Source organism: Nicotiana sylvestris, chromosome 9 (assembly GCF_000393655.2).
Source record: "Nicotiana sylvestris chromosome 9, ASM39365v2, whole genome shotgun sequence".
NCBI lineage: Eukaryota > Viridiplantae > Streptophyta > Magnoliopsida > Solanales > Solanaceae > Nicotiana > Nicotiana sylvestris.
Genome location: NC_091065.1, coordinates 114,879,919 through 114,952,007, shown reverse-complemented (window position 1 = coordinate 114,952,007; position 72,089 = coordinate 114,879,919). Strand labels below are relative to the sequence as shown.

At 36.2% G+C, this 72,089-nt stretch overlaps 3 protein-coding genes across 4 annotated transcripts; 2 read left to right on the top strand and 1 right to left on the bottom strand.

Moving 5' to 3' along the window:
• Window positions 1–7,743: 7,743 nt before the first annotated feature.
• Window positions 7,744–14,289, top strand: LOC104211234 (polyamine oxidase 1). 2 transcript variants are annotated; one of them, XM_009760261.2, is made up of 10 exons: window positions 7,744–7,899; window positions 8,000–8,249; window positions 8,449–8,571; window positions 8,673–8,734; window positions 8,864–9,018; window positions 10,157–10,300; window positions 11,607–11,756; window positions 13,158–13,412; window positions 13,555–13,636; window positions 13,728–14,289. In XM_009760261.2, the coding sequence occupies exons 1-10, from the start codon at window positions 7,848–7,850 to the stop codon at window positions 13,940–13,942; spliced, it is 1,488 nt and encodes a 495-aa protein (XP_009758563.1). In that variant the 5' UTR covers window positions 7,744–7,847; the 3' UTR covers window positions 13,943–14,289. The 2 variants fall into 2 exon arrangements, with proteins under 2 accessions (XP_009758563.1, XP_009758572.1); XM_009760270.2 differs by lacking the exon at window positions 10,157–10,300 and having other exon boundaries at window positions 7,755–7,899; window positions 13,728–13,965.
• Window positions 14,290–19,274: 4,985 nt separating this feature from the next.
• Window positions 19,275–23,499, top strand: LOC104211225 (probable glycosyltransferase STELLO1). The gene is made up of 3 exons (XM_009760251.2): window positions 19,275–21,073; window positions 22,558–22,684; window positions 22,758–23,499. The coding sequence occupies exons 1-3, from the start codon at window positions 19,383–19,385 to the stop codon at window positions 23,223–23,225; spliced, it is 2,286 nt and encodes a 761-aa protein (XP_009758553.1). The 5' UTR covers window positions 19,275–19,382; the 3' UTR covers window positions 23,226–23,499.
• Window positions 23,500–23,885: 386 nt separating this feature from the next.
• On the bottom strand, window positions 23,886–44,227 carry LOC104211217 (alpha-N-acetylglucosaminidase). The gene is made up of 19 exons (XM_009760239.2): window positions 43,885–44,227; window positions 43,225–43,298; window positions 42,436–42,647; window positions 41,327–41,448; window positions 40,532–40,617; window positions 39,303–39,397; window positions 39,016–39,097; window positions 38,338–38,444; window positions 35,864–35,894; window positions 35,000–35,117; window positions 33,840–33,890; window positions 31,370–31,479; window positions 31,137–31,239; window positions 30,847–30,945; window positions 29,547–29,657; window positions 28,799–29,061; window positions 25,132–25,369; window positions 24,364–24,442; window positions 23,886–24,265 (listed from the first exon to the last, which is right to left on the bottom strand). The coding sequence occupies exons 1-19, from the start codon at window positions 44,095–44,097 to the stop codon at window positions 24,030–24,032; spliced, it is 2,430 nt and encodes an 809-aa protein (XP_009758541.1). The 5' UTR covers window positions 44,098–44,227; the 3' UTR covers window positions 23,886–24,029.
• Between the last annotated feature and the right edge of the window lie 27,862 nt (window positions 44,228–72,089).

Genomic DNA, 72,089 nt, shown 5'->3' with positions numbered 1-72,089 from the left:
GTCGGGTTTTGCCCTACACTGTAGGGAGTGGTCGCATTTTAATAAGAGGTTTGGGCATAGACCTGCGGCTGGTAAATGACCTTTGGCTTTAATCGTTGACCTTTATACTGTCATTTCTATCTTCTTATCTCTTTGTTTATAGGTCGGAGGGCCTCAAGGAGGGCGAGGGATCCTATGCCTTTTTGCCAGTTGGGTATCTCTGTTAAGCCCGTATTCGTCGTGGCTGCAAGTGAGCCTGCTCAGGCCGCTACTGTTTCACGAACTATAGCTTTGCGCGAGCTTCGTTGCTCAGATGTTGTTCACCTGGCAGGGATTTCGGCCCCCGCAGTTCATTTGGTGGACGAATCGTCAGAGGGAGAAGACGATGAGGCTCCTTTAAAGAGGCCGAGGACAGGTGCTGACGGAGTGACTATTACCAAGGGGACTTCGAGGGGTAAACCTGTATTGACAGTGTACGAATCGGGCGATGGCACTAGTTTGGGCGTGGAAGTCGTGCCTCCTTCGGTCGTGGAGATAGCTCTCTTGGAAGGGTGACAGAGTTCGGAGGCCGTTATGGTCATTCGAGTGGTCCATCAACTTCACAACAGGTCTGTGCTCTCTCTTCAGCCAGCGATAGGGCAAAGGGCAAAGGGCATAGTTGTATATGACTAAGAATTCGGTTCAGATATTGACCCCGAGGACATAAGAATGTTTGAGGCGGGGTTTACTCGGGTGGAGGCGGTAACGAATGATTCTTCCGAAGTAAGATTTGTTGGAGTACATGGTGAGACTGGTGCCCTAATTTTCCCTTCTTTGTTCTGCTACTGAAAGCAGGGCCCTTCAGGAGATCAACGATGCTGGCCTATCACGGGGCATAGCCGAAATGGCTTTGAGGGTGAGTTTACTGCTTTCTTCATTTTATGTCTTCTACTCTTGCTGATTTTGTCTTTCTGTTTTTTTTTTTCCAGACTTTTATTTTGGAGACTGAGAGTCTTCGCCGTGAGGAGAGGCGGGCTTCCGCTTTTCAAAAAATGGTTATCATAGATACCGTGATAAGTGCCGCGAGATGCATGCACGACTCAGGGCGGGCGGCAATCCTCAGTCCCTTAGGGAGGAGTTGGAGCGGAAGGATGAGGACCTGATGCGGCCTATGGGCAGATGCAGCGAACTAGAGGGGCTTCTTAATGATAAAGAAGAAGAGCTCGAGGTGGGTAAGGGTGTTGCGGCTGAGTATATTGATCTTCAGGTGAAGGTGGTGGCCCTGCGGGCGGAGCTTGAGCAACGTGACTCTAGGATCGCCGGTCTAAGTGTTGAACGGGCGGAGAAGGTGACCGAATTAAAAGGGAAGGCAACCGAGTTGGAGAGGGCCGAAGGAGCCCGAGTAGCGGCCTTGGCGAGGGCAGTAGCACTAGAAGATACTATCCGCGTTCTCGGGTCTGAGCGTGCAATTGAGATAGAAACAACCGCTATGAGAGAGGCGCGGCTTGCTGAGAGAATTGGCGAACTTGAGAGATAAGTCTCGACCCTAGGTGATCAAATTGCTGCTCTCGAGGCTAAGAGGGCTCAATTGTTGGCTTATACTCCTCCTACGTCTGCCTCTGTTGATGTTCCTCGCCCTTGTATGAGATGTGGATCCACACTGAGGCTCAGCGGGATATATACAAGGGTTTGTTGGCAGTGGGGAGTGTTTCTGAAGTTGCTTTCGAAGAGGCTCAAGTTAAAGCGTGTGAGGCCTGGCTTGCCTGTGGTTATGACCCCGCAATGCCAGAGGCCGGTGGAGTTGATAAGGCCGAGGATGGGCATGGCTTTGACAAGGAACATTCTGATGGAGAGGGTGATGGTGGAGGTGAAGCTGCTGAACCAAGCGGAGAGAGAGATGACGGTGTGGATCGAGATAATGCTGAATGAAGCTCTTGTACTTAATTTATCCTCCTGTACTTAATTTTTTCTTTTTTTTACTTGGTTGGTTGGTTGCCCCCCCCCCCTTTTGGCCCTTTGTAAGACGCTATTTTTTCTTTGAACGTAATGGTTGATTCGTCCTTGATTGTATGCCTTTGGCCTTTCCTTCTCTTTTCTTTTCGAATTTCTTGGATTTTCTTGTAATAAGTCCTTGACTTTTGGTAGTTAACTCGAGTGGGATCGAATTTGACCTGCTGATTTGGGCGAGGTTGAGCTTGACTTGTTAATTCGAGCGAGGTCAGTTTTGACGTGCTAATTCGAGCGAGGTCGAATGTGACTTGCTAACTTGAATGAGGTCGAATTTAATTTGTTAATTCGAGCAAGGTCATATTTGACCTGCTAATTCGATCGAGGTCGAATTTAACTCTTAATGAATTCGAGCAAAGTAGAATGTATGTTAATTCGAGCGAGGTTAAATGTATGTTAATTCGAGCAAGGTCGAATGTATGTTTATTCGAGCGAGGTCTAATGTATGTTAATTCAAGCGAGGTCGAATGTAGATTGATTCGAGCAAGGTTGAATGTAAGTCGATTTGAGCGAGGTCGAATGTAAGTCGATTCGAGTGAGGTCGAATGTAGACTTAGAAAATAATTCAAGTGAGATCGAATGTATAATTCCTTTGCATTGGCCTGATTGTGTACATTTGGTGTGGTGTAAGAATGTCATACTACTTTGTTTATTCAATGGAGAATATTATATGTTTCTGTTCGATCCGTACATGCATTCGAGGAGTCCCAGTCTATCTAGTCCCTGCATCGCTCGGCCTAGAGGAGTAGTCGATAGGCGGGGCGATGAATGACTTGCTCAAGCTTCGGGTCGTCTTAATGTATGGACGAGATCAAATTTTGGCTAGTTGTATCATCGCATAGTTGCTTTGGCGAGTGCATGGGTGAGTTTCACGCACTTGTGTTCTGTCTGCATGTTGGAGAGGCTCGTATGTTTTTCGGGCTGGTGACCCAGTCCCAGTCTATATATACTTTTCCTTTATGGTGTTAAGCCCCAACTTGTTGGAGAGATTCGTATATTTTTCGGGATAGTGACCCAGTCCCAGTCTATATAGAATTTTCCTTTATGGGTAAATTTTGAAAAAATAAAATTAATTCCTTATTGTGGACCATAGGGAGCATGTAGTTTTACTAGTCAAAGTGATTTGATTTCATCACTTTTGGAGTAACTATACGAAAGTTACTCTCCCGTTCACTTTTACTTGTCCAGTATTTTACAAATATATTTTCACTTTTACTTGTCACTTTTCGCATATCAAGAAAGAACAATTTTTTTCCTGTTATACCCACAGTATTAATTACTCACTTCAAATTATTTTCTCAAATCCATTAAAAATATGCATCAATTAATATGAATATCATGGTAAATTATGCACTTCATTTATTATTTCTTAAGAGGTGTGCAAAGTCAACAATGAACGCGTAAAAATGAATGAAGGGAGTATATTCGTGGCCAATTGCAAGTTGAGTGAATGCAACACGGACAATCAATCTAAGTGGTGAATTTGCAGTATTGAAGGAGTTTTGTTCAAAATTTAGTTAATTAATTAGCTTGGAGTTTACTATTTAAGACTTCTCTACAACGGGCAGTGGGAAATGGATCGTCATCTTGAAAACTGGTTATAATAAGCATTTTTTAAGAGAAAATTTCGGGAGAAATTCAAAAATAGCTAGATTTATAAGTGGTTATTCAAAAATAGTCACAGTTTCAAAAGTAATCGAAATTTAGTCACTTTTTATGTCAAGATAAATCTGAACGAAAACACTATTCAAAATAGGGGAAAATACTTTAGTATTATATACTGGAATTCCAATACAATGTACTGGAACTCCATTATATTATACTGAAGTTCCAGCATAAGTATACTGGAACTCCAGTATAATTCCAGTATAATATACTGGAACTTTCTGCATGTTGGAATTCCAGCATAATATGCTGTAAGTTCATACACAAGTGCACCGATCTCTAGTATATTATGCTGAAACTTTCCGTGTTGGAGCAAAATAGTGGCTATTTTTCAATGACTTTGCAAACAGTGGCTATTTTTGAATGACCAATTCAAAAATAATAGGCTAAATTTCAACATCCAACTCCAATAGATTCTCGAAATTACTATTTAATTTTTAAAAAAAGATTGCCCAAACTTTTAAGTTAATTTTCGAATCAGTAATTGTAACTCAAATATTGGTTCAATAAATCAATTCTATTTGAATAGTAAAATTTAGATTTTTAACAAGTTTAAATATGTGCGTTTAATTCTTTCTTTTTTGAAGGGGTAAGTTGGCACATTAGTTCAATCTACCTTGTTGATATTGATATATACTAGAGGGATATTCTTTTATATTACAATACTCTAATTCTCTCTCTCTTTTTTTCTTTTTTCTTTTTTTATACCTTAAGTGCTATATTTATAATCCAAATGTCGGCATATCTTATTTCAGATTATGATATTAACTTAACTACTAGTAGAGAAATTCTTTATAACTTCTTTTTTAAATTTACTGCTAATTTGGATGGATTTTAAATATTACATAATTGATTTCAAATAGTTTTTGAATTTTGAGTGTCGATTAATGAAATCATTGATATATATATATATATATATATATATATATATATATATATATATATATATATATATATATATAATTTTATCTTTTACTGCTTATTCTCCTAGTTGTAGGGGAGGAGCCATGGTGTATGTTATTCGCTGATGACATAGTTTTGATTGATGAGTCGTGAACTAGTGTTAACGAGAGATTGGGGGTCTGGAGGCAGGCTCTTGAGTCTACGGGCTTCAGGTTGAGCAGGACGAAGACGGAATACCTGAAATGTAAGTTCAGCGCTAAGTCGAGGGAAGTTGGCGTGGAAGTAAGGCTTGAATCACATGTCATCCCAAGTAGTGACAATTTCAAGTACTTTGGGTCGGTTATCGAAATGGGAGGGGAGATCGACGAAGATATCACACATATTGGGGTGCAGTGGATGAAGTGGAGGTTAGCATCTGGAGTCCTGTGTGACAAAAGAGTGTCACCGATACTCAAAGGTAAGTTTTACAAAGTGGTGGTTAGACTGTTACACCTCACAAGATTATGTCGATGTTACACTCCATAATATTGTACGTTGGATTTGTCATAAGATAATTGAAATCAGTTCAAGGACAAGATTATTTTGAGGTTATAAGTATTATGTTATTTCAAATAAGGGATAAGCAAATTCGTGAAGGTGAAATGGTAAGCGAATCAAAGAAAATGAGTTTTGACGAAGTTTGACATTTTGAGATAAAATACGGTCCAAACTATAATACCCCATATTTATGGACTAGTGTCATACAAAGTACCACATGATCATGATAGTAAGGTATATAAAGTGTGTTAAAAGTGAGTAGTATTTTAAGTAATTTGAGATAAATCTTAATTATGTAGATAATTGGACAATTATGGATTTTAGTGAGAGATTAACTAAGTAATTAAGTTATTTGGATAAGCCCCCAACGTGGCAACAATTAAGTGTGGATTATAGCCCAAATAAGTGACTCTTACACCTGTAGCAAGGTGGCACAATTAAAGAGATTTGTGGCCAAGTCATCATCATAAGTAGGCTCACACCAACCAAGATTAAAAGCCTCTCAAAATCACTTAAGAGAGATGCTTGCATCTCTACAATGAAATGAAGGGGAGCTTCAGTAATTCATACGAGATTGTATCATGTAATAACAGTGCGAAATGCAATTCTAAGAGAGTATGGTCCAATTTTTCTCAAGAATATCATACGAATTTTTTCCTACTTCAATCCGCCGTTATTTATTTTTTGCAAAAGACTTGTGTTAGAGGGATTGTCAAGAGAATCGATTCAGGTATGGTAAGGTTATCCCTTCGTTCCTTTTGACATGATCCATACGACACAAACAAAATGAGTAAATGCACAACTTTCATAAATGCGTCTATTAATAGAAGCATTAGGGGTGCCTATGTTCTTGATTCCCCATATGTCCTATTATTTTATCGTATGTTCATGGGTCTCAGAAAAAACGTAAGTTGATAAAGTTTATTTCATGATATTAATCAAAGGCGTAATGATCTTAAGACATACCAAGAAACTTTATTAACTCACTTCTTATGCATTGCTTTCAGTTATACATGCACATTGTCCCATGACCAGATGTATTGCATTCAATTATACATGCACATTGTCACAAAAGTCAGAGAGTGTCCCCCAAGTACTACAACAAAAGATTAGCTAAGGAAATAAGGAAGAAGGCTTCAACCTAAGCATAGTAACTTGAAGAAGAAATGGTTTTGTAACAACAGTCTCACTACAACATTATATGCACTCCATAAGAAAGTGGCACCTATCGTGGCTAATGAACGGGAAATAAAATCAAAAGTAATATTCGAGATCATATGAGTTGCACGAAAATTCCGGCATGCGTGGGAACTAAGGTAAGCTAAGTATACACACAACAAGGGGCTCAAAGACCAGGAAAAACAATAGCTTACATTTATAGAAAGCTGAGAAGGAACAAAAGGAATTATTCGATCAATGATCCAGAGTTAGAGCTCGTTTGGATGGGCTTATTTTAAGTGGATTTTAAGTCAAAATAGCTTTTAAGCCATAAGTTAGAAATTCTAGCTTTTGGCTTGTTTTTGTCATTTTAACTTAAAAACAAGGGCTTAAAAACACTTTTTTACTCTATCCAAACACTACAAAAGAGCTTAAAAGTTATTTTGGCTTAAAAGCACTTAAAATAAGTCAATCCAAACGGGCACTTAGTTACTTTATGAATACACTTAATATTTCGGACTATTATCCATGCAATATATGTGTTGACAATCATTCAGCCGTAGAAGACTCCGATATAATTTAAAAGAAAGAATTTAGTCTAGGTCATAGACAAAGGATTAAATTGTTAGAAGATTATATCATGGACATTCCATAGCGTCCATGAAAGGCCAAAGTAATAACTAATACCATAAACCGCAGATCGGAAGATAGCTTAAGCTTACATAAAGGTTGACCAGATGGAAGAGGAAACTAAAGAGTGACATCAACTAAGTAAATCAGGAATCTGATTATTGGACCCAGAAAATTATAGAAATTGTGATTGAGAGCATAGCGAAGTTACTCTTAAAAATACACATGTTTACCTAAGATATTAATATTAAAAGATGAATTTCTTAATATGTGTGAAAATAATAAAAAAAATTACTTATTTTAGACCGGAGGGAGTAATATTTTTCGGGTCCTTCTTATTACGGATGACGATGAGTGAAAAGCACGTGTCTCAATTCACAAATAGTCTCACTTTATACTCTTCTAGTTAAAAGAAAATTCTTGATTTCAAGTGATGATAGAGAAAAATATGAAATTCAGTCCACGACAAATTCTTATCTTTGTCAACAAAGTAAATTAGGAATAATTAAGTTCCAGGTTTAAATTATAGAGACGACAAAAATTATAAGATACTCCTACTTTCTTGTCATATGTCCATGTCTTAATATATGTGTCAATGGAAACCTAATAATATGTACAAACTGACCCGATGACCCGACATAAGATTCTAGTAGCATTATATTATAGCCTAGTGAATAATAAAGTAAATAAAGATTAAAATTTAGAGACGATAAAAAAACTGAATAATTTATTTCTAAAAAAGAAAAACTCTCATTCCCAAATAGATAATTATACACAATTACGTTAATCCTTAGTGATAATAATAACAGTAAATAAAGGAAAGAGAGAGTTGTGTTTCCCCAATAAGCGGTTGAAACCAACTATAAAAACCGACTCCCGCTATTTCTTCTCCTATTGCAGACTCACTTATATACTCATTCAAGACTCCTTTAACTCTCTGCTTCTCCCCCACACCTCCAACCCCACCCCACCTCCCCTCGGCCTCTTTCATGGCAACTCCCCGTCGCTGCTCTGTCGTCATAGTCGGAGCCGGCATCTCAGGTAATTCAAATTCTGGATCTCTTTCTTCAAATTTATAACCATGTTTCTGCATTCAAATACAAAGTGCGATGTGAATAATAATATTTGTTGATTTCTGTAGGTTTAACGGCGGCGAAGGTGTTATCGGAGAATGGGATGGATGATGTGATGATATTGGAAGCGTCTGATCAGATAGGTGGCAGGATAAGGAAGGAGGAATTCAGCGGAGTAACGGTGGAACTCGGCGCCGGTTGGATCGCCGGCGTCGGTGGTAAACAGTCTAATCCTGTCTGGGAACTTGCCCTTCAGTCTAATCTCCGTACTTGCTTCTCTGATTACAGTAATGCCCGTTACAATATCTATGATCACAGGTTCGTAATGGTAAAAAATATATTTTATTTTAACTGTAAAATGTTTAAATTGAATTTATTTGAAGTATAAGTTTATATTATGTGTGTATTGGTGTACTTAATGATGATGTCCTTGGGGTGATAATGATGGTTTTGTGTTTTTTTTTTAATTGATATTGATTTTGTTTAATTTTTGTTTTTGTTGCATTACAAATTAAAGTGGGAAGATATTTCCGAGTGGAATAGCGGCGGACTCGTACAAGAAAGCGGTGGACTCGGCAATTCAAAAACTCAGAAGCCAAGAAGGAAACAACAACCATGAATCCTCTCCTGAAACGCCGTCGTATGATTTACCACTTACATAACACTCTGTTTTCGGTTCTTTCTTTTTTTTTACAGAATTTTCGCAATAATATTTTATTGTCACTCTCGATTTTGTTGCAGTACTCCAAAAACACCGATAGAGCTGGCGATTGACTTCATTCTCCACGACTTTGAAATGGCAGGTCAATTTTTCAATTTTCATTATATCATTTTTGCCCCTTTTTTCCTTAGTATTTGAACAGTAAAGTGATTTTTCTTTTTCAAGAATTCTGGGATTGAAAAATGTGAAATTATTGTTTTGAATTTTACAGAGGTCGAGCCAATATCAACATATGTGGATTTTGGAGAAAGAGAATTTCTAGTTGCTGACGAAAGAGGGTATGAGCATTTGCTTTATAAAATGGCAGAAAACTTCCTTTTTACCTCTGAGGGTAAAATTACGGACAGCCGTCTCAAGCTCAACACGGTAAAATTTATATTTCTCTGATATTGGTAGATGACATATAAATATTTACTATATATACGTTTTTTGTTTCGTGATGGGCCAATTTACAACTACTGTAGAAATAGTAGGCAAAGTTGATGAACAGAAAATGATACTGATAAGGTTTAAAGATTTGTTTTTTATGCATGGAGTAATTTATCTTTATTTAATTTGTTCTGTTAAGATTGATTGACCCACCAAGAGTCTGCAGAAAAGGACGTTTTCCAATTCCAAGGACTATTTATACTACTATTATTATCTTTTTAATTGAAAAATCTTCCTAAAATGTGCTTTACCTCCTATTTAAAGTAAAAAGCAAGTTGTAATAATTTAAAGATTCATCACCTCTTAAAAGTAACTCGAGGCAGTTTGGTATTGGAAGATTTTCCTTGACTAGCTATAAAACAGAAAATGAAAAAGGAAACTAAAAGGTAGGGAAAAGCCAAGTAAAAGGAAAATGAAAGAACCTAAGAAAGTGATTTTCAATTTATACAAATTGAAGTTTTCTCTTTTCTGTGGATTGATTTGATACGATGATAGAGCTAAAATGATAAAGACTTGTTCCTAATCATTATAATGGGTACCATAAAAGAGAGAACTTTCCTATTCAACACATTACTTACCATGTTAATTTTTCTTGAAATTAACAAAATTTAGAGGCTAAAGCCACTTTTATATAATGCAATCAAATGCGGGTCCAAAGATCCACTAAATACAGCAAAGAGGCTACGATCCTTCACCAGTTTACCTCCTTTGCCGGCGGAACTAGGACAGGTCTTTTAAGTTATTGGGTTCTGAAATAATAATTTATACATATTCTATTAATTTCACAAAACAAATATAGAATTTGCACAAAAATTATTGGGTTCGTCGGAAAGGGTAGCTCCGCCCCTGCTTGCTATAGAAAACTTGATTCAAAATAATCAGTGTAGTTTGACTTTGTACAGATTCTTATGAAGGGGATTGGTTTTTTGTCTCTTTTATAGGGGTGCCTAGGCTAGGCCACTGTGTTGTTTGTGTTGATTTTGAAATACCTACATCTGAATAAATGCTGCTACATTTATGATATTTTTGGTGTGGTAAAGTAATTTAGAATTCACAATTTACGGAAATGGGGCAGGTTGTTCGGGAAGTGCAGCACTCGAGAAACGGCGTCTTGGTGTCAACAGAAGATGGTTCCCTTTACGAAGCCAATTACGTGATTTTGTCTGTTAGCATTGGTGTTCTCCAAAGCAACCTCATTTCCTTCACACCCCCCTTACCTGTACGTCTCCTCTTTCACTCTGTTGACTCTCCATCCCCCCCCCCCCCCCCAAACCCCAAGGTGGATGCAGTCTTTGATAATGAATTAAACTGAATCCAATACTGTTGATACAAAACATAAGTATATATATATACGATCCGTGTAAGAAAAATTACTAAAATGAAAAGTATGTCAGTTTAGTGTAAGAGCCTTAAAGGTCGAAGGCGTCAAATTGGTATCCTAGATCTACCTCTATGTCCACCCCCTATAATTTAATGCCTAAGATTACAAGGTGTAAGAAATGATAGATATTTGCTTCACGTGCACATGGATGGATTGTTGAGATCTTGAGCCTTTGATGCTCACAAAAAGTGCATCGCACTTATTACAGTCCAACAATGTGATAGCTTGAGGCTATGGCTAGGATATAATATGGGTCCCCTGTTCCCGGTTAGACTACCTAAAGTTGGTGACCTGCAAATTCTGACCCTGTAGTATATTAAATACCAACAATGTTGAAGAGGTCAGCATTTCTAGACATTGAGCTACCCAACATTAATTTCTGGACTTGGTTATTTGAAATGGTCTCCACTGATACCGATCTTTCAGATTCATGATTTAAGTGGTTATATGCCAAGTGTGGACTACTGGACTGAATTTGCAGTTGATATACAGCTTGTTTCCTTGTTGCCCTTGATGTGGTTTCACTGCTGAAAAGTTAAATTGGACAGTTTTCTACATTGGGTAGTTTATGTCTTGGATGCAGACTGTACAACCTTATCTTGTGCATATGAATGTTATATTGATTTAAGAAGAGCTTCAATGGTTTAATTAGGAGTGGTTTGAATACTTGATTTACTACAATAGGATTAGTGACTTGTGTGCTGTCAAATTTAGACTAGTCTTATAAAGGAGTATTAATCTCCTAAACTATCATGAACACTCAACTACTTTATTTTAATATATTGGAGTAAAACCACCAATATATTAAAGAATTGCAGATAGTGAAGTTGCTTATCATCAGTTATTAGAAATGGCTATTAGCATAATTTTGTAGCTAATAAAAATAAATAAGTTGTAGCTTTTGAGGTGATTGGCTGCTGTACCTTTTATTTTGATTGATTTAACAAGGTTAATTGATACACTGTACAAGCAAAGTGTAGCGAAATTTTATTTGTTTTGTGATCAAATTATTAATGAAAATGATACGTAGTTCTTTATCTTTTTTACGTCCATTACACATACATCTGATATCAGCTTCACCTTTAGTACCGTAGTTTTCTTCTGCTTTTTAAAATTAAGCTCTTATCTGTATTAATTGAAACAGAGATGGAAGATGGAAGCCATCAGAAACTTGGATGTGATGGTTTATACAAAGATCTTTCTCAAATTCCCTTATAAGTTTTGGCCTTGTGAACCTGAGAAGGAGTTCTTCATCTACGCCCACGAGCGAAGAGGCTACTACACTTTCTGGCAGGTCTGCACAATTTATTGTCAAATGTTATGTCTTTATAATACATGTTGCCATATCTCTAACTCTAGTACACATTACTGTATTCTTTTGGTTCATTACTTGCATCTGGACTATTTCCTCATCTTGTTTTTTCTGCAAGTCCTGTCACATTCAGGGATAAGAGGATTCCTTTTTCATGTTCTCTTCTCTATTCAAAGAGATATATAATTTTATTCAAAGATACTGACTGTTCCTTTGCTACAAAATGACTGCCTTAAAGTAGTATTCTTAGGGGCTCAATAGTACATTGACTTTGCTCCAAGTTTAATCTATTATTTCCATATATTTAATCACCATTAGGAATCTGGAACTGGAAGTCAAGCTCATTCTATGTGTATTTACTAATAAAACAAAACCATGTGTGACAGCCGTAATTTGTCTGTCTAATGAATGGATTAACGCAGGAAACTGATGATAAGAACTGTACTTTAGCTAAGATAATATACAATTTTGTCGTTACTTGTGATGATGTGGCCCATATTAGGTACTCCTAACATTTTATTAACAACAAATAATCCTGGGCCTCCATACGTGTGGGTCACATGCATCTTAATGATAGCGTGGGATTTTATTGGGTTTGTTGTTGTTGTTGTTGTATTCTCTTTTTCCCTATTTGGGTTGGGTCGTTGCGCTACTACTTGGCAATTGACCTGGCTATCAAAATATTCAATTATGTCATGGTAATCAGAATTCAGATGTACATCACCTTCAGCATTTCTACTATGCAGTGTGTTTGCATTAGCTTTGCAGTTCTACAATTGCTATTCTCGGGCATAAGACGTGCAGTTTATGGGGTAGCTCAAATTATCTAAATGTGTCTATCTGTAGGATTAGAATCAGTTACCTTTTTTTTCCCCTGATTAGCAGAGTAGGCTAGGCTTATGCTCTTCTTATCCTGGAGTTTATATATATTCCAGTTACTATTCTCATTAAGTTCTTGATGACTTTAACAATGAAGTCTATCCTTCTCGTGCACTATATTTTTCCTGATTACCACTTACTTATGTGAGCATTAGTGCAGTGCTCGATCCGTCTCCATCCATTGATTTTGACATAAAGAATTTTTCTTGGTTATACAATTGTGCACTCATCTGAGCAGAATTTTGGCCTCTGCACCACATATCATATACACTACATATAAATTTTGAATCTTATGACATCGCATTGAGAGAATACAGAAGTACTCTTGTGCTTTTGGAGGACTCAGGCTTATATTTTTTTCAATTGTGCTTTTTTCAACTAGCTTTATTATATGGAGGACTTATTCACTGTAATTTAGTATTGCTGCTGAATGCATCATCCAGTCATTCTTATGGGCTGAGAAACTAACCCTTGCTGGCTGTTGATCTGTTTTGATGTTATCAGCACATGGAAAATGCTTACCCGGGCTCCAATATTCTGGTGGTAACCTTGACAAATGGTGAGTCGAAACGTGTGGAATCTCAATCTGATCAAGAAACACTAAGAGAAGCAATGGAAGTGTTAAGAAACATGTTTGGGCCTGACATCCCCGATGCCACCGACATATTAGTCCCGCGTTGGTGGAATAATAGGTTTCAGCGTGGCAGCTACAGTAATTACCCCATATATGTAAATCATCAACTCGTCCATGATATTAAGGTTAGCAATCTTCTTCTTTTCTCAGTTAGCAATAGTAATTTACAGTGTCCAATCTAAATAAATATAGGTATGAGAAGAAACTATGTTTTGAGAAACCGCTTCATTTATGCTCTTGTTGCAATGACATTCTTTCTTTTGTCAGGAACCGGTGGGGCGGATATTTTTCACAGGAGAACATACAAGTGAAAAATTTAGTGGCTATGTCCATGGAGGTTACCTTTCAGGTTAGTTCAACTCAAATAAATTCCTTTGGCAATGAACTATTGGACAAAAACATGATTTTCTTTCCTTTCTTTGCATTACTATCTTGAGCAGGTATAGACACTACCAATGCCTTACTTGAAGAAATGAGAAAGGATGATGGAAGGAAGAATGAGAGTCAAGCTTTTCTGTTAGAACCATTGCTAGCATTAACCGGATCTTTGACATTGACACAAGCTGAGACTGTCTCAAGCCTCCACAAATGTGATATTCCGCGACAACTCTTCCTTAGTAACAGCAAATTGGGACTTCCAGAGGCTATCTTATGATTAAATGAACCTCTGAATAAAAATTACTCTGACAGACCTTGCCATCCAAGCTCCGATAAACTCGGTTTGGTTGGATCCGTCAACAAGACAGTACATGGCCTTTCCATCAACAGTGTGATGGAGAGAAAGCACTAAAGGAGCAAAGGAACTTGCCACGGTTGCACATATGCAATTCCTCTCCTTAAAAAGGATATTAGATAGTCTCCAGGAAATTCATTCTGAAGGAAATTCATTGCAGATACATACATTTGTTATTAGAAGTAAAATCATAGAAAGGTATCATGAGTGACAAGTGCAGTGCTAATGATATTCAATACAAAAGATAACTATGTTCAGTTGATTTTCAATCGCATTTCTTCTGTTCATCGATTATTTCTTATTTGGAACTTAGTTTTATCAGTATATATATAACTTTTGATATTGTCGATTGAGATGCTGAAAGTTGTGATTTCATTCTTACCGCGGAGAAGGGTCAAAAATGCCTTTGAATTATTGATAAAGGTCTAAAAATACCCCTCCATCTACCTTTTTGGTTCACTTATGCCCTTTGACCATTAGGTCAATGCTGAATTTAAAAAATAATTATTTAAATTCCGCGTGGCAACTTCTTATTGGTCGAACTAAAACATCTACTAACATATTAGAAAGACCCATTCATATCTACCCATTTTTTCGGACTAACCCACCCCGAATATGACCCGAATAAAACGTTCAAATAAAAAAAAAAGACGCCCCACTTCCATCTAACCCATGGATACATGTGTTTATTTTCTTGATTAATCTCATGTATAGCATTATCATCGAATAAAGGTTCATGACCAAATTAAACACGGAATTTTTACATATCTATACACTATTTGAAACTTTATTATCCTCCCTACTCAAATTTCAATTTAATTACCTCCTATACACAAATTTATAAATTATATACACTTTAGGAATTAAATAAGTATCCCTTTATATTAGGAATTAATTATTTCCCATGCACTCTCTCTGTCTCTCTCTCTACTTCTCTATCTATCTCTCAATCCCTAATTCCATTAATGTAGAGCAAAAGAAAAGAGAGCAGCAATTCCACCATTGACAACCATTAAAAAGCTTTGAAGCTTTGAATTCGAATTTGGGTTTTCAAAAACCATTATTTGTTTGGATTTGGTGTTGTTGCAAACAATTGGGAATATTGTTTGGAGTTTATATCTCAATTTTGAGGGTGTTTTGGTGAAGATTAGACTTGATTTTGGCTGAATTTCAGATTGAAACTCGAAGAAGAAGAAGAAGAAGACATGACATACATTATATTGCAGAAATTGTAGTAAAGTTGTAGTAAAATTGTAGAAAAATTATATTATGTTGTTTATATATATATTTTTAATTGAAATATTGTATGAAAGTTGAAAAATATTGTATAAAAATTATATTTAAGTTGTATGATATTGTAGTTGTATATTACTAGGTAGAAATAATGTATGAAAGTTGTAGATAAGTTGTATAATATTTAATTAGTTGTATGAAATTTATTTTTACTATATATAAAATATACAAAAGACATATTGTATACAATTTGTATAAAAATTGTATTTAAGTAGTATGATATTGTAGTTGTATAAAACTGGGTAGAAATAGGGGTGTTCACGGTTCAGTTTGATCGATTTTTGATTAAGACCAAAACCAAACCAATTTAATCGGTTTTTAAAATTTTAAAACCAAAACCAAACCAAATTAAATACAAACCATCGGTTTGGTTGTTATTTGTTTGGTTCGATTTTTCGGTTCTTAGTAAACTAATAATAAGTCGATAATAGTGAAACAACACTATACAATAATCTGAAAATAATTTGCTAAATTTATACTTTTTTATATATTTCTTTCGGAACTGAAAGTTTATTTACCTCTTTATATGAAAAGAATGAACAAAAAAACAAACTTAAAGTTTGCTTTCTCAAGCTTTAGCCACTGTAGTCCTGCAATTTGAGTTTGCTTTCTTCACTCTTATGGTAGGATTTTTTTTAACTCTTTTGTTAGACAAAAGTATATACGGAGGGTTAGAGAATTAAAGTCTCTTAAGGAAAAGAAAATCGGCCGATTCATATTGCTTTGGGCTTAGGTAATCTTTTAAGATATAAGTAGGATAAATCAAAATTCAAAATAACAATTAAATTGCATAAAATATTTAAAATTATTTAGAAAAAGATATATATTGTATATAAATAATTATTAATTTTTGTATATCATTAATCAGTTTGGTTCGGTTTATTTTTCGGTTTTTTATAATAGAACCAAAACCAAACCAAATATTATCAGTTTTTAAAATTTAAAACCAAAATCAATCCAAATAAAAAAAATCAGTTTACTTAATCGGTTTAGTTTGATTTTCGGTTTGGGTCGGTGAACAGCCCTAGGTAGAAATAATGTACGAAAGTTGTAAATAAGTTGTATAATATATAATTAGTTGTATGAAATTTATTTTTACTATGTATAAATCAGATATAAAATATACAAAAACATATTATATAAATTTTGTATAAAATTGTATTTAAGTGGACTGTTAAGCAAAGGAAGTCAACTCATTTAAAGTGAAAGAAAACGAAAAAGAACTAAAAAGGAAGCAACTGAGCAGTCATTCATTGTGCTAAAGATAGAAAACAGTAGCTCATCGTGTTTAAACGATCTAATGTAACAATAACCCACTTTAGAATTCTACGTTGAATTACAGCAGAAATAGAAATGAATTTTGCAGTCTAATATTTTATTTTGACAAGTTATTACCCCATCGAGTATGTTTCTAATAATTACATAGAACCATTGTGCAAAGAACTAGAGATGGGGCAAGGGAATGGAAATTGGCCAAACTGCACATTGCTAATTAACAGATGGTACACACAAATATGTCCTCAAACTGGAAACCATCAATTTCTAATGAATAATTAGTTAATTACTACTATTCCGTAAGTGATTACCGACCAAAAGTCAAATATTCGTATAGAGAAAGTGATGATGCACAATAAAGGACAAAAAAACTAGATCTCATGATTAGATTTTCTAAATCCCTAAATATAAATAGAAGAGGGGAGAGAGTAGAGAAAAAAGGAAAAGAGTGTAATTAAATTCCTTGATTGAAAGCACAACGAATGGATTAAGAACCTTTAAAGGTGGAATGTATATATTTTGTAAGCAAAACTTGTGTAGGTCGGATAAATAACAAAACATGGATAATTTTGTTAATAAAATTTCCAATAGTGTATAGGTATGCAAAAATCTCATTAAACAAACAAGAAAAGCCTAGCATGAATGAACCAATGATTTTTTTGACAATAATGTGGGATGAAAAACTAGGGGTAGTCCAACGGTTTATGATATCTCCGAGCAATCACTTTGAGATCTTTCCGTTATGTGAAAATAATTAAATTAAACTCATCTTGAATATAATGCAATTTGTGTAATTGAACTGGATGACATAACAAGAAGAAAAAAAATCACGTAGTAAATTTGTGTCAATCTGTTCGCTGCAACTTCCATGGAGCTTTTGTCCATGGAGTTTGATAGAAGTGGAGCCTCTTTTTTTTAGTTGAATTTTTTGTTCGGGTCGGGTTAGTATGAAAAACCGGTAGATATACGGGTGGGTCTTTCTAATAGGTTAGATGTTTTAATTTTGGCCAATAAGAAATTGCCACGTGAAATTTAAATACTTATTATTTTTAATTCAGCATTGACGTGACGGTCAAAGGGCATAAGTGAACCAAAAAAGTGGATAGAGAGGTATTTTTAGCCCAATAGATAGACGAGGAGTATTTTTAAACTTTTTTTAAACCCTTTTTCCGTTGTCACTATAACATGATCCTGACTCACATAATTTAGTTTCAACTTTCAGCTTTCGATGTTCTTCTACATATAGCACTTCAATTACTTACTCTGATCGCAGTTTTCTTCGTTATGTGTGTTTCTTGTATATAGTAACATGTTGCAGTTACTTCAAGAGTTTCTGACTCCTACAATTGAATTTTTTCCTCTAAGAGTAATATTTTACTCAATTTCCTCTACGTCTCATTTTTAATACAAGTCAATTTCCTCTCCAAGTATCTGAATTTATTTTTAACGTGACTTGCTTCAACTAACAGCCAAATATTAGTGCCTCACCTTCTAGTATTACTATATATGGCATATTTTAGTGCTGATATGTACTGATTTTTTTTTTAATTTGAAAAAACATTTTACATTATAATGAGTACTTAATAATTCCATTAAAGGGTTAGATGAATTTAGGTTGGCCAATGGCTTCCACGATAGATCTATCAACTTCACATTACAAATGCTAAAGAAAGTGCTATCTTTTCTTTAGATACAAGCATATTAAGAAACAAGCAAAATCATCCATTAGTATAATAAGTCACATATTCACCTTAAATTCAAATAGAGGTTCTTTTCTTGAAAATTATTGTTTTATTTTTAAATTTTATTGTTTGAAATTGGTTTACTAGACTCTACTTCGATCAAGCGATATCATGTATTAAGTGAATCTTCACAAAATTTTGTAAGTGTCAAAACTATCTAGAACTCGCTTATCTTGTTACTTCAAAAGAAGTTGTCTTACAATTAGGTGACTTTCTCAATAACACGGAGTAGGTGAGATTAATTGGTTTAGTATTTAAACAACTTGATCAATATCTTCATCCTATCAAGACTGTTGAGACTGTTCAAATTATTTATTCGACCTTGAATCATTAGAATTTGTGGAAGGTTCATAAATTAAGTACTATACTAAATTGTTATTTACCACTCCAACTAAAAACACTTTTTGTTCCAAAATAACTCTCATGTTTCATTTAAATTGTTCCTTAAATTACATTCACTAACTTCAAAGGCAAAATTGTTTATTCTATTATACAAGAAGTATTTGGAAACCTACTTTTATTTATAGTAATAATAATAAACAACACTATCTCAACTTTTAAAATCAGTTTCATTAATAAAATTTTAATTCTTACGGTATGTTGCAATATATATTGTATAAATTCACCAATGATTGATACGAGGCGAGCTAATAACAAGAAAACAAGCCAAGGCTGTGAATCTCACGCGCGCGTGATTTCATTGAATTCTGAATATGAAATGTTAACAAACAAAACTGTCGGCGATTAAAGAGAGACTCAGTGTGTGTTTCTGGATGTATGTATTCCCTGTTGACTGACTGAGTGAAGCTGTGATTCAAGTTCAAGAGCCCCTTCCACTGCCAAAGGTGAGACTCGCAGTCTCAGATCAGAATATACTTTTTAATTTTATCCATATAAAGTATAGCAATTACATCAGTTCAAGTTAGTAATCTGTGTAAATTTTCTTCTTATTTGATTTGAAGAAGAGGGTGTTGCATCAATGAGCTTTAAAGCTAATACCCATTTCAGAAATTAGTTTATATTCTGTAATTTTGAGGTAATTCTTTGATTTAATGATGGTTAATCAAGATCATTCATCTCCTAAACCTTCAAAACCCCATTTCTTGAAACACAAAGCTGCACATTATTCTGAGACTAAAAATCTTGACTTTTCCACATGGGTATCTGAGAACTCTGTGAAACTCACTGTTATTTCATTATTGACTCTTAGTGTGGCAGCCCTTTTTTATTTTCGTACTTCCAGTGTACCCTCCTCACTCCTATGCTTCCAGAATTCTCACCAAAGCCAAATTAAAAAACCAGAGTTACCAAAACTTGATCTTGATTCAGTAAAGCCAATTTTAGATAAGTCCTCTCCGTTTTCGTCGTTTCGCTCAGAGCAATGGATTGTTGTATCTGTATCAAATTACCCCTCCAGTTCACTCCAAAGTCTTGTTAGGTTAAAGGGTTGGCAAGTTCTTGCAATAGGCAATTCAAGAACCCCAAAAGATTGGAGCTTGAAAGGTGCAATTTTTTTTTCTCTGGAGCAACAAGCAAGTTTGGGGTTTAGAGTGGTGGATTTCCTTCCTTATGATTCGTATGTGAGGAAGAGCGTGGGGTATCTTTTTGCAATCCAACATGGTGCAAAGAGAATATTTGATGCTGATGATCGTGGGGAAGTGATTGGTGGGGATCTTGGGAAGCATTTTGATTTGGAATTGGATGGTGCCACTGCTAAGAAGCAAAGGATTTTGCAGTACAGTCTTGAGATTGAGAATAAGACTGTTGTCAATCCTTATATACATTTTGGGCAAAGGTCAGTTTGGCCTCGAGGATTGCCACTGGAAAGTGTTGGTTTTGTAAATCATGAAGAGTTCTATACTGAAGTGTCGGGAGGAAGGCAATACATACAACATGGAATATCAAATGGGCTACCTGATGTTGATTCAGTTTTTTATTCTACAAGAAAGACTGGGTCAGAAGCATTTGATATTATATTTGATGAACATGCCCCGAAAGTGGCATTGCCTCAAGGTCTAATGGTTCCTATCAATTCATTCAACACATTGTTTCACTATAATGCGTTTTGGTCGTTGATGCTCCCAGTGTCAGTCAGCACCATGGCTTCTGATGTCTTAAGAGGTTATTGGGCACAACGGTTGTTATGGGAGATTGGCAGCTTTGTTGTGATGTATCCTCCTACTCTACACAGGGATGACAATATTGAAGCATATCCATTTTCAGACGAAAAAGATTTGCATGTAAATGTGGGTCGCTTAATCAGATTTTTAGTTTCTTGGAAATCTGAAAAACAAAGGTTGTTTGAGAAAATCTTAGAATTGAGCCATTCAATGGCACTAGAAGGGTTTTGGAGCGAGAATGACGTCAAACTTACAGCTGCATGGTTGCAAGACTTGGCCGCTGTTGGGTATCAGCAGCCAAGACTGATGGCAGTACAGTTAGATCTGCAAAAGGCAGCTGTTAAACATGGAGATAAAAAGGAATTTGTCCCCCGAAAACTACCTTCTGTACATCTTGGGGCTGAGGAATCAGGTACAGTAAATTACGAAATTGGGAACTTGATAAGGTGGAGGAAGAATTTTGGCAATGTTGTGCTAATTATGTTTGTTACTGGGCCCGTGCAACAAACCGCATTAGAATGGAGATTGTTATATGGCAGGATCTTCAAAACTGTGGTTATACTGTCAACACAAGCTGATGCAGATCTTGCTGTTGAGCGTGGACAATTGGATCAAGCATACAAGTAAGTTAACGACATCATTATCTTCTATTTACACTTTCATAAAAATAAATCATTATTTACTTTATACAGTGACCATAGTCATACCCTATCAGAATTTAAGTAGTACGTAACTAGTATTGCCATCTAATGGCATGTCTTCTCAAGATTAACACAAAGTATTACTTCCCATCATTTTGCATCATATTTTGTATAACCAGCTAATTTTTCGATACATGCATTTTGATATCACTGAAAATACACTCCCTTCCAGGAAAAAATGGCCTACTTTCTCTTTTGGTTCATCCAAGTAAACTTGACATGTTTCGTTAAATGGAATTTTTTTTCTCCCTCCAGCTTTCAAACTATTCTATCAACTATGTCTCAACCCATTAAGTTGGTCGGGTATATGAATCGTCTATACACTTTTTTCTCTATTTGGAACCATTTCATCACTATACGAGGTAATTTTCTTAAAGACATAGTAGGGGTTATCTACAACTAGAGGTTCCATTAGTCATACATTTTTAGGTTCTCTAGATCTTGCACTTGTGATCCCTACATTGGTATATAGTCTATCAGTCTAGAAAGAGCTTTTAGACTCCTGATAAATACCAAACTTAACGTAAGTGTAACAACTAGAAGCTTTTATCCGACCTAGTTGGTATCACTTATATGGATCTTTTGCTTCCATTAGGTTTTATTCTTCACTAGGTATGCATTGATTCCAAGACATTGTTGGTCTTTTGAGACAATCTTCCTTCATTGGCACCTTCAGTCGTCATAACATGGTGCCTTTGGCTGGTGTATTGGGAAATGTACGATATGACCAAACAATCTTCGGTTTTCCTTGTCATTTTATCCCTTAAGTGTGCTACTTGTATCATTTGTTTAGTGTGATCATTTCTAATCTTGTCCAATTTTGTATACCATACTACCAAAACCTAACATCTGTATTTTTACGACACTCATCTTGTGGAAATGGGCCTCTAAGGCTGAATTTCCATGTAACATTATTGGTTGCCTCTGGTCTATAACTATATCTTTCTTCCCTGAGGCTTGTATTCTGTATGTAGATTGTTTTTATATTGAATTTTGAGGAGCAATGTGCTGAGGGTAGGAGACAAAGTTGCAAAGGTTTGCGCATTTATTAAAAAGGCTGGGTTGGGAGCCCAGGGGTTGTATGAGCTGGCTAACAGTTATAGGTAGTATTCCTTAGTGAAGAATATGTTGAAGTCCTATTTATGGTAATCTAGTGACACCTTTGTATGAAACTGGTCCTTCTGCAAAATATTCTAGTATCAACACATTCCTTTTCTGGGAGTGAATGGTTCATGTTGATTTGCGCATTTCATTCTATTATATGGCCATTTTCTGTAATTCATAATAAGACGTGTTTAATACAATTAGTACTTTGAATTTGTTTGTTACTTTTGTAAAGGTTGATTGGTTCCATGTGAATGGAGCTGGTTTGTACATTTGTTGCTGACACTCAAATCCATTCTCAGGTATCTTCCAAGGATATTCGAAAGATTTAATAGCACAGAAGGATTTCTCTTCCTACAGGACAATACAATCTTGAACTACTGGAACCTTTTGCAAGCCGACAAATCTAAGTTGTGGATCGCCAATAAGGTAACATATATGACCTGTGCATCATGGAAATTAATTATCCCAAAAACAAATATTCATCCCACAATTGAATCAGGTGCCTACATCTCGAAACATGATCAACGGGAAGGACTCCTCATGGTTTGTAAAGCAAGCAGATATGGTGAAGAAAGTAGTAAGCACAATGCCAGTTCACCTACAAGTCAATTACAAGGAGAATGGCCCAACTGACCAAAGCATCGCCTTGTGCGGCTCTGAGGTGTTCTATGTTCCTCAACGTTTCATTCAGGACTTTATTGATCTTGTAGACCTAGTTGGTGATCTGGATATACACCACAAAATTGCTGTACCCATGTTCTTCATGTCCATGGATTTACCTCAGAATTTTGATACCTTGCTGAATAAGATGGTTTATAAGACAGGAGAGCCATCTACCAATTTGTTAAAACTTTATTCAGCTCAAGTACCTGCTGTGCACCCATTGGTTGTCTCCAGTGAATCTGATTTTATTAAGTTGATAAGACTCATGGCAGCTGGTGATCCTTTGCTGATGGAATTGGTTTAGGATCTCATGTTAGTTTGATACTGAAATTTTAGAAGACAACATCGTGTATAATAGAGTTACTCTTCCAGCTGCTCATTCTCAACTTGGAGGAAAAAGAAAAAGGTAGAGTTTATAGTGAAATCTAATAGTTCTTTTTTCTTCTTCAGAGATGGATCTCTATCAGTCTTTCAAGTGTGTAGTCTTATAATCATTGGTCATTCCTCTGTTTGTTATCCACCTGTATACACATTGACAATTGAAATACGCCCTTATTTGATTGATTTTTTATTCTGTACTTTTTATCTTCTGTGGATTGTGGGTATTAGCTGATATTGCTACTTCTGAGGAGCCTCAACTTGGATTAAACGCCTTGGATAAATTATTTCCCATGCGAAATCGGATAAACTAGTGAAAATATTGTTTCTGAACAACTACTATTAGTGCAAAAATTACGTGGAATTGTCTGAATAATATACTGTAAGTTGTTTTTAGAGGGGATTGAAATCAGAAATTCACCTTCCTGTCCAGGTGGAACCTTGCTGAAAGTTACCAAGAACAGTCATTATCACTTAACAGACAACCCTCTAGATAATTACCACCATTATTACCTGCAACTACAAACCTTTGAGAGGCATGCAACCACCTGCTGCGAAACTAGTAGATTAGGACCAGACCAATAAATTATTGTCACAGCCAACCACCCTTTCTATGAAAACACATCATCCACTGACAGAAAACAAAAGAATAACCAAAGGTATTATTGTACAATCATGAAAAAGTTTCCATTTCTGTTCATGTTTGATTATGGAAAAGGATAATCTCATCTCAACTGAAATATTTCTCAAATAGGGCAGTGGCAATAGCAAGGGCGTCTCCTTGTGCCTTCACAGGGTACAGCTCCGTACTTTCTTGCCACTTATTTGAATATGCTATCCACTCTTTTCTCCATTCCTCCAACTTGAAGTCCACTTTTTCTTTCAAGCTTTTAGAAAGGAGCTCGAAATATATTGATGCTCGTGGAAGATAGTATGCTTCCAATAAGCCACTCCAAAACTTGTTTGCTGAGTGAAGTAAAATATCAAAATGCTTCACAATTTTTACGCTATGAAGTAATAATAAAGAATACGAATAATGTGATGGAAAAGAAAAAAAAGCTTACCATAATCATGAAGTTGACTCTGATTGTACTTCGTGTTGTCGAACCACATAGTTATTTGTGTCCTAGCATTCCACTCGTACTAAAAATAAAAAAACTGAAGGATCAGTGGACAGTCATGAAGAACTCGTTACATTATTAATGTACGATGATTCATGAGACTGAACCTCATCAGACATGGAAAGTTTGTTTGAAACTCGGGATCAGTTGAAAAATAATAAATGAGAGTTTTTACTGGACGAGGATTACCTTATGTCACATTTTGCAAATCTCCTACTACTATTCATGCCATTTCCTTAAGCTGGAAAAATAACATCCTACTAATGTAATGGAAGGTGTTTTGTCTGAGCAAGCTTTTCTCCTGAGACGGATCATGGGTTGGTCCGATAGAAGGAGAGTAATAATATTTCTGATAAAAGAATGTAGCTTAATGATTTGAATCACAGAGAGGGCACAATTTGAAAGTCTAGTCGGGGGTTTACCATAAATTCCTAAATTATGAAACTAGATTACATACAAAGTCTACGACCAGCAAATGGTGGAGAAGCTACATTCACTTGCTTGGTTCTTTTCGTCGTCTGTTTTTCTATTATTCTACAAAGGCAAGGGACATGCTAAGACACTACCAGCTAAGTTATTTCAACTTAACAAACTCCACTCTCATTCTTCTTTTCCTGTTAAATCAAGTTACTCAAGTTGATAGAAGATACAAGAATCTTCATTTAGCTCTTCATAGAAATAAAAAAAGAATCTTCATTTAGCTGTTCTGACCTGCTTCTTCTCATCAGAATTCATAGCCAAATTTTGGGCACTCTCCAGCCACGTTCCAAGTAGAAAATTGTCATCAGCTGCTAGAAGCCTGTCAATGTCCTTGATGAGTTGAAGGAATTTCTGACTATGCTGACTCACTGCTTTAGCATCCTCCCGGCGGAAAGCAGATATTGCATCCAAGTAGACCTGGTTTGCAAGCTTGGAAAGTGACTGTCTGCTTAAATCCACCAAATCATATCTGTTGAAGCCAAATACATAAGTAGAGTGATTCTCACATTTCTGATCATTTTCATTGTGTGCATGAGAAGAATAACATTTTAGCACCTCCAGTGGATTTCAAAGTTGCAAGAATTTCATAGAGTTCAAGGTTTTACATTTTGACATTCTAATTTCTATTTAGCGAAGGGGAGCCTTGGAGCAACGGTAAAGTTGGTTTTGTGTGACCATAGGTCACAGGTTCGAGCAGTAGAATCCACCACTGAAGCTTGCATCAGGGTAGGCTGCATACATCACACACCGTTGGGATGCGGCCCTTCCCCGGACCTTGCATAAACGGGGATGCTTCGTGCACCGGGCTGCCCTTCTTTTAATTTCTATTTAGTATTCTCCCAATGCCTTTCTCTTTGTTAAGGAATTTTGAAGTTTCTCTATGAGTTATAACAATTACTCTCTCTATTCCATTTTATATCACAATCTTTCTTTTTGTTAGCTCCAAGAAGATTAACAACTTTCTATATCTGGAAACTCCTTTTTTTTAATTGACAATAGTGGTTGGGTCAGCTTGCACACAACTCAACTATTCCACCGGGCAGTGTTTTGGATAGCGTGTGGTGACAAATAGCGACGAGGGCCCGCTTCACTGAGGCGAGAGGCGCGCAGCGAAGCGCTCGCCTTTTTGATGTGAAGCGACAATTTATACAAAAAAATAAAATATTATATATATAACTAAAAACTCAATAACAATGATATATTAATAAATATATCAATTCACAATATGCAATTAATTCTACTCTATAACTGAAAAAGGAGGAAATTTCAGGTTTGAAGTTCTCTGCCTCTGCCTCTACAAAAACAGGGTGCACTACTGCTGCTCAATAAAAAACAGAGCAACAAAAAAAGAAGAAGAAGAGAAGACCAGAAGAAGAAAGAAGAAGAACGAAAAAAAAAACAGAGAATAAAAAGACTCTCTGTCCTTTTTTTGCTGCACTGTTGCTCGACAACAAACAGGCAAAAAATTAGAAAGATGAAGAGAAGATCAGAAGAAAAGAAAAACGAAAAAAAAAAAAACAGAGCAACAGACAGACTCTGTTCTGCACTGTTGCTCGGCAAAAAACAGAGCAAAAAAATAGAAAGAAGAAGAGAAGAAGAAGGAAAAAGAAGAAAGAAAGAGAGGAGAAAGAAGAAGAGAAGCTTACCTGGGCTGGGTGGAGGTTGAAGAAGAAAGAAACGTGAAATCACTGCAAGCCCTAATGTTTTAAGCCCTAATCTGCGCCTTTTTTCGTTCTTTTTTTCAAAAAGCGACGCCACAGCTCGCCTCTCGCTACACAAGCAGAGGCGCTCGCCTTTTACAATCGCAACGCAACAGAGGCAAAATAGCGCAGGCTGCTCGCATCGCCTCGCCTCACGCTATTAGCGCTGAGGCGAGCGCTATTTATAACACTGCCACCGGGCACCTACTATCTCCCCAACACAAGCACCAGATAACTCTACCCGCCAAGGATTAGGCAGATAAAAAGAAATCACCTAATGTTTTATGTCTCTTTGAGATTGATTTTCACCCACTTTATCGACTGTTATACAACACCTTTCGGACTTATATATCTGAAAACTCTTTATTATTAACATTCTCATTTTGTCTAAATAACATGCTCTCATGAAATTGACATGGTATATTGAAGACAACTAGAATATAAGGGTGCTTTTTTTTACATAATATATATTTAACTTGTATGTCAGCAATCTCTTATTTTCTCAAGCTCCGTTTCCAATAAAAAAATGTCATATAAATTGGAACATTGGTAGCAATTCCGACTAATCAGAAAGTCATGCCCTGTGATGTGAAAGACAATGGGAAGCCCACAAATGCATCAAATGGTCTTGAAAAATAGGTTTTCGAATTTGACTTGTATTACCCACTGCTTGAAATAGCATATATACACATCCCTGACTTTCCGTTTTTCATTTCTTCACGGGTTGTAAGTTCAATGGAAACAGTACTTCACAGTTAATAATTACTTATTAAAACGTTCTACTCCTTCCTCCCAGCTTAGATGTCACATTTGTTTAGAGACAACTATTAAGGAGAAGTTAGTGATTTATTATACTTGCGGAAAGTGGATTCTGTGGAAATGAAGTTGTCTTTACAAAAAAAAATGCAATCAATTTTTCTTGAAATTGAACTGTTCTCGATGTAATTATGGAATACATCTATAAAATATTGCTAACATACAGGATCATCCGGGATAGTGGCTCCTCAAAAATGTCACTTAACCAATAACTGGAATTTAGCTAAAAAAGTTTTTGTGATTCTTAAAAAGAATGGAGAACAATGAAGATATTATCCGATCGCGGGTTCCACTCAGAAAATTCCGAGCATAAAAGGAAGCTGCTAAAATCACTTTGCAACTGTTAAAAGAAATCCAATAAACAGAACAGATGCTTTCTTTTAAAAATCACATAGACCTGTTACTCAGACTATTTGTTGAAGATTTGCTTTGTTGCAATTTTTTAGCATAATAAGTTAGCTTAGTTTTAGGATGAATCTACTTTTTTGAATTTAAATTTCTGTTAGATTTTTTAGGTTTGTTGAGATATTTCAGATTTTTTGAATTCTTGTTATGCAGATTTTTCTGCATATTATGCTCTCAAGTTGGCTATTTAAAGCCTTCTATGTTTAATAAAAAAGAGAGACAATTTCAATCAATATTTTTAATATTCTTGCTGCCCCATCCTTTACAAAACCAACACTAATGGATCATTTTAAGTGTGCTGGAGGAGGACAGTACCATAGTTGAAGCTCTGATTGGCAAAGGGTAAAGCCAGCAGATGCAGAACATCAGGCGGTTTGTTTCTGATAGTTTGTTGAAGCCATCAGTCACACGTTATAATTCCGTACAAGAGGAGGGGCGTCTAGAAAGATACTTCACCAAGACTTTGCAAAAGAGTAGTGGCTTCTTGCATAGAAGCTGCTACTCACATTTGCAGTTTCCCTTGGAACACCAATGTCACCATTGTACAACACTTAGCTTTTTAGGGTGCTCTTAAAACAATATAAGTGGCTCTAATTTTTTTTCATTTCGATATCACTAAACTTGAGAATATCCTGGCGTGGATTGCGGGAACAAAAGAACCACTTATTTTTGGTAAGTTGCTTTTCTATTTTGCTAAACTATATAACATGTCTAGTGTTCTGGATTATGCCTATCCAATAGTAGTGTCTTCTTATGTGTAACAAAGCTTTCATGCAAATTTTTAAAGCTTCAACCAAATTGACAAATTTGGATCAACTTTAGTGATACAGATGCAGAAATTTTCTTATAAATATTAGTTTTCTTGCCCCGCTTTTTAAGAATTAGAATGAATAGTTGGATATAAATACAGGGTGCCTGCAATAAAGGGACTAAAAGTCATTTTTCATCACTTGTGTAAGGTCAGAATCAGCCTTTACCTATACGTGAGGCTTCCAGAAAGTTCTTTTCCTGCATCAATGAATAGCTGTAATGCCTTGATGACATCCTCTGTAGAATACCATAGGTGAGGCTTTGGTAGACTGGAGCTCTTTTCAAAGAAAAGGAACCGTCTGTTCCACTGGAACCCTGCAAGTTTTTGCATCCGATTCTGACTGGAACTATCAGTCCCCGAGATATCAGTTCCCGTCTTCCCTGAGGGGTCCCAGTCAGGGAATTCCACAATGTAGTCTTTGTTGTGATCCTACAACATTGCACAAGGTAAGGGGCCAGGGTGAGGAAAGAAACAAATGCCATTGACAAATCATGAAAGCTGGGATGTAAACATTTAGTGCTTCCAAAGAATTTTCTTTCAGATCATGGCTTTAATATATGATTTCTCTTTTCTCTTACGATTATGAAAGATATGCATTTTCTGTTGAAGAAAGAAATTAAGTCTGGACGTTCGTATAATGTTCACTAATAAGATGCTGAGAGATAAAATGAGCAGCTAATTGCATCATAGTTTTAGCTAGAAGCATATTGCCTAGTTATCAGTTCAACCAAAACATACACATGATCTAAACTGATGACTCCATAACAGCAATAATCTAGCATATATGGTATAATACCTTAGAAGCTCCAGAATATTATAAGTCCTGATATACAAAGACATGGTTATACCATTCTCCTTGGTATCACAAGATGCAGAATTAAATGCTTAAGCACTGACAGTTATGAAGAACTTACAGCTATTCCATCAGTGCAGTTGTAAATTGTATGATAAAGGATGTCCCAAGCAGCTTGAATTTGATCGTTCACTTTACCATAACGTCTGTGAGAATAGGATTTCAACCATCCCTATGCAGCAAAAGAAATAAATTCTGATGTGAGGACCGGCATTAAGAAATTTTCGCTTTAAAATGTTCCAATAAAAAGCCAAAAATATGAAGCATTAAAAAAGAGTTTTAGGAGATTAAACATAGGCGAGGCCAGCGAATATGAGTTTAAGTGACAAATCCACTGCTGCAGGCGTTTTTTAGAAGTTTTATTCAGACAATGTCCCTGTTTGCCTTTTTAATCACTAGTATAAATATCTTTTACTTTATCAAGGAGAAAAGAAGACAAATAGGCCGCTCCAATGGCAAGAGCACAACGTCCACCAAAGAGAGTTTGAAGTTCGAGTCAGAAAGGGAACAAAGTGAAAGGGCCACTGTTGACTCCTGGGCAGGGGGTTTAGGCCTTACGGGATAAGGTTTAAGTGACACAAACTTAATGCATGCTATTCAGGGTAGGGTTTACCATATTGAAATAAATTTAATAAGATAAGAAATGGCAAGACGCATTAAATACACACCGGTCAGCACAACTCAGGCTGCCTTTTGAAGTTGACACCAAAGATAATAAACAATATCATAGGCACAGATATAACATTAAAGATAATTAAGCCTAATTCCTATTTCTGCATTCATATAGAAAAAGGAATATAGCGACATGAGCCTTTGACAAAAAACGGATATGAACACAACAGAGAGTCCAATCTGTTCAAACTTCATCCTCAAGACACCGCTACTGCTTGTTTGGTGTAGCAAATAGTTTGTTAGCTCGAATATTTTTCCTAATATCAAAGTTAATCTCTACCTGTCTACCATTAAGATTGAAAATCATCTTTGGTCAAATCAACATATTTTACAAGGTTTGAAATATTTTGTAGTTAGTTAGTTACAAAAGATTGCAGGAGAAATTTATAAAAAAGCAAAAGAGCACAGCAAAGAAAAAGAAACAAAGAGTTCTTGACTGAAAGTTAATTCATTTCTATTTTTTTTAAGAAGAAAGTTAATTCACTTCTATAGGTTTTACACTTTTGTGTTCTAAAGTAAAAGTTTATCCTTTTGCAACAAACTTGTTGTATAACGAGCTTAGAAGGGATATGGTTAAAATAGAGAGGAGATTGAATTGAAAAGGCCCTTACAATAAAATGAACAAAAAATATCCTGTGGTGATAATTATCATGAATCCTAACGACTTCTAATTGACAATAGGTTGTTACCTGAAGTTGAAAATTATCCTCTCTAAATGCCATTTCGGACATCAGCTCATAGACTACCGGATTGTGTTCTATTCCTTCCATGCACATACCAACACCAACCTGCCGTAGAGCACCGAGCAAGAAAAGTAATTAGTAACGGACATTTGACAACTTAAGGAAATGGATTAAAAAAACTCAATTACATCACAATAGCATAAGAGGGATTTAAAATCATTAATAGTTTAAAACTCTGAATAATAACTTCAGAAAGAAAAAAGAAAAAAAGTTTTATGAAATGATAGAAATTTTACCATTGTTGAGTTCTCACTAGTACGGGCATCAATAGGACCAGAAGCCACTGCATCTAACACTCCATACATTTCAATATTGCCTCCAAAGTTGTGCAGCATACACCTTTTATATTTTGTTACAGTAACATTAGGGATAAAAATTAGTTGACATTCAAGCTTCAATAACAAGTGAAAATAACATTTCCAGAAACCAAACTATATACAGTTTTTTCCACATAGAATCCTCTGATTACCAGATATAAGGAGTGCCGTAGAATTGAGAGGATGATTTCCATATTGGTTTGACATCAGCAAATAGATCAAGAACTATCATCTTCCCGCGTGGAACAGAATGTAGAAGTGCCTGTTCAGAAGCAAAAAAGTTAAAATTATGCAAGAATAATCTATGTTAATTATAATGGGAAAAATAGGGGTGCAATGTTTCATTTTGTCGTTTTTGTTAATAAAGGGTGACTTTACAAATATGGCACAAATGAGGAGATCATTTTGTCCTCAAAACTGAGTATTTTATAGCATCAGAAGAATCAGTGCCTTCCAGTCACGTAGGTAACGTGAGCAATAAATTTCTTCTGAATAGGTAAGTAGTACCACGTAAATGACAGAAAACCTGTCAATCCCTTAGATGTTCAGAAAGTGTCATTTAGTACTATCTGAGTGCGCTGTATCAGTGAACAAGAAAAGCTCCCCATGGTATCCACTTTTGTAATGACCGACATCAAGAGTACGATGCTATAACATACCTTTTCTTTGATAAGTGATACTATCACATAACTAAAAAGGAGATAAAGAAATGTAAGAACCTCACACTCACATATACTTCAAATCATAGACATTCTATTTCTAATTTTCTCCTGATACATCTCACTCGGTGTTTCAGTGGATATATGCATATAACCAGTGGCAGAATCAGAAGCGCAGATGGAATTGCGCGTGGGCCAGTGAAATAGCATGAAGCATTTAGTAACACCTTTCTGAGTTGTAAGTTGTGAAAAAAATAAGAGGAGAAGAAATATAATGATAGTATCATAACTTGAGGAAAACAAGACACCTATATATATAGGTGTCAAACACTGTCCTAAATTGGACGATATGCAACTTAAAATAATCTGACATTCTAACACTAACACTTAAATTCTAACAAGCACCCTCAAACTGAAATGTGGGGAAATCAACTTGACTTCGTTTATTTTGTTAACACAGAAAATTAAATAACCACATAATAGTATTGCCAGGACAACTATCAGAAAATTTGCCAGAAAGTCGTCGTAAAAGTTGTGTCGAAGGGCCCCCAGGGCCTAGCTCAAGTGGCAAAGGGTGGTGGATTTGTGTCTTAGGTCACAGGTTCAAGCCCTCACACCATGCAAAGCAAAGCCTGGTATTTAAGTGGAGAAGGGTAGAGGGGCAGGCCCATTATCCACCGAGTTTCGAAGGCTGCGGTTGGTCCAAAGGATCGGCCCCAGACGGATTTCTCGGTCATCAAAAAAAAAAGTTGTGGTCGAAGGAATCTCGATGGAAAAGTTTTGATTGCCAAAAACTCGACGAGAAGTACATAAGAAAGTGACTGGGGTAGTAGGCGCAAAAGGCAGTTTCACCTCAACGGCAACCAAAGAAAGAGGCATTGGCTTAGTCTCACTATTTTCAAATTTTTCCGGCAATCTTTCGGCCAACTTCTGTTTATCAGCAACCACCTGGTTTTGTTGCTTAGGGGGAGTCCATGGCCTTGTATGACGAATGATCAGCTTGCATATATTTTCACCAAGTCCCTCACTGGTCCTCTTATTAGTTACATATGTAACAAGCTCAGTACATATGATTTGTATGCACCGGCTTGAGGGGGAGTGTTAGATAGTTATGTGTAAATAGTCTTAATCCCATATGTAGTAGGAGTAGAATATGTCCTAGTCCAATATGTAGTAGGAGTAGAATATGTCCTAATCCCATATGTAGTAGGAGTAGAAGATGTATTATATATACGGCTCATTGTATCATTGTTAATAATAGATTTTTCTCCCGTGCATTCTCATAGGTGCCACCAGAATGATAATTAAAATATGCACTGTCACCGGAAAGGGAGCAGTGCGCTGAAACAATCATCAGATAACCACAAAAGAATTACCAGAGAAGAGGCACAGTGCCACTAAAGCAGTCACAGAAAATAGGTGTGGTGACCCCAAAATGATCGCCAGAGTGATCACCAGAAATAGGAGTAGTGCCTCCAGAACAATAGCCAGAAACAAATAAGAATAGGTAAACTATGAAAAGAGTGTTATAAGATTATGAAAAGAAAGAAAAACTTTGCCCCTGCAGAAACATAAGATTGCCATCCACTAAGCACAAGGACAGAAGCTACTTGGGTCTCAACTAAAACTGCAGAGACTGATACCATGTGAGAAAATAAGAGAAGAGAGAAATGTATTGATGACTGGATAATTTGAAGACAAGACAAACCTATTAATAAGTATCAAATCAAATACATATGATATTATCAAATGTCAGACAATATATAACTTAAGAATTTATGATAAAAAAAATAACTTAAGAATTTAATATTGTAACATTCTAACAATAACACTCGACATTGTAACTCAACTCACAAAAAATTATGAAGCAATAAATGGATATACTAACTGAAAGTACAAAATGACATGGCGGTCTGACCGTATCATAAAAGGAAATAAGATTAATTTCTCTACAGAACTGTACCTCCATCTGCGGTGACTTCCAGTATTTGGAATCAGAGTAAAATAGCCAACCCTGCATATTGCCAATAAAATAGAAGTTCGTCATGACTTCATGCAGCAATCCAGAAACACAAAGCTAACTTTTAGTGTAGACTAGAGAAAAGAGATCAAACGCAAGAAAATTTCATCTCAAGGCAAATATTTATACAAAAGTCAATACCAGGTGAATAGATTCATTGACAAATGAACTCTCATTCACCACAAGATTCAGGCCTAACGATATAATAATCCATCTGCAGTTTGCTAAAAACTAACGAAAGAAAATCTCCTGTTATTGATTCAACTTTCACTTCAAGCTACTTGGATCCAGGATTCACATGCATAATGATATTTTGTAGAAGTAACAACACAATGAACCAGTAAACTCCTGAGATCAAACTTAAACTCGGGACAATTTGAGCTAAAATGTTAAAAGTATGAGAAACCAGCTAGCTTCAAAGCCTTCCAACAAAACAAAATTTTTCCGTAAAAATGATCCCATCTAAGCACTAACTTGATTAATAATACAGTCCCAGCAGTCAATGGCACTCTGTTTCCTGATAAGGTAAATACAGTCAATGGCACTTAAATCCAGAAATTCCTTGAGAAAATTCATGAAATAAACCATAAAAATGTACTGTCTCAAATTGGTTAAAATAGCAAGGATTCACACCTTGTAAATATAAAAAGTATCTTGATCCCTATAACTACATAAGTAGGAGATTTCTAGGGATGTAATTAGGTGTTTTTCCTTTTTTTTTTTTTTTTTTTTGTTTCCCACCCGGTGTCCGGTACCCGCATTGGAGCCCGACTATATCCGGATTCGCGCCGCGTAGGGCCCCATTCGGGGGGAAGCTCTCCCTATCAAGGATTTTTCCATACCCAGGTGTTTTTCCTTTCTAGATTACGTGTAAATACTAATTAAATCCCAATGGTGAACTCACGTTTCTTATGTTTTTAACTTCCAAAACATTTTTCTATACTACTAGTTTTAAGATGCCAAAAATTAACAACAGATCACAATAGAACTCAATTAATGCTACATATTATTACCTTATAAAAAATTAATAACAATAATACTAGATATCATTGAACAAATCAGTAGCCAAGTAAGAGTATTAGTGGTAAGAATAAGAAGTATACTTGCATCAACCACACCGCATTGTTATCTGCTTTTGACATTGCTTTGTACACAGCAGAGCCGAGAGATGAAATATATGTCGGATCATCAGTAGGTGGAGTATTCTCATTGAAAGTATCACTGTATAAACATGCCAGTTCTCAGATTTTGAGTGAAAATTTTTATTTGCCTGTTCTAGGCTCTAAGAATAATCCTTGACTGGAAGTTAAAAGAATTCAAAATTTGATGCCCTAAAACAACCATATGAGATCCCTACGCTGGGCATTAATGTCAACATCAAGAAGTTTTCGACTTATTCAGCAAGACCCTGTTACAAGTTCCACCATTTATGTTCTGATAAAAAAGAGTTGTGACTCTCCCTTCTTAAATGGATCATCTAGGAGGAGAGATTAAGCTTAAAGAAAAAAGAGAATAGTATTACTAGTACTTGCTGCAAAAAAGGTGATGTTCATACATTTAAGGGTATAAAAAAACAAGTAGGACAATTGTCTTTTAAGTTATAAATCTTTATAGCCCCACATCGCTCCTAATCACATTAACTGAAGTTTCAGTTCAATAAATAGAGTCAGACAGGAAGAGCAAACAATATATAAAAGATACGAGCAATAAAATCAACTTTTCCAGGCTTTAAAAAGTAAGAAGCCTTCAAACATACTTTGTTAGAGCCTAGAAGAGAAACAATTTGTCACCTGCTTTAGGCGTTTATATAAAACCAGATAATAAGCAACATGCATTTGTAAACAAGATCAAAGTGATTTTTTTTTTTTTTTTGATAAAATAGATCAAAGTGAAATACTTGAAACTGCTTGCGAATTCATTGTACTTAATTAGGCCAGATGAAGTAGTTTAGTGGAATGATGGACTACCAGTTGTAAATATCGGTGATGTCTCCGTATTCTGCAGTGAACATAAGAAACATGAATCACAAAAGAGTCAGTTGAGATCAAACAGGAAATATACAATTATAGGCTGCAAAACATTAAAGTTTTTTTTTTCCTCAAAAAGATGTCCAAACAAACTGTTGAAGACATAATTAAGTAAATAAAAGTGTGCACTCTCTAACAGCTTAAGCTTTTAAATGAGATGGTGTCACACTTAAACATGGTATCAGAGCAGACAGAGGTCCTAGGTTCGAGTCTCACCGCTATCCAATATCAAAAAAAAAATTCACGTGCTTGGCTCATTAAAAAGAATCAAGCCCGCACGTAAGGAGGCGTGTTGAAGACATAATTAACTAAATAAAAATGTGCACTCTCTAACGGCCTAAGCTTTTAGATGAGATGGTCACACATTTCAACAATATAGATAATGATTCATGAACTACAACCAACAATATGACTGCATCAATGAAATTGAGAATTTGCATCACACCCAATCCCCTGTAAATATGAACATCACAATGAAACTAGATCTACTACACCATATGTGCTTTGCCTTCTTCCTAGGTCGGATGTATTTGATCCATTAAAGCACCTTATAATGCAGTTCAACTAAAATATAGGCACTGAGAGAGAGGGAGGGAGGGAGGGAGGGAGGGAGGGAGGGAGGGAGCGAGAGAGAGAGAGAGAGAGAGAGAGAACTAGATGCTGAAAGTTGTACTAGTTGAGGCATTGGAATTAAATCGCCGGTTTCATTTTATTTTCTTTTTCTCGTGAAAGGAGGTCCCAAGTGGAGCAGAATTGTCAGCAAGTAGGAGCTCACTATACTGAGCTTACTTTTCTTTTGGGGTGTCAAGTGAAAGGACCATATTTTACAATATTCACACACTACCAGATTGCAAAAACTAGCAACCTCTAGCACATACTATCAATGAAACAGCAATATTCAAGTATTTTGAGCTTAATTGAAGTCATCAATGATCATAAAAGTCTAATGGTATATCAATTATCGGCAGGACCACCACCCTCGTCGGCTTTCTGATACTTACGCCAAGATGTTTTCTCCGTCAAGAGGTGTCTGTCAGAATAGAAAATGCATCAAACATATGCTTCCCCCCTCCCTACAATGTTATTCAAATTTAACTTAAGTGCATTATCAAAACCATAAAATCATATCAGATTTGTTGCTCTGAGAATGGTTATGAGTGTCAAGGATAGAAGGAAACAATTACACTTGAAAATGAAAATAGAAAAAAGAGGACAGAAGCCACATTTTAGATAAGCTTTCATTAGGCAGTGACTGATAAAATACAAGTGCTAATTGTTAAACTCATGATTTTAAAGGCATAAATACAAAGCATGCCATCCTCTTATTTTGGAGTGAGCGTACAAATGGGGAAATGCTGAAAACTGGACTCATGTTATATGACTAGCAGAATCCAGTAGAACAGTAAATACCAAACTCAAAAATCCTCACTAGGAACAAACCCATGCTCCCATCAAAAATAATAACAGACTGACAGAATACAACTCCAGAAGTAACATAGCACGGATCCAACATAAAGGTCCTAATTCCCTGGGAACGGACATGCAGTCAGGGTCAAACAAGTTCATCTTGCTGGAAAAATACTTATTCAAGTGCTTTCCATTTGTCGCTTTTCTAAAGAAGTGCTCACTCATGTGCTTGTCATGTATGTGAATTTTGCCTTTCTATAAGCTTCATCATATTTCTGTGTTCTACATGTACCAGGTAGGCAAGAGTATGTCAATGACTATGTTAAAAATTCCCTTCCATTCCTTGCATATCTTAACTTAATTTAACTATCGCTGTCATTACCAGGCATATTTTAGCAGATTTAACAGGCTATTCTAAATCTGCTCTCTATGAGTAGTATTTATACGTTTAGAAAATAAATAGAATTTCTAATATTTTTATTTGTATTAGCATAATATTGGCATGAGATGAGTTTAAATGGGTTACAATGGTTACTGAGGATTCAAATAGCCGAGCCCAACTTGTTTGAGATTGGGACGTAGTTGTTGTACTAGGATATTCTAAGTTGGAAAAGTTGCTTGCAACAATGTGGAAACCTGAGTTTTCCAAAGCTTGTGCAGTGCCATCTCTGCATACTGTCTTCTCCTCAATATTTTACAGTTATAAAGCTGTGGGGAACTCATTGGTTTCCCCAGTGAAGTGTAGTGGTCATGTAATTTCTTGTTTATTCTAGTTATTTCCATTAGTTCATTTAACATAGAATTGAAAACAGAAAAGTGTGATATCTTAAAAAGCTTTGGCTCCTCAATGTTCTATGTTCAAAATGAAAAAGATAAAGCACTAGAACAAGAAAAAAAAGAGGTTAGTCTAAAATCCTTTTACATTTTTCAAGACCAAAAAACTTTTGTCTGTAGTCTGTTTATTAAAGGCAAATCCTTTTCAACTGAAGGACAGAAGTATAACTCACCCTCAATCTGTTTCCGGATAAATGCCTCTCCAATTTCAATAAATAAAGGATCGGAAGGGGCAAGGAGAAAAGTACAACACCATCGAGGGTCACCATTAACAGTGTTCCTAAGAAAAGTATAAACTCCATCAGGTTCAAAACAAACAAATCTTCCCAGTATCTGACAATAAAATTTTCAGCCAAGTTAGATGTACTTTCTTAGGGAGCACTTCAGAAACAAGAAAATTTTAAAATTACCAGGGATAGAATTTTTACTTTCAGAAACAGAAAGCTAAGTGAGTCCTTAATACTTCTAGCTCTTCAATACAAGAAAGGTTAGTCGGAATTCGTACATTGCTCTATACGAATTTAAAATTGGAAAACTATCGTTCTTTCTCAGATTATAGAAGAGAAGTTGGTCAAAAACTAGGAGGGTGGAGGAAAGAAACTAAAGGACGCATCTCACTAGCTGTCATAAGCTTATCATCTAACGAACATCACAGAAATCGAACTTTGTTTAGAAACATGTTGAAGAAAAATTCTAAAACTTAGCATGGAGAGTGAAGTGAAGGGAAAGAAAGAGATTGTGAAATATTTTGCATATCCTCAACATAAAAATAATAGAAAACAATGTTATGAAAAGGATCAGCAAGATGGAAATGTACTAATTGAGACAACAAACTTCAAAAATTGACATACCAGTCTCCAAGTCTTGTAATATTTGCAGACGGGAATATCTTTTTTAATGCAGCTGGAACATTTCCAGAGAATGATGGAAGCACTAGCAGCCATTGGAGAAAAATGAAGACAAGAAAATTAGTTTGAGCAATCACATTGTGAATTGAAGAAGTAAATAACAGAAACACCTTCAACTTAATTAAAACACCGGGCTACAAGAAGCCATGGTCTGCTAATCAGAATTCGAACATAACAAAGAAAGAAAAAATTGTTGAAAGATTCCTTTGAAACTAAAAACAATGGCATACCTGGGGTCATGCCCAACTCTCGCATCCGAGATAATATCTGTTTCTGCAATGCTAACTGAATATTTAACCAGTTTTGAGATAAAGGTCCACCCCATCTGCAGTGCAATATAGATTTGGAGTGTAAATATCCAAAAATGAAACAAAATAAGATACAGAGAGCAATCCACAGCAAACTTTGAAGCATAGATACCATGAGAAATGTAATACAAATAGGGATGAATTTAGTCGCATCTGCTGTACGAACAAGTTAAAAGTGCAGATAAGGACCCAAGGATGTGGCCAAGTGGTTAATGAAGTGGGTTGAGAACCTGAGGTCTTAGGTTCAAATCTCAGAGGAGACAAAAACACTAGGTGATTTCCTCCAATCTGTCAAGCCTTGGTGGATAGAGTTACTAGATACCTGGTGGGAGGTAGCAGGTAGCTCGTGGAATTAGTCGAGATGCGTACAAGCTGGCCCCGACACCACAATTATAAAAAAAAAAGTGTCGCTAAAGATGCATGCTTTCATCTTCATCCTCAAAAAAATACGAACTCTAACGAGGAAAATGTCGGATTGTGTTAAGACAACTAATCCTCGTGAGGGTAAAACATGACACCTGGTCTTTCTTACCTCAACATAGAAATGGTAAGACACAAATAGCAAAGGACAATAGGCAGCTAGGGAAAAAGCATGGAGAAAATCAGTTTAGCTTTGCAAAAAATTGAGGCACAAACAATTCTTCAAGCTCTTATAACATTGGTAAAAAATGGACCTCACATATGATTCCCATCTCAAAAAGAATCTACTAAGAACAAGAGGCCACAATAGGATGGAAAATTTTATTAGACGTAGCCTATCCCTGTTGGCCGTCCAATCATATGAGAAGGATTGCGTGCATCAATCAGATGACAAGTAAATTTAGAATTCATTATAGATCTTATAGGCGAGCTAAACTCACTCAGATGTGGCTGAACAGCCTAAGATAGGCCTGCTTTAACACATCTGAAATATCCTCCTTTCCTAGGTACTGAACCCTTTAACTTTGAGCACCATATACCGAAGTTCAAAGTCAATTTACCGCATGACATTTAAATCACAAAATCTTTACAACATATATGCCCTGGTCTCACAAGATACCTGAACCAGATAACATTTGTTACAACATACGGTTTACCAGCATTTGTTGTGGCTGGAAAAGCCCTTGATTGAAAAGACAAGTTAGATATAAGGGACGGGTTATGGTACTCACGCATGTAGGTTTCCCATGCGAGCCCAAGCCAGGAAGGCAGGTCCACCAAAGAAATCATTTAGATCTTGAGTAGTAATATTATAATCCTGATCATAAACAAACATGAATCAGAAAGTGCTTATAAGCATCTAATGAAGCTTCTTATAAAACCATATCAGGCTGTATCATGAGCGACAACTAATCAAGCACTATGGTATTTGTCTCCTACGCACCATCAGTAATAAGAACCCCAAGGTAAACATCAAGCAGATATAATCTCTGTAGCAACATAAGATATGGACATAATGACCATAAAAGAACTAGGAAAGTAACATTAAGAAGATATTGGCACATTGCTTTTCAGCACCAAATAAAATAGCCAAGAATTAATAGCATGAAGGGATGTATTTTCAGTAAATTTCAGAGAAAATTGCTGCATTCTAGGAGAACAAGATTTTACCTGATGGCATATGAAACCTTAACTACTCGGCACAAAAACTAAACATTTTAATCAACAAACTTTATCTGAAATAAAGCCCAAGTACTGGCCTACTTCATAGAGGTAGATTCAATAAAGAAGTGCTAAGTTTAGCAATATAGAAACAACGCATATGTTAGCAGAAAGAAAGGTTTATAGCATCTGTACTACCACAACTGATTCGGTTAACATATACAAACTCATGCTCTTGCTCAAAGGTATCAAACAGCTTGTATGACTTTCCTCATTCGAATATCAGGCAGAAATTGCCATGGCAACAGCCATTTGGCTCTAAATTAAGCTAGAGGAACCCACAAAATCCAAAGCTATAAGAATACCAAGAAAACTTTTTGCCAGATAGCTTCTTGCCCCGTAAACGCTAAAGGTAAGTTGATTCCTTGAAGTGTCATCCAATCTATTTCTTTCTCCCACCTTTGCCAATCCCACCAAACAAATGAATCTGCATGGAAAAGTAGTAATATGCTAAGCTGTTACACTAGCAGCATCTCAAAAACCAATAAAAAGTAGAAATATGCAAAGTTGTTATACCAGCAGCATCTCAAAAAATACCAACAGTAAACATCCATAAATAGAAAACTAATGATTCTCCTAATGCCGACAGAGTAGAGTTATCAAGTAAAAGGGTTTTCAATCAGTCTCAACTCAAATCTGAACAGCTTAAACCTACTGGAATAGTTCAGAAAAAAGGCTGAATTCAAGAGGTATCTACAGCTCTATAACTTATTATAAATGCTTTGATATATGAACTTAACATTCTTGATAGATATGACTTCAATGTCAAACTCCTGATAAGTTGTCCATGACCAGAGTAAGACTGATTACAGCCTTAGAAAAGATAAGGATGAAAAACAGTCAACAAGATCTGATTTTCTTCTGTATTTTGCTCTTTGGGCATCATCTTCTAATAGGTTTGGGCACAAGAGAGCATTTACTGAGAGAACCTTGGTATTGCACAAGATATCCAAATGAAAGCCCTCAAACACCACATGAATAACATACAAATAATATGTGGCTTTAGCAATGCACAAATATGCGGAGGAGGATTGAGGAACATCGTGAATTGTAGTTTCATCGTCCTATTATCAGATGAGAAAAGGACTGAGATCTAAAGAGGACAAGGAATAATCACTAGAAAAGAATAGCAAAAGAAGGCATCAATATTGCTAGCACAAACACAGTGAAATTACAGTGATATAAGGCTTTCAAACAGGATATCAGAAGATAGATGCTCAAACTGTAAAAATCAACTAAATACCGCATTATGTTCCCCATTATTTATGTATTGAGGGCATACCTATTACTAGTATTTCGGTGATGGTGCATTTTTTGCTGCACTTTAATATGAGACAACAATTTATGCATAAAAGGTTTGGGGGGGGGGGGGGGGAAGAGAAGGGGAGAGAGAGAGAGAGAGTTGTATTCTTACAGCTGGATGTGACGACATTTTGATAGTAGTTCCATGGTACTGGCCGTTGGATCGTCACTCCATCTGCTTCTACAAGAGGCAGTGATCCTGGCTTGGGAACTGAAGCTAACTGAACACCCCCTGTCTTGTCCCATGAAATATGAGCACCACACCTATACTTTAAATACCAGTGTAACCCCGATGTGATTTCAACGGCTGTAGTTCCTTGAATCCTAAGAGAAAACAAATCAAAGATAGATTCATCACCTAATTTAAGCCTCTTTTAGACAATATTGGTTGAAGCAGAACTAGACGTGCAGCCACAACATGTTCAACTGTATCTATGCACAGGATAACAAAGTTTTAAATATTTTAATTTTGTCTTCTATTTTAACAAGAAAATCTGGACAGATGCCAAAAGAGGCTAAGGCAATCAACTGTCAACCCTTAAGAGTTAAGACATAAATATATCATGTTCCAAAGCTCGTACTAAAAATGAAGAGTGCCAATTGACATCAACAAACTAATCTCTTTAAGAACTTTGCAACAAACTTGTTCAAACACTTTGCAGCCACCTGGTACGGCGGCAAAGTTGGCAATATTATGAACCAAGGACTTAGACCAAACAATAACTAACTAAACAATGTGCAACTGGAAGAAGTAAAATTAGGAGTATCAACAGTCATTGCCTGCTTAAAGGAAAATACAAATTTTCTACAATAAAAAGAACATAAAACTTTTAGCAATCAGAGAGCAGTAGATGTCAAAAAGTGTAACATAATGAGATCCTATAACCATTCGTTAACATACAATATCTCAGGTGAATTTCTGCTTGAAACCTTGTAATTGGTTATACGAAAGCAGCTTCTTCCACCACAAAGATCCTACATTTACATATAAAATGTCATGTATAAATTGCAAATAGTCAACTAACAAGTCAGTTTGGCGAGAATAAAATGCAGCTATAGCAACAAAACTATAAGAATATAAAAGATCCTAACTTACAGCAGCCTAAGACGACACTTCAACATCATTAGACAAAAGAAAAATTAAGAATAGCCACTCAAATACAATTTCTGACCTTATACTTATTCAAGCAAGGATATTGTATCCTATACACACAGTGATCATAAAAGTAAGGACCATTTACCAATTTTTTTGGTACTAACAAGTGTTACAATAATAATTTCTTCCCAAAATTTGTGCTGCCGGTTTTGAACTTATTAGTGAACCAATTAATAGTTCACACAAAGGGCATATACTGATGTCATTTGTGTTTATAACTAAAACAGTTAAGCGGTTCTTCAAAAATATGATGTTACTTCAACAATCTTGAGCATTTATGGATTAAACCAAGAAAAACAGTAAACTTTAAGTTACAGACATAGTGAATTACCAATTCCTAAACAAAAAGGGAATAAATGGGAGAGACCCATAATTTGAAAAACCAAGGAGATAATTGTTCAGTACCTTGGAAACAATCTTAAATTCAAAGCTGTGCAAATGGGCAGGAAGTAGCCTCTGCAAAACACCCTTAGCTGCAGATTCTTGCACTATTGGTGGTGCCTCTTTGCTATGCAAACGCCTCAGCACAGACTCTATAGCATCTGATTCTACTGCTGATGATTTACAAAGAAACACAGAAAGAATTGCAAGTAGAAACCAAAACTTCAGATTTACCATACTTTTCTTGAATTGGAGCTTAAGAAACGAGTCTAATTGTTGTTGATCATATAATGTTAATTTGAATAACAAAGGGTAGACTGTTTAATTTGTGTCTCTTTTTTTTTGGTAGGTTTTTGGCTAAGAACATTTGGAGTTTTCAAGTTAAGGTTTACTAATATGGGAATCTCAACATTGTATAATTAGACCCATTTGGAGATAATTTTATTTTAGTTGGTTCCTCAAGTGATGATCTTTTTTCTTTCTTTTTTTTTTTTGGCTGGGGATTTAGAGGATAATTCTAATGACAACGCATCATTTGGTTATATAATCAAATTGCCTACTAGATGTGACGAGAAGTAGGAAGTCAAAAAGTTGTAAAGAAAAAAGAATCAATCAACTCAAAAAGTCATTGTTTCATCTATAACAACCTATTGCATTCAGAAGTCATAATTTTTTAAATTTTGGATTGACAAATAACTATTTTACCCTCTAAATTATAAATATTTATTATTATTATTATTATTTTAACTTTTTAGTATTAACAAAAAAAATCAAAAATTTATTTACATAATTCAAAATGAAAGAAAATAAAGATTGTAAAATATATATTCCACGCACGTAATATAAAAATAATTATTTAAATAAAGGTACTTTTATAATATACATTATATATTCTTGAAAATTATACTCAATTATATTATTATGTTTCTACCAACTTTTCGACGACACAAAGTTATGTCACCGGAAAGCAGGGACTATCTGTCTAGGATAAAATATGATATGTTAAGTCGTGCAGGGAATAAATATAATTGAGCATAATTTTCAAGAATATATAATATATATTATAAAAATACCTTTATTTAAATAATTATTTTTATATTACGTGCATGGAATATATATATTTTACAATCTTTATTTTCTTTCATTCTGAATTGTGTAAATAAACTTTTGAATTTTTGTTGTTATACAAAATTATTATTACTAACAAATTATTCTAATTAATTTTTTACTATGCTCATTATTTTGTTACTCTAGCATTATATATGCCTAAATACTTTTATTTTTTTTAATTTATAAATAATATTTATTTATTCTATAGGTAAGTCCATAATGTAAATTAAAAATGAAAAAAAATAAAATAGAAGATAAATGTTTATAATTTAGAGGATAAAATAGGTATTTGGCAATCTAAAATTTAAAAAATCTAGTTGAGTGACCTTCTGAGTGCAATAGGCATAGTTACTTTGTTGTTACAAACGAGAGAAAAGTGACTTTAAAAGATAATTTGGATTAGTTAAGTGACCATTTGAGTAATGGACTCTAAAAAAATTGCAGAAGTACTTCCTTGGAAAAAAGTCGCACAAACTTTTCCAGAAGAGTAGATTTTTAAGTTGAGCAGAGTGATCTTTTCAGAAGACTTGCCTTGTCTTAATCAGCTTTTTTCTCTAGATCTCTTCTATAATAAATTTAAGACATTGTATTTAATTTAAGACATTGTATTTTTCATACATAATCTTGACCAATTAATTTGACATTTAGGCTGTGACAATAATTTCATTTCCTATTCCTAGTGAAGAACATCAAATCCTATTTTATTTTATATTCATAGTGTTTGTATATTTTACAAGTTAATTTAATATTTAGATTGTAATACCTATTAGTAAAACTGTGTTCACAATCAGAAACAGAAAAAACGTTAGATGAACAAAATAGAAACATATTTTAAAAGGTTCCGAGCCCAATAGAAAATGTTGTTTCCTTTAGGAATTTAATTTCCTCACTGTTTTCCATGATTGTTGAATTAATTCCTCCCAATATAGAATGAAACAACTATTCTGTAATACTAACAATCAAACTAACAGATTTAAGCAAACTCAACGAACGGCAGCAAGTGTGAACACATTGAACACTTGACATTATTTTCTTGCATATATGCAGAAAAGGTAAGAGAATGCCTCTCTCTTACCTTTTGAAAAACTAACAGATTTTGGTGTATTGAAAAATGAGGCAATGCCTCTCTCTTTATAGCCAGCAAATGGGTCGAAAGAAAATGTATTTTTTCTAGTGATGTCTTTTGGGGAAATAACTCTTTATTTTCCATTCACACCTCAGTTGAAACCCCAACAACAACAATTCTATTTCCCAGTGAAAGGAACACCAAATACCAGTTTATTTTATATTCATAGTATTTGTACATTTTACAAGTTAATCTAATATTTAGAGTGTTATAATAATTCTATTTCCTAGTGAAAAGAAGACCAAATCTCATTTTATTTTATGTCCCTACAATTTATAGATTTTAATTTGTATCCAAAGACATCCTAATTGTAAAGTCGTTAGGAGAATTTAATAGCATAGAAGCATACTTGCATACTTGTTTCATGTAACAAGATATAACTTCCAAAAATATCATTTTTGTCTTAAATAAAACGATTAATGACAATGACACATAGAGCCATAACATATGGTATGCAAAAGAGTAACAAGATAATTGGAAGGTATCGAAATGCATTTAGCAATTAGTATTATCTAAAAGATCGTATTAACACGACCTAGCATATGAGATATTCAAAGCCAAAATGCATGAAATCTGCTACTTGAGGCATTCCACGATTATTAGTCTCTTTTTCAAGTGCTAAGATACCTTGTAAATAACATACAAGAATTATTATGAAAACATAGAGCACTTCTATGACCTATCTTACACAACTGACTATAAAGTCTGAGAAGAAACATCATGATTCAGGTGTCACCCTAACATAATTGATTAGTTAGGAGTGCGTTGACCAGGTTATTCCATAGCAACAAGTTCAGGCCTTTCCTACAGTTGGGAGCACTTAGAAGGACAGTGGCAACACAACTATTTTTGTTTGTTTTTTGCTGATGTTGCTTTTCAAGTGGAGCTTTAGAAAGAGAGTTTTGGGTTGGTAAAGTTATCACTGGTGATTATGCTGCAAAGTCTAGTGACAACAAGAATTTGATCTTTAAGCGTGATAAGATCGGGGGGGGGGGGGGATGGATAGAGCCCAACTAAATTCTAGAAGAGAAAGCTATTTGACTAAAAAAAAAAAAAAAAAAAAGATAAGAAGTATTGGTCACTTGTGTCACGTCTTTAGTCTTGAACTAAGCACACGTACAACACTTGACAACTCACTCATGATCTTTGCTCACGTTCTTGCTATGCCAAGTCAGTCTTACTACACTCAACATCGCTAAGAGAATGTTAGAACACAAGAGAATTGTCAAATGAAACTTTTCTACTAGAGAGAACTTGATCGTTTTGCTTGGTGATTTTACAAATGAATGGCCCTTTTATATACTAGTCTTGTAGGAGCTAGTGTGTAAATATTAATTGTTACACAAGTCCTTAATATTTACAAGTAAGTCCTTTCTCTAGAATATTCTACATAGCTAGAATCTTCTAAGGGCTTTCCTAACAATTTTATAGGGTTCTAGGGTCTTCCCAGGGAAACCTCTATATTTCTCTAGAACTTTCCTACAAGTTCTAGCCTCTTTCCTATGTAAGCTTTCCATATGGCAAAAATATATGCCAAGTGGCACCTACGTGGCATGATAATATGGCAGGCCATGACACTTTCCCCCACCTAATTTTTTGCCGCCCTCGGCACAAAGCATCAACGCGTACATGTGCACCTCGCCTTGGCATCGCCAGAGATCTTTGTCCATTAGCCATGATGCTCTATGGAGCGGTTCGCCTTCCCAATTCACAAGGTACCGGTCACATTTCTTCTTACGTCGTTTGTACTTTGGACAGCTAGAATTGATGGCCTCAATCCTCCGCCCATCAGATGCCTCTCCTTGCTCATGGCCTGAATCTCCTCATGACTCAACTAAGTCTAGAAACTTCTCAAGCATCGGGTCTATGCGTGCACTCCCTATTTGACTGCCCTCTGTGGTCACAGCCTTGCCAGCAAACTTGACCCTTCTGCTCGGTGTATTGTCTAAGTCTGATAGCATGCTATCACTTTGTAACTCGCCATCCTCTTCAACTATGTCCGCCCAACTTTTCTTGCTGCCATCATGCTCCATTTGCATGGTGCTAAGATACGCTTTGGAATCTTCTACGTTCAGCTTAGATTCCAAGCGCATCCCCCCAATGGAGGTGGTCCCTCATATGACACCCTTATATGCCTGAGCAATGTTTTCGATCATTGCTACAAGTTTCCCCAACTTTGGGCATTCACTTGCCTGATGTGATCCTTTGCAGAATTAGCACCCTCTCTTAGGCACGTACTAGCTATAGTTTTTCGGACCCTTACCGCTTTTCTTGGACCCCTGTCCGTTATGGGATGGCCCCTTGCCATCACCCTTGTATACCTCGGCTATGCCTTTCTCCGTTGTCCTTGTCATGATCTCCCCCACCCCTTTCGGCGTTGCCTTTTTTGAACTTGACAGGCTCCATCTTAAATTCATCGAGCGACTCGGCTACCCCTATGTCCTCGTCCATGTCGGCTACTTGATGTCTTCTTAACTCTCGCTTTATCCAATTTTGTAACTCATCCATGAAGTAGAAGAGGGAATCTTCCTCGGATAATGACGGAATTTGCAGCATTTAAGTAGTGAACTCGCGCACATACTCCCAAATTATGGTCGTTTGTCGAAGCTTCCTTAGCTTCCGCCTAGCCTCGTACACCACATTCATCGGGTAGAATTGCTTTTTCAACTCCTTCTTGAACTGCTCCCATGACTCAATCTTGCATAGCCCTATTTCATTGTTGGCACACTTCTGACGCCACCTCAGCACGACAGCATCGGTCAAGTACATTGAGGTGTTGCGTACCTTAACAACTTCATCATCCTCCTTGACTACCTCAAAGTACTTATCCATCCTCCAAAGTAAGTCTACCGCCTCGTGTGCATCCCGTGCACCACTATATTGCTTTCGCTTAGGGACCTTCACGCTGATCCCTTCTACAAGTACCAAGCCCTTGGTAATTTCGGTCATGGTTTCCTACAAAACTTCCTTCTAGCAACCTCTTGTATTCTTTCTAACATTCTCTTAGCCATAACCTTTGGTCTGATACCACATTGTCACGTTCTTAGTCTTGAACTAAGCGCATGTGCGTCACTTGACAACTCGCTCACGATCTTGCACAACTTGCTCACGTTCTTGCTATGCCAAGTCAGCCTTACTACACTCAAGATCGCTAAGAGAATGATCGAACACAAGAGAATTGTCAAATGAAGCTTTTGTACTAGAGAGAACTTGATTGTTTTGCTTGGTGATTTTACAAATGAATGGCCCCTTTATATACTAGTCTTGTAGGGGCTAGTGTGTAAATATTAATTGTTACACAAGTCCTTAATATTTACAAGTAAGTCATTTCTCTAGAATATTCTACATAGCTAGAATCTTCTAAGGACTTCCCTAACAATTCTATTGGGTTCTAGGGTCTTCCTAGGGAAACCTTTAGATTTCTCTAGAACTTTCCGACAAGTTCTAGCCTCTTTCCTATGTAAGCTTTCCATATGGCAAAAATATATACCAAGTGGCACCTACATGGCATGATGATGTGGTGGGTCATGACACTTGGCTAAGTGACAAGTGATACAGTTTATGTGTAGAGCCAAAAATGTAGCGTGTATAGTGCTTATGTCATAATGTATAACTTTGAAGAATATCTTTTTATGTGGTATCAAGTTAGTTTGCATATACTTCGATTATTCCATAAGATATTTGCTATTGTTCTCCGGTACACGCACAAAATTAAAAACCATTTTATTTATTACACCAGATCGTGTATAGACTATAGACTAATTGCCACGTATTACATGACCAATAACTAATAAACAGGGGCAAATTTAGGGTAGAATCCAAACCCCTTTCATCGAAAAATTGTACTATGTACGCAGGGTTAATTTTCTTTTATGTGGATATAAATAATACTTTATTGAGCCGAGGGTATTCCAAAACAACCTCTCTATCTTTACAAGATAGGAGTAAGGACTGCGTATGTTTGAACAAAAATATAGGTCTTGGTTCAACCAATTAGATTTATATAAAGAAAAATTAATCTTAATTAAAAATAATATCCAAAAGATAAAGTTACCGATATTAAGACATGATAACTAGTATATTTTATCCGGATAGTAATGAATATGAGCAATGATAACAATATTCAATGATCTAACACTACAACAAAAAGTCATTTTAACGGCAATCATTTAGTGGCAATTAATTAATTGTCACTAATTTATTATTGACGAAGGGATATTACCGACAAATGCACATTAGCTAGGAGAAACTACCTTCTTGCTGGCAATTAAAAAGAATGGCCCCTAATAATCACTAATTGAAGTTAATGTTTTATCTTCTTTCCCACCAATATTTTCCAATAAAATTCATATATTCCCTCCAAATGTAAATCACGAACTAAAGATAATTTCAGGGAAAGGTTTTTGAAAGGTCTTCCATCGTACTGCTCAGACGCCGCTGCCCAACTAATTGCTATCTCACCAACCCGACCACAATCCCTGGTTACCCAACTCATCACTCTGATTATCTACCGTGAAAGAACATTCAGAGATGCAACAAATAAATAAATAAAGAGGGTAAGCCACACATTAGTAAATTAAGAAAAAATTGATTTTTGTTGGCCTCGAACTAAAAGAAAATCGAGGTACGATCTCTCAGATCTGGTCTTCTGGTAATTTTTTTACTTTATTCATTCACTATCAGTGTAGATTCTATTCATTTTTTGTGATGGACTTCTTGCTCTATTTACTGTTCATTATGGATTTTCTAAGTTCTATTCACAATGCTTGATGGGATCTGATTTTACATGAGAGTGGTGAATTTCAGAGGTATTAGTGATGTAGTTTGAGATTCTTTTTCCCCTTTTTGGTATCTAGTTTTCAGTTACTGATTTGTATTCATTGTTCCTTATGAATCTGGGATGCTTTAAAATGTAAAACAACAGTTAAGAAGAACACTTGGTGCTTATACATATGAAATTAATAAAGAATTCTCTAAATTTTTATGTTGTAGAGCTCATCTACCATTATATTTGGAAGGAAAGCTAACAAAGTCTTGGTCTCCGAGTCTCTATTGTTGCCTTTGGCCTTCCGGTCCTCTGTTGAAACTAAAATTAAATTTTTCTATTTATTAATGTAGTAACTTTTTCATGCATATATGGATATCTCTAGTTTTTGTGTGCGCCTTTATTTCTCTAGTTTGTAGGGTCGCTAAGGAGAGTAATCTTTTGTGTGCGCCTATAAAAACCCATTTTGTTTTGATCACCAAATTGAATCTTAACATTTAAACAAACAGGATATACTAATTGCTACTAGATTTTGTTAGAATATTTAACTCAAGTTCTTGTTTGATTCTAATTGACAAAGGATAGGGACAGTTGATCATCTATCAGTCTATCTCTAAGGATTGGATCGAGGTTGTAGCTATTATGTAGAATACTTCTTATTTGTCTTAAAACGTGATACTTATTATCTGTATATTTGTTATTGGGAATACGAAGCAGTCTGTTAACGGACAATTTCAGCTGAAGAAACAATATCAATATCAGGCTCGTCAATACATCTATAGCTCAATAAGTTGTTGGAAGATATATTTTGATAACATGATGTCTTTAGGATTTGAATTGAGTCCTGCAGTGATAGGTCTCTTAGCCCCTTTTCCTTCTTTAATACAGACATTGGTATATCCAGCTAAAATATATATTACATTAATGATATTTTGCCTTTTCAGTTCTTGATGACTTGATCTTCTTCTAACATGCTTTATGTAATCAACTCTTTAATAGTGTTGTAGACCAACAAGAAGTCAAAGTTTGTTGCTGTCTTAAAGAAGAAAATGATTTAATTGAAGACCTTATTGGTATTCAAGCCCGTGGTTGCTCTGCTTCTCCTCACCAACTTCAAGTTAGTTCACCCATTTATTTCCGTTCTTTTTTTTTGTGCTCTAAGATGGTAATATAATTGTTATGGTATTATTACAATAAAATGCTACACTTATATTGTAATACTCTAAGATTAAGAAGCTCATGGATTAAAAAGTGGAATAAATAATTTGAAGTATTTATTATTATAATGATTTCGAATTTCTTTCTAATAATAATAATCTTTTAATGATCATTATTAAGGTGATCGATAATAGAGTGCGGTTTAACACGGAGAAAATACTAAATGGATCATAGATTACATGTCCTTGTTCCAGTCCTTATAGTATTAGTATTGCCTCTATATCATTGAAATAGTTGTGGTAAAGGAGGTTCATTTATTTCTTTGGTTGGATTCAGTATATAGTTCAAGTATATTTTAGTCTCCCCAAGGTAAATTTACAAGATGATGTATCAGTTTCTATATTTGTTTATATCCTTCAGACAACTTGGTATCAATATATGATTCTTTTGAGAGTATTTATCCTTATTTCTCTCCCTAAAGCAAGTCTCACGAGGTTCACAAGACTAATCTTTATTAGAACATTTGCTTTTGAGCAGTTGATTGTGAAGGTGTTTGTTTAAGATAGCAAAGTACCAAAGCATAGGGGTAGAAGTCCCAGGGGTGCAAGGATTAAAATATTTTCTTCTAAGATATTTTTGCTGCTTCATAATTTGCGAAACTTAAGGCAGTGTTGCTAAGCATATGTTGCTAAATATTGTCTTTTACAAAAGATTATCTAGAAGTGTTTGAAGTTGGGAGCTACTTTGACAATAAATTTATGAGACTTACAATTTTTTTTTACATCAGATTTCATCTTTAGACATTCGCTCAATTTTATTATTTCAGGTCATATAGTATGATGTTCGAAAGTTTAGCATGTAGGAAGACTTTAATGATGAAAGAGTTGTAAACTAGTGTTTATGTCAACTTTTATAGATTGAATTCGTCTTTCTACTTATTAATTCGTGTACCAGTACCTCCCCTGCCACCATTGCCTACCATATTTTTAAGGAACCCACCTTTCCGCCACAAGTAGATAAAAATGTAAATTACATGCATATTTCATGTAGTAATAGTTGAAACCCATTTTTTAAACTTCTTTTAAGATTAAGATACCATTGATAATTCCAATTGTGAACGACCTATGAGACAGAGCAGTTATGGGCCATACAGTGATAATACATGACTACATTCAATAGCACTATAGGAATTATTTGGCAGCTGCAAGAGTTTGGTCTGCTTTTAGGCATAGAAAGTCCATGAACTTGTATAGATTGGTCAAATAGTTGGTTCGCAGCTGTGATAATTTACCTTTCCACTACTCGGATTGTTGGTCTGATGGTGTTGTGCATTAGACAGTTACTTAATGATATCTTTTATGAAGCAGTAAAGTTACTTTTTCTACGTCATATGACTTACTAGGTATACTAGGAACCAATTTATACTTTAGAAGTCATATTTCTTTAAGGAGTTCATGCTTTCCTTTTGGATAGACCTCATTGAAATAGTATGGAACTTAATTCTTGCTTTAATAGATGTTTTCATTCAAATTTGGTCTCTAATTATGATAAAGAGCTTATCTGTTTTCTTGACTGAAGAAGTGGGTGATTTATTATAAGATTTTGCTAGGAATGAGTTACTTGTTACAACTGCCTCTAACTATGTGTCACTGCTGCAATTTTTATTGTCACTATGCATTAGGCATCATATCTATTGCCAAGTTTAGGATTATGTGATATCTCAAAGATCGCTAATATTATTGTAGTGTTATGAAGTGCTTAAATGGTTAAATGTATGTTTTGGCTGATAGAAGGCAAAAATAACTCCCTAGTTTTTTTTATTGAGATGGTAACATATAAATTACTCCTGCTAATTATTTCTCATTATCACACAATATTTACTTGGATTGGCATTTTGAAAGGCATTCTTTATGCTTTCCTAAGACAGACATGCATGACTAAAATACATCTTAGGAAAGTCATGTCTTTAAAAGGAACTTTAATGTATTGAAAATCTCTACGGGCTTATTCGTTTAATCCCTGGTATTGAAGAGATGTAGTTCATGAGTTTCATCAAAGCAATAGATTTTCTATAGCTCTCACCTTTTAATTCTATCAATATATCTAACATAATTTTACAGTGTTTGAATTCATGCAACCATTAGCTTGAATTGAGTTTTGTCAACTTTGATTTGCTTTGTGTATTTTTGACAAATAAAATATCCAGTCCCATATCATCTCTCATATTGATGTTCTTGTTATTTTGTTATTCCATTTTCTCATTTCTTAATGTCTTTCAAATACATGTACATGACAAATTGTCAGATCCAAACTGACGGGTTGTCCCCTGCAGTATGATGTAGTTGCTCCTGACATTGTCTCAGTCAGTTCATGATTATCACAGTTTCTCTTCCCAACATTGCATGAGCATTGTGCGTTCTCTTTTACTATATGGAAGAATTTACTTATCTAATAATAATTTCAAGCAAGCTCCAACTAGTCTAGAATTGAGGATTATTGTATTTTTTCTATTGTCTTAGTTATTTTATAATTTCAGGTCATACAGTCTGATGTTCGATAATTTAGCGGGTGAAATATTACAATATGATGAAGAGTTGCAGAAATTATTTGAAGATTATACTTCGTAAAGATTAGTTATATAATGGCATTAGCTATTTAGTTCAAGCAATTTAAGTTTATTTTTTAAGTTATTGTGCTATTAATATTTTGGAAGTACTTCCTTTTGTTTGTTAAGATTTAACGAGATATATTATAGTTTGATGAATTAATATTGATATGTTTTGTTATTTGCATTATTTTTTGATCGAATGTAGTAGCTATTATTAATAGTGGCTAAAAGGAAATATTGTAGCTATTATATTGCTATTAAAGATGACTTTTAATGGCAATATAATTGAATTTACTAGCTATTAAAATGGACGCTAAAAGGGCATAAAAATACGTTTTTAGAAGATATATTGTTTCAACTCTAATTGCCACAAAACAATTACCGCTAAAAGTATGGACTTTTAGCGACAAATGTTTTAACTTTAGCGGCTATAAAAATGGACGTTATAAGAGTATTATTAGCCTTTTTAAAAGTGGGTTTAGCAACCATCATAATTGCCGCAAATATTTGCCGTTAAAGAAAATGTGTTTTAGCGGCAATAGATCATACCCTTTACCAGCTTTTGTGGGAAACGCCGCTAAAGGATTTACCGACCCCGGCTTCAGCGGCTAAACAATAATTGCCAGTAAATGATATAGCGGCTATTGTTATTGCCGCTAATGTTGTTTTTTATTGCCGCCAAAGGCCTTTTTTGTAGTAGTGTAAAAATATAGAATATGACATTAAAAAGTAATAAACAACAATAAATGGCGTAAGCAAGTAAAACGTGTGAGTCTCCACAAAAGGGATGAGATAAATTGTTATTCTTTCTGACAATGATGAATAATTGATAAGCCTTTGAACACTTAGGTTGTTCTTGGATCCGGTGAAAATTGTCACGCCCCAAACCTGAAGAGACATGGCTGGCGTCCGGTGCCATACTCGGCCCGAGCGTACCACTCTATAACTGTGAACTCTAGAGGGGTAATCCCCAACTTAGGCCGATGAGGCCATATTCTGAATCGTCTGAAAATAACGTCTACAACCAGTAATACCAAAATAAACATCTACATAAGGTTGGTAAAGCCACAATACTTATATAAAAAAATGGACAGGACTCGTCTACACGACTCTAGGGATAACTGAACTGTACCATGGTCGGGACAGGGCCTTGACCTACCCATCAAACATGTATATATAAAATGGACTTCTAGGTATAAACATGGTAACTCCAAGGAAGTGGAGCTTAACAATCAAGTTGATGTTTGACTCTGTCTACTAGGAGGGTCTGTCCTACTATCAATGAGGACCTACAGGCATGAAATGCAGCGTCCCTAGCAAAAGGGACATCAGTACGAAATGTACCTAGTATGTAAGGTAGCGGAATAACTGAAAACTGAAATTGAACTGATAATATAATAACTTAAAGTATTTGAGAATCAAAGATAATCTGAAGATATGCTTACTTGTTGATACTGACTCAATCCTCTCAATATAGTAAGTAAAGTAGTTGTCTAGCATTATAAGGCTCAGTATGTGTAACTGCTCTTCCATATTAGGCTCGCTCATAGGCGTTTGGCCATACTAGGCTCTGTATCTTGGCCATTCTGGGATCGCTCAGAGGCGCTTGGCCATAGTAGGCTCGGTATATAACTCACCATCTAATCAGAGGTTGCCCAATAGGGGCCTGCCCATCGATTATAGCTCGATGGTGGTGAAAATACTGTAATACTGTATATATATATAGACTCTCTACTCTCTTGGCTGACAGAAGACAAAATTAAACTGAATATAGTCCTGATAAGGGAGAATGTTGTAACTTATGAGACTAGAAAAATGTACATAAATTCAGGAATATGAACTTCTCTTTATGTCTCGTTATCAAACATATGTAGTTACTGGATCAGGCCAAAATGGAAGAAAGGTTTAGCCTTAACATACCTTAATTCTGTTGAGTCCGTAATACCTTCCAAGCAATTCTTCAAACAACTCAACTCAATCTGCTACAGCATAAGGAGATTCAAAATCAGTGTTGAGTAAAGGCTAAGTTCGCAACTTAAACTAGTAGCTTGTTTACGTAAATTTGGGCAGCATCTCCCCTGTAACAAGGCCCTCCTCCAATACCATGTACCAACAATACCAAGAACAAAATAATAAAAATATGTATGCATCATTTTCCAATCTTATCTCCATCACAATATATTACAAAATAGCCCACACACCCTAATCACTTCATACATAAAACGACAACAAAAGTAGTGTCAAACAACCTAAAAATGTAACGACGAAAGATCATCCCACCATTCTGTTATTATGTGGTGTTTCTCCACATATTTTATCCTCAAAAACTCCATAAAACATCAGCAAAATAGATAGCCGGAAAGCAACATGAAACAACCCACTAAACAGTCCACTACAAGTCGAATAACTCGAGCTCACAACTTTCGATCACCGTCCCGTGAGTCCTAACTATTAGAAAATAAATTTATCAACCTTCCTTGATATTTAAAGCTTAAATACAGAAATTAGAAGTTTTCTTAACTATGAAGTAACTTCCAAAACTCAATTACAAAGAAAAAGGAGGCGATATAGCGATACTTACGTAGTAGGAATCGTTCTAGTGTTATCGCTTCTTGATTTCATATCCGGGATGTTATTATTCTTGGAAACCCTTGTGGAGAGCTTGAGGATAAGTTTAGAGGTCTTATTCTGGTCGTGGTATGTGTAAAAGTAAAGAAAGATATGACATAAGGCCTATATATATTTGAAAAGTCAAAGAGGTACTAGCTTGGCACCCTATTATTGACTCTTCTTTAGACACTTATATCTTTTTATCCGGATATCGTATGAACTAACGGTCAAGTGAGTTAGAAACTACATTCCAAGAAATTCAATTTGGAATATAATATGTCCCAAAAATACCTCATATAACACACGAAATGTATTGCTCAAAAAGCTTTAGTGACACACCTACTTGTCGCCTATGCAGTCTGCGCAGGCTACTGAAAATATCTCTCTACTCGTATGTCTTATTGATGAATGGTTAATGAGTTAGAAAATAGACTCGTAGACTTTCAATTTGGTAGGTAGGTAATCCCCTAATTCCAAGTATATTGGTAGAAAAGCTCAGCTACATTTGACCTAAATTTCTGCATATTTATGAATGTAACTGTGAGGATCTTTGCCAACTTTTGTTCCACAACTCACTTGACTTTAAAATATAACACACGACTATTATAAGACAAAAATAACTTTTAAAATAACCTCCTTATCATTTTGAGCACCTTAGTCTCACCCAAATATTACATGTTATAACATTCCCAACTTGTCGACTTTCGACGAAACTTATTTTCTTCAATTGGTTTAGCTTCTAAACCTTCCAACCCTCATGTTACTTGCAGTCCATGATCTTAAGTATTTGAAACTCCAAGTTAAAATGATTAAATTACTTTACGTACTTTCGAAGATGATCTCACTTCAGAGCTCACATCAATTGACTTACGACATACTCTCACATACGAAACTATGGGGTGTAGCATCATTCCCCCTGGAACATTTATCCTCGAATGTTGACTGATGCGCTTATCAGTTTTATAACATATAGCTCTTACGAATAATTTAGTATTGTCCTTAACATCTAGGCAACTATTCTATGAATAAATCCGAAGGCCGTGGCATCCCCCCCATAGGTCTCTTTCTCACACCACGACTTGTTGTCAGAATTCTTCCAATCTTGTAACTGTTGTCACCTTCTGTCATGAAACCTGTATGACTTTGTCCTTGTATGTGCGCCTATGCGACTCTTCTATCCCTTTTCCTCCAGCTTTTAGCCAATCTCGAGGCAAAACTTTGGGAACATATACAGAACTATGACAAGTTGTTCCTCTCGATATATATAGGTATACTGAAGTTCTTCGCTCGATACTTTATCGAACTTACGACTGTTGCTATATCATGTTTCGTAGCCTTGTATATCTATTCTTATGGCTTTACTATATCTAGGTAGGTTATATTATACCATAACACTTACTTCGATTTATTATTACCGAGGTGTTCTACCCAACTCCAGATTACTCTCCCGCTGCTTATCTTATATGTATAAATCTAAGTTCTTTAGTTCTTCCTCATTACTATTCATCTTAAGAATGACGGCCTAATCTCATCTAATACTTTGGAATTTTTATTCGCCTATTGTTGATTCACCTTATGTTGATCTATAATCTACCACTGATAACTTGAAACCTCTTACGTAATACATTGTCGTTAGGTCTCACGTCACATCAGGGAACATCTGAAGTTATTTGCCTGATCCACCTAGGGACGATACAATACTTCATTAACTGTATTTCATAGCATCCCAGCGTGATTAACCTTATGGGGGTATTTTAATTATGTACAATTCATGAGGTCCCTTTTCTTTGAATCATTACCCAATCAAAGGCCTAAACGTCATCCTCTTATCTATCACAATTACACCCTTATTCTACCACTAGGGCAACATTCCATCTCTTCTAAATTCTCCTAGTCTTAAACTCCTCTAAGTTCACTCATGTTATACTGAGCTTTTTATAACTTTATGGAAACCATCAGCTCTCTTGTTGTGATGGGTTTAATCCCGATGACTTACCTATTCTCGTCACCTTCTCACTCACCTTTTCTTATCCTTACTCCTGTCTAGCTAAAATCTTGTTGCTCTACCATTCTTTAGCTTGTGACCTACATATATCTATTTATACTACTTGCAACCTTCCTTTAACTTGCAAGCACCATATATTTTCTTATGTTATTCTGGAACCTCAAGCGAGACATCATATCATCTCTAACTCTTCTTCACTCTCTTAACTAGACCTCTCTGTATCTGGAAACCACAGGCTGGAAAATATTCCACTGATGACACCACTATCTTTTCTTGATACAGAATTACGACGCTTCTATCCCTCTATCTGATATCTAGATTATTCGCAACCTTCTGTACTTGGGCATCTCGTACCTTCTTTATATGTACCTTACTTACCTTTATATCTTGCATAGTATCTTCTATCTCTTGCATAACCTCCCTTCCACATAGGTGGAATTCACATCCACACCTTAAATCTCTACTATAATACTTGCACATTATGTGCATACACAATCCGGCAAAAGCTTCATACTGACTTTTTATGAGGTTGTTACTGTTCTAACTAGATTTATCGTAGAGCCATTATAGAATATAGTTGTTGTACTATCTCTTTTGTACCTATGATATTTAGAGTGATTCTACAATATTCTGAATACGATTCTATACTCATGGGTGTCTAATAATCAAACTCCTAATTTATTTAGTTGATGTAACTCTTTAGTTTCCTCTTCTGTCTCAGCCTTTAAGTACGCTTACTTTATCTTCTGATCTGCGGCTCAGGGTATTAGTTATTACTTTAGCCCCTCGTGGACACTATGGAACATCCATGATATAACCTTCTAGCAATTCAAGCTTTTGTCTGTGACGTGGACTCAATTCTTTATTTTAACTTATATTGGAGTCTCCTATATCTGTATCATTGTCAACATATATACTGCATGGATAAAACTCCAAAATCTTAAGTGTGTTCATAATGTAACTAACTCTAGATCATTGATCGAATAATTCCTTTTGCGCCTTCTCAGCCTTCTTTAAAAAGTAAGCAATTACTTTTTCTGTCGTTCTGCCACTTGTTGCATGAATACTTGACTTATCTTAGTGCCCACGCCTATTGGAATTTCATGCAACTCATATGACCTCAAATATTACTTCCTGTTCCTTAATCACGATAGGTGCCACTTTCTTATGAAGTGCATACAATATTATAGTGAGATTGCTCCTACAAGACCATTTTTTCTTTAGGTCACTATGCTTATGTTGAAGCCTTCTTCTTTAGTTCCTCAGCTAGTCTTACGTTGCAATGCTTAGGGAAGACCCTCTGACTCTTGCAAAGCTATGAGCTTATTACATTGTATACCCCACAGAATTTCTGATGTTCTTACTCGCCTATCATTATCATTAGTTACTTACCTCCGCGCCCTTATGCTCGTAGGGTTGCTTCTGAATTGAAATTTCAGTTATCTCCATAGTGGCACTCTCTTTTATTTCCGTGATACTAATATTGTACCATCTACTACCCCAACTCCTATCTTAATATTTCCCAAGAATTACGATGTCGTATCTGAGAGACTGAATTCCCTATGCTGGGGTTCACTAGGTTTATCTTTTACAATCTGACGATTTATCTGTATCCTCTTGTCTAGCCATAACTAGGTTCTTCCTGAATAAACTACTAACTATTCATCATTCCATGCTCATATTTATATTCTGGGTAACCTCTCTTGGGTTATGTATTTTACCTTAACTTACGTTTCGCACTGGCTCCTAATGTATATAGTGCCCATTCACACTTATTTATCAATAACATCCTGGCCGGGAACCCTCACTACCTCTCCCGACATTGTTCTTGAATAATGTTCTGGAGTCATAACATATCTATAGGATCTGAATAAATGCAATCTCATTCCTTTTGCTTTTTTACCGCATTTTTTCTTTACTATTCCATAGTTGCTTGAAATACATAACTCCGACTTACTACTATATCACACTATCTTCCCCCTTTTAGAGGAGTACTAGCATTTAATGCTATGAAGATTTGTCTATATATGGTTTACCTCTTTATCTTTGGCGTCTTTTCACATTTTCACTAACTCTTACTTGCCTTGCGGTAACATTTCTCTACCATGGATAACAGAATTCCTTACGCACGAGGGTGACACCTAGTGTAATTGGCACACTTAGTCCCTTAAACTTAACTTTGCTCAAAGTTTTTACTTTGGCGGAGCATCTTTTTGAATGACCTTTAATGGTTATTCTTCTGTTGTTTATTTTATTATTGATGGAATGTGATATTTGAAATTATCTTGATGTCGACTATTATCACATCATTCGATCCCTAATTGATGTTCAGTTTATCTTGTTCACTAGCCCATGTTGATTTCTCTTACTCCGGGGGTCTAAATTTTTGTTCTGGTAATCACGTTGGACTCACCAACTCACTTCTCGAAATGAGGATATGACTTTTGTCATATACTCTTTTATTGTCTCAAGGCTTATCGCCTCTTGTCTTTTCCTTCACTTGACTGTAGACTCTGTCATCATATCATATTTTGATTTATCGTTATCACCCATTTATCACATCTTACTCATAATACTGTATTCACTCTCTTCTTATTCTCCTGCTAATATTTTTATCTCTTACTTTATTCTGAAAACTTCAACAAAACATTCTTTCGCTTTTAGCTCCTCTTGCTCTATCCACTGGCTCTTCGGGTCGCCCAACATTCTCTCTTTACTAGGGACGGGAGCCATACAAAAGTAAATATTTATCCCTTCTAGGATTCCACTGCATGTCTTCTGAAATTTTTCTGGACATTCTAGTATTCATATCTGACTGTTATATTCTAAAGTGCACCACCTGGGTGTCTCACAAGGATATCTATTACCACATTTTCCCTATCCTTTGAAAATTTTAGCTAATGATCACAATACATTCACCATTTTGGGGTTAATTTAACCCCAGTTGGATCCTGATGTCCCATCTTTCTCTTAAACAATAAATGTTAGCTCCCACATGGCATAACTAAGATGGGTGTAACCAATTGTACATACTTCTGTTATTGTTGACGGTAACTCAAATACTTATATTTCTTTGCCTGAATTTTAAAAATAGATAATTTTAGGTTATATGGGTCCACCAAATCGTAGAGTACCTGGTCCCCTACCAGATTCTGCTAAGAATACTAATAAAACAGTATGTAAATAAGGCAGAGGATTTTTACGTGGAAAAATCCCACACAAGAGGATAAAAAAACCACGACCTACACATGTTGACTTTTAACTTCACTAACTTGTAATCTACCTATTACAAGCCACTTTACAATACTTCTCATTGCAAAGGATTCACTCAACTAACTTGTGGTACTCTTACCACAAGCCACGTTGTGACTATCCTAGTTACAAAGGATTTTTCTAACTTGTGATGCTCGCACCACAAACCACTTTGTAATTCTACAATTACAAAAAAATTTCCTTATGACTAAATCTAGTCACAACATAAACTCAAGGAGTTTACGGATTTTTAAGAGGATTCCTAATCAAAATGCTTCTAGGTAAGCAATTTAGGAGATACAATAAGTACAATAACAAGGTTACAACTTAACTAGGACAATAACAGTCCATCTTTTAGGAACTAGTCCGTAGTTGCGTTCAACCTTGTTCTTCAAGCTTGTGAGGATTGATTTCTCTATTGTTGCAAGAGTCTTGAATGAGAAACAGAAACCTTCCAGTGATGTTTTGTATAAAGCTCATTGTGGGTACAACTTGATCACATCACTTGAAATGATGTGAGTACTTTGTTTGGTTAGAGAATAAGTGGGTGGACAGTGCAGTGCAGTGCGGCAGAAACAGTGTCGTCAGTCACTTCATTTCCAACTGTGTTCAATTAACTTTGTACTGCTATGAGGAAACCACAAGAGCATCAAGTCCTTGTGTTGGTTCCTAGCTCCTGAAGCTGTAGCAGTTCACCTTTAGTTGGAATCTGTTAAAGCTTGCAGCAGTCTAAGTAGGTTAGGTTCCCTGTCTGGTTCTTAACAATAAGTTTATTAGATCATCAAAACATAATGCAAGAGTATTTAAGATCTATCAATTTCCCCCTTTTTGATGATGACAAACTTAGCATTTATAAGGTGGAATTAGAGCAGTACTAGTTTCAAAGTATCAGGGAACACATAGAGTTCCCCCTGAGACTATGCCTTATCGTAACAAAAGTTTACATGATTAGAGCAGTAAGAACTTAAGAACCAGTCCCCCAATGTGTTTCCCCCCTGAGTCTTATTTCCCTCCTTTTGGCATCATTAAAAAGAACAATAGCACAAAGAAGTCCAGTTAAGATAACTCATGCCACATACGTGCACACAATCATGATAAAGAATAGAACACGGAGAGAGAGTACTGGACTTAATAAAAAGAGGATTTATATTAATAACAATTTAATATAAAAAAATAGGAGTAGTGGTAGTACATCCCAACCATAAAAAAAGAAACAAAAAACATCCACCAAACATCAACAAAGAAACAAAAACAGAAGAAACATATCCAGAAAACTAGTCACTGAAGGGGTTCTTAGGGGGCAATAGGAGTAAAAGGCTTGGTAGCTGCAGCAAGTGTCTGGAGAACGAGATCTATTCGGGCGTTTCCCGACTTTGCTCAATTGAGCAGTTCTGCCTTCAGGTTCTCAACTTGCGCCCTGAGATCAGCATTCCCCTGAGTCAAACGAGCCACTTCATCATTCGACATGGGAACCCCTCGGGCTTGCTGACCTTCCAGGATAGCATTCCTGGCCTTCAACCGACAAATTTCCTCAGCTGCACTGTTCTGGGCATTGATAAACTAAGACACATTTGATGTACTTCCTACCCCCATACTTTTCCACACACCCTCACTCTTCCAAAGTTGTCTGTGAGAAGGTCTGCTTTCGAGTCCCCACTTTACCTATTCCCAGTGGAACTTTAAAGAATTTGAACACTCGAGTAAGCAAGAATCCATAGGGAAGTCCATGATTACCGTCCTTGAAGGTGGCAACCTTTTGCATGTGTTCTATCATAATAGCAGGCAGACTCACAGGATTGAAATCGTCTAGTTGCTCCATTAGGAATAGGTCGGACTTAGAAGTCACTGACCTCCTTTCAGCTCGAGGCAATAGGACTTTGTTAACCAATTCAAATAGCAGTTGGTAAACAGGGAGTAGTGCTTTCTTATGGATCTGGTCCCCTTTCTGATTAGCATTGTCTTTCACCACTGCATTTCTGAAGTTATACTGACAAACATCTCATACACTCGACACCCCAACTATAGGAACTTTTAAAATCTCTCCAAGCAATTTTACATCAAAGACGATGTCCACCCCATTGACCAAAGCACAGACATAGTCAGTATCAACTGGAAAGAGACTAGCGAAGAAACCTTGTACTTCCTCCTCATACACCTTAGGTGCATCAATGTGAAATAGATGCACCCATTGTTAAAACTCGACCATTTTCGAAATTTGGCGCATTCCGGCCATCTCAGAGATTGTTAGGTCAAACGTACGACCCATCAGAACTTTTTGATGCCTTAGGCGCTCAGATCCAAGGCTGACTTCACTTCTCATTTTCTTCATAGGACTAGGTTCTTCAACAGATTCAGACTTGCGTTTCCTAAACTTTTCTCCACTGACTTTGCCTTTTCCCTTGGACTTGACTAGTACATCCTCATCAGATATGGAAAACTCACCCACTACCTCCTTCATCTTAGACTTAGATGTTGACCCTTTCTCCATTGAAATAGGCTCTACCTTTTTCGAGGACCGCCTAACAAGTGAACCAGGTTCCTCTGGAGTTCCCTCTTCCACCTCGACTACAGGGATAACCTCATCACTTACAAGTATACTATCCTTCACCAACTTTTTTTCTTTTCTTCTTACTACTCTTCTTGCTCTTTTGGAGAGCAGAGTCGTAAGCCACTTTGACTTGAAGCTTGGTAGTAGGTCGTGTGATTTCAGACTTAGGGGTGGTCACAACCCTTCGCTTACTAATGAACGCATCAAGAGCCACATTATCTAGGTCTTCTTCATCACTGGATCACATTTCAGGTGCTTGAATTTCTAGAGGCATAACATCGAATGCAGGAAAAACATTGTCCTAGGGATGAGAGCCCTGACCTGGGTCCTCCAGAGAGGGATCAGGTTCCTCATGTGGTTCCCCAGTAGTATATGTTACTGCATCCCCTTCAACAGCCACAGTGGCCCCTTCTTCCTCCATACTGTGTGTCTCATTTTTTTGGGAAGTAATTTCATGCAATATCCCATCGTGGATACTACAAACACAGTTATGACATCTTTCACTTCTTCAACCGGTGCTTCCACAATCATGGATTCGGTGGCAACGAGGGCAGAATCCTTTGTGAACTTAGTATTTTGACCTTGTTCTCTACTTAGGGTTTGACTGGTGGGAACAATAGAGGATGGAGAAAACGGAATAGCAGTTTCAAGGGTTTCTGAGTTGGGAAGAGATTAGGAAACTGGAGAAGGTGTGACTGCGGCAGCAGGAGTGACGAAGGCTTAGTGAAACCGAGAGGTTCCATAGATGGGTCTGTGGTAGTTACAACTGAGGCAAAGAGATCAGAAGTTTTCTCAGCCATTGGAAGAAGTGGTGTGATGATCCTTCTCTCCTTTTTGTGATTCTAGAGTGGGACTTATGGTTAAGAAGAGAAAAAAAGAGGGGTTTTAAAAGGAAAGGATAATTATGAAGGGAAAGGAATAGGCACCGGTTCTGAAATGGCGGTTGGGCATGGAGAAGTGCAATATTTCAGAGGGAGATGGAATGTTTTGAATTGAAGGGACGTGACAGCAAGATCTGAAAAGTTGATGACATGACAGTTGTATTTTGTACCCTTTTAAGACGTGTATTAAAAGGATGCATAGAACTACTAACATGTTGGTACAAGACTTGATTCTTGGCATTTTTTTTTGAAAAGAATAAATCCTCTTTTATCATTCATGCACTGCCTGTATCTCCTCTATGCTCATCATACGTGTTTACCTGCAACAGTATTAAAGTGAGTTAGACATGACCAGAAAACACTTTGAGTCAGTTATTTCTTTAAGGATAAGAGCCAGCCAAAGAGGAATCAGGTTATTAATTTGGCCTTAACAGTCCCAGGTTTACTCTGTTTCTTTCAAATTGTTCCCTACTTAGTGCCTTGGTGAAAATGTCTCCAATTTGATCTTCTGTGCTGTAGAACTTCATACAGATAAACCATTTCTCCACGTTACTCTCAAAAAATGATGTCTTACATCAATATGTTTTGTCCTTTTATGTTGAACTGGATTCTTGGACATGTTGAGTGCACTGGTGTTATCACATAGTAGGAGCACACTCTCAGTGAGTACCCCAAAATCCTCCAATTGTTGCTTGATCCACAGAAGTTGAGCATAGCAGGATGCTACAGTTACATATTCAGCTTCAGCTGTTGACAGAGCCACTAAATTCTGATTCCTTGTTCCCTAAGAGATAAGACATGAACCTAAGAAGTGAGCCATTCCAGAGGTGCTTTTTCTATCCACAAGATAACCTGCATAGTCTGCATCAGCATACCCAATCAGATTAAAACTATCACATGATGGATAATACATCATCGGGTCATGTGTTCCTTTGAGATATCTCAGTATTCTTTTGGCAGCCTTCAAGTGAGATTCCTTGGGATTTGATTGAAACCTTGCACACAGCCCTACGCTAAAAACAATATCAGGTCGACTAGCAGTGAGATAGAGGAGAGACCCAATAATGCCTCTATACATTGTTTGGTTCACAGGAGATCCAGTTTCATCCATGTCCAGTCGAGTGGCAGTTGCAATGGGAGTGTCTATCACCTTTGATGCTTCCATGCCAAACCTCTTCAAGAGTTCTTTGATGTATTTTTGTTGACAAATGGAAGTACCCATTAGGGACTATTTTACTTGAAGACCCAAGAAGAAGTTTAATTCCCCCATCATGCTCATTTCAAATTTGCTTCCTATAAGTTTTGTAAATTTTTCATATAGAGAGTCAGCTGTTGCTCCAAAAATGATATCATCAATATAAACCTGAACAATGAGCAGGTTCCTTCCTCGTTTCTTTAAGAAAAGAGTATTGTCAATTTTCCCTCTCTTAAAACCATTTTCTAAGAGGAATTTTGACAGTCTTTCATACCAAGCTCGAGGAGCCTGATTTACCCCGTAGAGAGCTTTGTCCAATTTGAACATATATTCAGGGTGCTGACATTCAAACCCTGGGGGTTGCTTCACATAGACTTCTTCCTTAATGAGTCCATTAAAAATGCACTCTTGACATCCATTTGGAACAAGGTGAATTCCATATGAGATGCAAAAACGATTAGAATTCTGATAGCTTCCATGCGAGCCACTGGAGCAAACGTTTCATCATAGTCAATCCCTTCCTCCTGATTGTAGCCTTGGACCACTAGCCTGGCCTTGTTCTTTGTGGTAATTTCATGTTCGTCGAGCTTGTTTCTGAATACCCACCTGATTCCTATAATGGTTCGATCTGGGGGTCTGGTACCAGGTGCCACACACTATTTCTCTCAAACTGATGTAACTCGTCTTGCATGGGTATAATCCAATCTGCATCTTTCAAGGCTTCCTTGATGTTTTTGGGTTCTATCTGGGAGAGAAAGGCCGAGAAGGCAAGTGAATTTTTGGATCTTGACCTGGTTTGAACTCCGGAATCTAGAGGAGTAATTATGTTGTCTATAGGGTGAGAGCTTTGATGTCTCCAGTTGGACGCTTGAGGTTCATTCTTAGAGGAGGAAGGTATGTTTGGCTGATTTTCCTCTACCCTTCTCTCAGGTGCGAGTGGAGTTCCCTGAACTGCATCAACCACTCTTTCTTCAGCTTTAGTGGTTGTAATTGAAGTGTTTGGTTTTGTTGATGATGAGGCAGCGTTGTCTTCATTTGGCTCCTTTACTTGACTCATCATATCTGCCTTTCCGTTTGTCATGTTAATGACTTCACCAGGAACGAGTAAGGGTTTTCCATCTTGATATTCCTCAGCACTTTTCTCAAATGATGGATGAGATTCATCAAAAATAACATGGACACTTTCCTCAACACATTGAGCCCGCTTGTTATATATCTTGTAGGTCTTGCTTTGAGAAGAGTAACCAAGAAATATTCCTTCGTCACTCTTGGCATCGAACTTACCAAGATAATCCTTTCCATTGTTGAGAACATAGCATTTGCATCCAAATGTTCTTAGGTGAGTCAGCTTGGGTTTTCTTCCATTCAACAATTCATACGGGGTCTTGTTCAGAAGTGATCTGATCATGCACCTGTTCACTAAGTAGCAGGCAGTGTTGATAGCTTCAACTCACAAGTTCTTTGCAATTCCATTGTCAATCAGCATTGTTCTTGCCATTTCTTCCAGAGTTCTGTTCTTCCTTTCTACTACTCCATTTTACTGGGGAGTTTTGGGAGCTGAGAAGTTGTGAGTGATGCCATTTTCATTACAAAATTCATCAAATTTGACATTGTCAAATTCTGTCCCATGATCTGATCTAATGCATACAACTTTAAACTCCATCTTTACTTGGATTTTCTTCACAAAGGCCACAAATACTTCAAAAGGTTTCATCTTTTGTTCTGAGAAACAAAGTCCATGTGAATCTGGAATAGTCATCCACAATTACAAAAATGTATCTTTTTCCTCCTCTACTTTGCACTCTCATAGGTCCACACAGATCCATATGCAGAAGCTCAAGCGGCTTTGAGGTGCTCACATCTCTTTTAGACTTAAAGAAAGACTTCACATGTTTTCCTCTAGCACAGGTATCACAGACTTTTTGCATCTTGAATTGTGACATAGGCAGACCATGTGTTACGCCCCGCAATATTACACCGATATTACGTTCCGCAGTATTATATTACGACGATGTTATGTTATGCAGTAATATGTTACGATGGTGTTACCCTCTACAGTAATATATTACGATTGATGTTACGTCCTACATTATTAAATTACAATAGTGTTGTACCCGACAATATTACATTACGGTGATATTACGCTTCGCAGTAATAAGTTACGACGATGTTGCACCCTGCATTATTTTACGTTAAATTTATCGCAAGGTAATTGACATCAGTCCAAGGAAATGATTACTAGGGGATTATAAGGATTATGCTATTTCACAAGTGATTAGTAAATTCATGAAGTTGAAAGGGAGAGCAAGTCTAAGAAAATGAATTTTTGTCAAAGTTTGGCATTTTGGGATAAAATACGGCCCGAGCTAAAATACTCAATATTTATGGACTAGTACCATACAAGGTACCACATGACCATAATAGTAAGGTGTATAAGGTATGTGAAAAGTGAGTAATATTTTAAGTAAGTGGGAATAATTTTCAATTATGCGGATAATTGATTAATTACCGGGTAACGGAACATTACCCAGTTAACTAATAAATTAATAAAGATTAATAATTATCTAAAAAAAACACGTGGCAGACAACCACTTTCCAAACAATGACTCATGGTCATGTTGAAGTAGGTGGCTACCTAAGCTTAATTGAATTAATAAGCAAGAAACGTTTCAGTATTTCATTCTAACTACATTAGAGATCAAAAAGTTAAGTTTCTTCATTTTGGATAAAGGAAACTAACGTCCCAAAGTATACAAAAGCAGGAAAACATTTTAGAGATCATAAGCCAATTCTCATAGTACACAAAAACGTTTTAAAGCAGAAACGATTCCGTCCAAAATTTCAAGGAATCCAGTGCCAATTTTCGCTCAAGGATTCAGAAGCAGAAGCTTCATTTCATTCGGATAATTCAAAGAATAGGTATGTTAAGGCTATCCTTTCTTTCTTTTGGCATGATCCATACGATACGAAATGTGCAAATGCACAAATTCCATAAGTGACTCTACTCATAGAAGTAATAGAAATATCTATGTTCTTTAATTTCCATGTGTCATAATATTTTATCATTTGTTCATGGGTCTCAGAAAAATACAAAAGTTGAAAAGATGTTACTTTATGATATTGCTCAAGAGGCAAAATGGTCTTATAACATTCCAAATGATTTTATTGACGTACGTTTCATGCATTGCATTCATGTACATTGACCCATGACCAGATGGCGTTATATACGCGTATATATGTAAATATATGTATATGGTATATGGGAAAAGGTTACGGCGTTATATACGCACCACTACCTGATCAGCTGGTATATGATGATGATGATGCCCAAAGTGGCTGAAATATGATTCAAATCTCGTTATATACGCATATATATGTATGTACTCAAACGGCGTTATATACACGTATATATATGCATATAGGATATGGGAAAGGTTATGGCGTTATATACGCACCACCACCTGATCAGCTGGTATACGATGATGATTTTGCCCCCAGTGACCGATATGATATGATATGATGCCCTCAGAGGCTGATGATGTTATAAAACATGTACCTATGCACGACATGTCATTCATACGCATATGCATGACGTTAAAAGCAATTTATGATTTACAAAGTTATTCAGACGTACAGGTTGAGTCATGTGCTTTATATGTCTTCCATGTCTCTAATGTATTTATTTATGTGCCTTACATACTCGGTCCATTATTTGTACTGACGTCCCTTTGCCTGGGGATGGTGCATTTCATGCCCTTAGGTCCCGATAGACAGGTCGAGAGCCCTCCAAGTAGACTATCAGCTCAGCAGAAGATGTTGGTGCGCTCCATTTGCTTCGGAGTTGCTCGTTTGGTTAGTATGATTTAGACGTGTATTGTTTGGTATGGTGGGACTCTATTCCGACCTTTATGGCATATATGTATTCTTAGAGGCTTGTAGACATATGTCGTATACGTGAAAGATTGTACGGCCTTGTCGGCCTATGTTTTGAGTTTATAAATGATTATATTGGCCTGTTAGGCCCGTATGTCACGTGTATATGATAATGTAATAAGAAAGATAGGTTACGTTGGTACTTGGTTGAGTAAGGTACCGGGTGCCTGTCGCGGCCCATCGGTTTGGGTCGTGACACCATGGACCATGTCCTTCTGAATTAGTTTGTTCAGAAGGGAAAAGCTTACATGGCCCAGTCTTCTGTGCCATAGTTCAGCATCATCGTCAATAGCTTTCAGACAACTCAGATCACCACTCTGTAAAGATTCGAAATCAGCAACATAGATGTTCTTGTATCTTTTGACCACCAGTCACAAGATTAGCGACTGTACATATTTTGGACAAGAATTCCACCTTGTTTCCTTTATCACAGATTTGAGAAACACTCAGGAGACTGTACTTAAGCCCATTGACATAATACACATTTTCAATAAAATGAGTGAGTGACTTCCCAACTTTTCCAACTCCAAGAATGTATCCCTTTTTGCCATTGCCAAAGGATACACTCCCTCCTTGCAGGGCCTTTAGTGAAAGAAAGTTTGTGGTGTTACCAGTCATGTGTTTTGAACACCCACTATCTATGAACCATTGTTGACCGCTTCCCTTCACTGTTCCCTGCACAAGAGATTAGGAGTTAGTTTTAGGAACCCAAACAAGTTTGGGTCCCTTGTAGTAAGCAAGGGGATGAATAAGAGCTCTCTTAGTCCATGCATGTAATGTGTGTTTTTTGTGAGTGGAACCCGGTCCCTCTTTTGTGGTCACGGTTTCAGTAGCCACTTTGTCTTTCTGAACTGATTGATTCTTGGCCTGGACACCTTCCTTGAAGCGCCCAATATTCCCACATTGGGTACGAGGCTAGTTATCAGAGACAGTAACGTACTTACTGTGAGGGTTCCTTTTGGAACCCTGCTCCCTGCCCCTTTTTACAATCATTAGTAAACAAGGCAGTGGTAGCTTCTGAGGACCAGGTCCACTTTA

Excerpts from the sequence above, each read along its gene's own strand:
- LOC104211234 (XM_009760261.2), top strand. The coding sequence starts at position 7,848 with ATGGCAACTCCCCGTCGCTGCTCTGTCGTCATAGTCGGAGCCGGCATC. Across the intron at positions 7,900-7,999 it reads AGTCGGAGCCGGCATCTCAG|GTTTAACGGCGGCGAAGGTG; the intron begins GTAATTCAAATT and ends TGATTTCTGTAG. Across the intron at positions 13,637-13,727 it reads CCATGGAGGTTACCTTTCAG|GTATAGACACTACCAATGCC; the intron begins GTTAGTTCAACT and ends TATCTTGAGCAG.
- LOC104211217 (XM_009760239.2), bottom strand. The coding sequence starts at position 44,097 with ATGGTAAATCTGAAGTTTTGGTTTCTACTTGCAATTCTTTCTGTGTTT. Across the intron at positions 43,299-43,884 it reads AATTTAAGATTGTTTCCAAG|GATCTTTGTGGTGGAAGAAG; the intron begins GTACTGAACAAT and ends ATGTAAATGTAG. Across the intron at positions 39,398-40,531 it reads CGCATGGGAAACCTACATGC|ATGGGGTGGACCTTTATCTC; the intron begins GTGAGTACCATA and ends ATTGCACTGCAG.
- LOC104211225 (XM_009760251.2), top strand. The coding sequence starts at position 19,383 with ATGATGGTTAATCAAGATCATTCATCTCCTAAACCTTCAAAACCCCAT. Across the intron at positions 21,074-22,557 it reads CAATTGGATCAAGCATACAA|GTATCTTCCAAGGATATTCG; the intron begins GTAAGTTAACGA and ends ATCCATTCTCAG. Across the intron at positions 22,685-22,757 it reads AGTTGTGGATCGCCAATAAG|GTGCCTACATCTCGAAACAT; the intron begins GTAACATATATG and ends CAATTGAATCAG.